Source organism: Magnolia sinica, chromosome 16, assembly GCF_029962835.1.
Source record: "Magnolia sinica isolate HGM2019 chromosome 16, MsV1, whole genome shotgun sequence".
Classification (NCBI taxonomy): domain Eukaryota; kingdom Viridiplantae; phylum Streptophyta; class Magnoliopsida; order Magnoliales; family Magnoliaceae; genus Magnolia; species Magnolia sinica.
Genome location: NC_080588.1, coordinates 546,383 through 618,471, shown reverse-complemented (window position 1 = coordinate 618,471; position 72,089 = coordinate 546,383). Strand labels below are relative to the sequence as shown.

General features: G+C 41.6%; 2 protein-coding genes and 1 non-coding gene across 3 annotated transcripts; all 3 read right to left on the bottom strand.

The window, feature by feature from the left end:
* Window positions 1-19,415: 19,415 nt before the first annotated feature.
* Window positions 19,416-20,735, bottom strand: LOC131229588 (E3 ubiquitin-protein ligase SPL2-like). The gene is made up of 2 exons (XM_058225589.1): window positions 20,589-20,735; window positions 19,416-20,207 (listed from the first exon to the last, which is right to left on the bottom strand). Exon 2 carries the CDS (start codon window positions 20,168-20,170, stop codon window positions 19,628-19,630), a length of 543 nt encoding a protein of 180 aa, XP_058081572.1. The 5' UTR covers window positions 20,171-20,207; window positions 20,589-20,735; the 3' UTR covers window positions 19,416-19,627.
* A 20,109-nt stretch (window positions 20,736-40,844) lies between these two features.
* Window positions 40,845-43,097, bottom strand: LOC131229259 (1-aminocyclopropane-1-carboxylate oxidase-like). The gene is made up of 4 exons (XM_058225165.1): window positions 42,804-43,097; window positions 42,207-42,433; window positions 41,560-41,893; window positions 40,845-41,350 (listed from the first exon to the last, which is right to left on the bottom strand). The coding sequence occupies exons 1-4, from the start codon at window positions 42,906-42,908 to the stop codon at window positions 41,060-41,062; spliced, it is 957 nt and encodes a 318-aa protein (XP_058081148.1). The 5' UTR covers window positions 42,909-43,097; the 3' UTR covers window positions 40,845-41,059.
* Window positions 43,098-48,476: 5,379 nt separating this feature from the next.
* On the bottom strand, window positions 48,477-48,583 carry LOC131230170 (small nucleolar RNA R71). Its single transcript, XR_009163892.1, has one exon. It is a non-coding gene; the product is annotated as a small nucleolar RNA R71 (small nucleolar RNA).
* Window positions 48,584-72,089: the final 23,506 nt, after the last annotated feature.

Sequence of the window (72,089 nt, the reverse complement as noted above, 5' to 3'; positions counted from 1 at the left end):
CTTCAGTTTATAACGTTATTCTTAGCCATTCCTTCGCTTTGTCTCCTTCGAGCTGTAGTTTCAAGGTACCACATTTCCATGAAGTTCCCGACTGAGTCAGGAGTTGGAGTCATCAAGGGAGATCAACACGACACCCGCCGTTGCTACGCCATCACCCTAAAAGCTCCATCCAAAGTAGCAACGATCGAGTCCCTAGACCTGCGTGACGAAACTCTCGAACGAGGCCAACCGGTGGAAGACCTCGTCCAGGTCCCTCTGGATGAGTATGACCTCTCTAGAATCATTCGAGTTAGCTCGTCTCTGACTCCGTCGCTGAAAGAGAAGGTGGTGGCCTTGTTGTGCTTATACACCGACGTTTTCGCATGGTCACACGAAGACATGCCCGGGATCGATCCTTCGATCATCACTCATCGCCTTAACATCGATCCGACCTACAAGCCAGTCCGACAGAAGCGACGTGCCCTTGGCCCCGAGAGGTATGCTATCATCGAGAAGGAAGTCAGCAAGCTCCTCAAGGCCAAATTTGTCGAAGAAGTGTCCTACTCTGACTGGGTAGCTAACATCGTGCTAGTAAAAAAAGCCAATGGGAAGTGGCGGGTTTGTGTAGATTATACCGACCTAATTAAAACCTTCCCGAAGGACAATTTTCCTTTTCCAAGGATCGATCAGTTTGTCGACAGTACTATGGGGTATGAATTACTTAGTTTTATGGATGCTTACTTAGGATATAACCAAATTGTAATGCACACTTTTGGTAAATCAAAGACCACCTTTGTCACCGACAAAGGTCTTTATTGTTACTGAGTGATGCCGTTTGGTTTAAAGAATGCAAGAGCGACCTACCAGAGATTGGTCAATAAAATATTCGCCCAACAAATAGGGCGGACGATGGAAGTATACATCGACGACATGCTCGTCAAAAGCATCAGAGCAGCCGAGCATATTACCGACCTTGAAGAGATGTTCCTCATCCTCTAGAAATACCAGATGAAGCTGAACCCAAGCAAGTGCGTGTTCAGTGTAGGATCGGGTAAGTTTCTCGGCTTTCTGATTAGCCAATGAGGAATCAAGGTAAATCCAGAGAAAATCCAGTCTCTGCTCAACATGGATTCGCTGAAGACGATCAAAGATATTTAGAGACTGATTGGAAGAGTTACTGCCCTCAATCGCTTCGTGTCCCGCGTCACAGATAAATGCCTCCCCTTCTTCAAACAGTTGAAGGGTCGACAGATGGTGAATTAGATAGAAGAATGCGAAACAACCTTTCAGCAGTTGAAACAGTACCTGGGATCGCCACCGTTGCTCTCCAAGCCCGAGGCAGGCGAGACACTACTGATTTACTTAGCAGTATCCGACGTAGCTGTAAGCTCAGCTCTGATTCATGAGTATGAGGGGAAGCAATTTTCAGTTTACCACGTTAGCAAAGCACTTGTCCTGGCAGAAACAAGATATCCGACCTTGGAAAAAGTGGCCCTTGTGCTGGTTATCTCTTCTCGATGCTTGCGGTCATACTTCTAAGCTCATTCGATTATCGTTATGACCGACCAACCGTTACGGCAGATACTCCAGAAACCAGAAGCATCTGGACGCCTCACCAAATGGGCGATCGAGCTAAGTGAATTCGAGATTCAGTACAAGCCCCGAGTCGCAATCAAAGGCCAGGTGGTGGTCGACTTTATTGTTAAAGTCGTAGCCGACCCTAACCACATTAACCCACCTGAACGCTTGGTTCATGCTCAGAATTTGGAACAGTCTGTTCCCACTTCCCCTCCTGCCCGACCCCATTGGCGACTGTACGTCGACAGCTCATCCAACTCCAAGGCAAGCGGGGCAGGGGTCGTCCTGGAAACTTCTGATCATACATACATGCAGTATGCCTTGAGACTCGGATTTCAGGCTTCCAACAACATGACGGAATATGAAGCGCTACTACTCGGACTCCGTTTAACAGCCAGCTTGGGGGTCACTCACCTTGATGTATATAGTGATTTACAGTTGGTCGTCAATCAAATAGCCGATGTCTACCAGACCAGGAAAGAGCAGCTGAAAGCTTACTTCAAGAAATCAAAGGAACTTATCGACGGTTTTCAATACTGTATCGTTATCCAAATCCTACGAGCAAAGAATGCCAAAGCTGATTTATTGGTTAAGCTCGCCACAACCGACGAAGATGAGATCCCTAGGTCCGTCCCGATCAAGTATGTTGCCAAGCTAAGTATTGATGAGATCGAGGCTGCGACCATACTCCCAATTGACTCGGGACCCTCTTGGTTTGATCCTATCATTCGCTACCTCGAAGCAGAGGAGCTACCGGAAGACCGAGCCGAAGCCTGACAACTCAAGATCCGAGCCGCTAGTTATACTTTGCTCAACGGGATACTATACAAGAAAGGATTCTTTACACTCCCCTGAGATGTTTGTGACCCGACGAAGTTGAATGTGTCCTAAGGGAGATTCATGAAGTTATCAGTGGAAATTCCTAGCTCGTCCAAAATTGTAACAAATGCCAAAGGTTCTCGACCGTCCCTCGACGACCGCCCCAAGAGCTCACCCTGATAGTCGGCCCATGGCCTTTTGCTCAGTGGGGGATCGATATCATCAGACCTTTTCCTAAGGGAAAGAGTTAGCCAAAGTTTGTCGTCGTTGTTGTAGACTGCTTCACCAAGTGGGAAGAAGCTGAACCATTTGTAAAGATAACCGAGTAAAAAATCACTGACTTTGTTTGAAAAACACCATTTGTCGATTTGGCGTACCTTGGACCATTATCTCCGATAACAGGAAACAGTTCGACAATAAAGAGTACCGAGAGATGTGCGAGAACCTCAGAATCAGAAACTTATATTCGTTTCCGCACCATCCTCAGCCGAACGGACAGGTCGAAGCCTTCAACAAGATCATCAAATAGCATCTCCGAACATAGCTCGAACGAGCCAAAGGAGCATGGGTTGAGGAACTTCCTAAAGTTTTATGGGCTTACCGAAATACAACTCGAACCACAATAGGGGAGACCCCATTCTCCTTAGCATATGGGTCAGAAGTCGTGACATCGGTTAAGATCAGACTGCCAACCGCCCAAGTAAGCTCATTTGATGAACAAGACAATGAAGAACTTCTGATGCTTGGCCTCGAACTCCTGGAAGAACGTAGGGAACAAGCTCAGCTCCGGATGATCGTCCGTCAACAACAAGTGTCGCGATTCTACAATGCAAGAGTTAAAGTAAGAAGATTCCAAGTTGGAGACCTGGTCATTCAAAAAACATTTCAGAACACTATAGAGGTCCACACAAGAACGTTGGGGCCCAATTGGGAAGGACCTTACGTGATTGCAAGCACCATCAGACCTGACACATATCGAGTGAAAGACTTAACCGGCCAACTACTACCTCATCCCTGGAATGCCGAGCATCTCAAGATCTACTATCCCTAAATTGGTCAACAGACAAAACATTGCTTAAATTCTATTGATAAACATGCAAAAAAATAAATCTGCAACTATGTAAGTCAGACAATTGAATGCAAGGAAAAAGTGTATTCATTGATCAAAATAAGATTTATATCGGGAACGCATCATCATGTACATCAGTATTACATTAATAGAGAAGAAAATGCATAAAATGCATAAGTGTCGAAGGGTCAGCGGTGCCCGGGGCTGCAAATGCTCTTGAGCTCGGCGTTAGGTGTGCTTGAAGTGCTAGAAGTAGATATGTGGAGCAGAAAGGAATTTTGCTTCGTAAGTTCAACTTCAAGGCTTGGCTGCCTCATCAGGAGCCAACTCAGGAGCAGCCTCGAAAGTTATCTTGGGATCAACTACGACCACCTAAGGACCACTTGCAGCCGACTCAGCCTCGGGATCAGCATCCCCCTTGGCGCCCGGATCACTAGATCCCGACCCGCTCTCGTCAAAGCCAGAGAGGTCGAGTTGAGGAAAGCTCTCCCTCATCAACTTCACACACTCAGCGTAACCGTCTCGGTAGAGACGATCTCACTCCTCCACAAAAGATTAGGACGAGAGAAAGGCTTCCACAGCCTCCGCCCGTCCCTCCTCTGGTGCCTTATCTTGCGCAATGATAAGAGCGGCATTGGTCTCCGTTTTGAGTTGGTTTGCCACTTCATAGGCTTGAACGTACTTGGCATGGCATTTATCGTATGCCGCCCTGACCTCTTCCAATCGCGAGGTTAGGTGAGTATTCTCCGTCGCGACCTCATCAAGGGACGTCATTGCCGAGGACAGATCGGCCGTTACAGTGGTAACTCGAGCCTCGACGGTCGCTAGCTAAGCCTCTGCATCATCTGCGCACTTGTTGGCCTTGGACAGCTCGGCACTAACCTTCAGTGCACACGGTGCGAACTGCATAAAATAAAAAAAAGTTACCATTGGATAAAGAAGACGAATAAAGAACAAAAGATTTCGCTCTTACCTCAAGGAGAATCCTCGTCATCTTGGCAAGGGTCCGTTCCATGGAAGACTCGAAGAGGTTGGAAAAATCCTCCTCGGTCCTCTGGCGACTTGCCCAATGGAGAATCCCTTCGACGCTCCAAAGGAAGCCCATCCTTTCTCCCATGGCCGCCTCCCTGTTGGGGGGCTCATCCCTTTCCACTTCCTCTCTCCTCTTAGGGACCTGTTCTGTAATACGTCCTGGCTCGGGAACCTCCCGAGGCTCAGGTGGAACCGCCTCCGCCACCTCCGTACCCTCGTCTGCAACTTCTATGACAGTCGGAGGAGGGGTGACTTTCCCCTCGTTCTTGGAGGCTGCCCTCTACTTCTTCGAGGGCCGAGTGTCGACCCGAGGCTCGTCCAAGGAGGAGCCTTCATCTTGGAAGAGGGACGAAGGGTCGGCCGAGCCTCAGACAACTTTGCATTAGAAGCAAGATACAACAAGTGTCAGTGTAACACCCCATACCTCCGGTACACGGGTGCTACCTCTTAAACCTACATTAGCGGAAAATCAGGATTCTATTAATTAGATAACTTGAACCTAACATATGTAGGATGGGGCTCCCAGTCAATGTTGAAGCCGTCCATCAGAGGCCCTAGGGTTAATTTGCACCCCACGACAACCAGAAAGGTTACCTTAATTTATTTCCCTGAATTAAAACAATTCGTAAGTCAACTAATGGTTAGGAAATGAAACGACGCCCTAATAATTGACCTTCAAGGACTAGTGGATAACGAACCAAGCAGCCGATACGTCTCAAATCTACTTTTGGCCGTTGAAACCAAACACCAAGTCAATTCAGCCATTGGATCAATGGTATTGGCCATAAAATGCCCCGAAAGGTCAGATAGGGCCCCACCTGGGCCTCGGCCTCGCCCCAAATTGGCCTAAGACTCTTATATCTGGCCCCCAAGACGATTGGGCCATGTGGATTAAGTACCAGAATCATAGTGGGCCCCCCAACCAGTGTGCACGTGCACCCTAGTGCTAGTGCACGAGGTGCACTGGACGCCCATTACTGGTCAAACAGGCTTTGACCGAACCAAAACACAAAAACTCCAAAATTTCTTCCCGCCAATAGGTCATTTGAATCTGACGGCCTTTGAACTCCAAAGTGGCCCACCCTGAGCACTTTCCGAAAGATCTAAATCGTTCATTAAGCTTGTGGGGCCTGTATGACTAAAACGGTATAGGCTTTTAAGCCCATGCATAGGAATAAGAAAGATCGGACGGAACCGTCCAAAGGTTAACAAGCGGCTAGGATTTGAGGAGTGGGACCAATCTGGGGCTGCATGGGTGGATCAAGATCGACCTAATCGAGCTATCCTAGCCGTTCATTTTCCAGGGAGAGGCATGCTCTTCCACTTTAAGAAACAGCCGAATAATAGCCTGCACTAAGGAAAGCAAAAAAGGAGAGCTTCCCTTTTGGGAAGCAATTGCTGGCACCCTCCTGACCGTTCATTTAGCCACGTGAAGCGATCCCCACCTTCCCTTAAGGGCGGTACGAGATCATGGAGAGAAAGACTCCATCTCATGAGAAGTATGGCGAGAAACAGAAATTCTCGTGAGATGATTCAAAATTGACGTTTAGAGTCTAAAAAGTGGACCTCACGTTAATTAGAGGCTCGATCTGGTTTGCTAAAACGGACTAGATCATGTTGGAATACGTGGCAATGTGATCTGCCATTGGAAAGCTGGTTATCTTCCCCAATGACCCACCTAAATCCGATCACGAGGTGGACCCCACAAGGCTTAAAAAGATGCTTTTTTGAGAGATCAGAATGCCAGTAGCACGTTACTAGGACCAAATTGACTCTAAGAATGGCCACCTTTCGATCATCACCATTGCAAGGGCGACCGTTTTTCCAACCGTTGAGACTCCCCTCCCACCGTTATAAATAGAGTCCTGTAGCCTTGGGATTCGCACTAGAGGAGAGAAAGAGGAAAAGAGTGAGAGAGAAAGAGTTGTTCAACACCACAGCTAACCAGGTAGCAACTCATCGCACTCCATTCTTCCCTACAAACGGTACCTAGTTATTGGGCTACAGTCAGCACAAACAGAGCCAAAACCAGCCATCTTCATGGTTGTGTCTTGGGCCAAAGCTAGCCTCCACCCCATCTAAGTTATGGAGCAAAGCCAGCTTACACCATAGCTGTGTTTTGGTCCAAACGTCTGACCATAGTCCATGAGAAGATCAGCCTTTGATCAGGCCATGTTAGGAGCTGAGAATGACTCTCAACCGAGGCTTAAATCTGGGCTCAAACCAGGCCAAGCAATGGTGGTATTTTTGGGCCGAAACCATGCCGGATGATGGCTGTGTTTCGAACCGAAATTGGGCTAAACAGTGGTGGTGTTTTGGGCGGGAAACAAGCTAAACAATGGCTATGATTCGAACCTGGGATAGGCTTGATTTCGAGCACAAATCAGCTCGTTGTTAGGCCATGTTCCGAGACAAGCGGCGCCCTCAGATGGACCAAGTTCAGGGCCTTCAAGCCAAGCCAAGGCAGGCTCTCAGCTGGACTAAAACCGAACTGAAATCAGACCTCCAACCAACTGTAATCGGGTTAAGGATAACCCTTAGGTGGGCTTGATTTGGACTCTCAGTTGAGCCTTGAAGCAAGCTCGAACCTAACCTCTATTGGGCTCTCACCTGGGCCTTAAACCCAACTAATAAAAATAGGCCCAAAGTCGTGGTGGAAACGAGCCCCAACTAGGCCATGTTTGGTGCTGAAAACAGGCTGATCAGTTGGGCCGTATGCGGAGCTGCAACAGCCCTAAGTGGGTTTTCAATCTGGGCTGAGAATAGCCAGAGGTGGGCCGTTATGCAGAAACAGGTGAGGGCCTGGAATCAGCCCTAGATCTGGGCAAAGCAAACCCAAAAAGGGCCAAAACTAGCCTCACAGCTGGGCAGTAATCGGGTCCAAATCCAGTTGAAAGGGCAGGCCAGACCGGGCCTCTTTGGGCCATGCCATAGGGTAGCATGAGCTGGGCTAAGCCGCAGATAGCCCGGCCTCACCCACGAGCCAAAACGGTTATGGGCTGCACCTTGTTTGAAATAGGTGGGCCTTACCACATGAAGCTGTGGGATGCACCCTGTTTGAAACAGGTGGGCCGTGCGACTAGTAGGTGGATTGCATTACATATTTCAGTGGGCCGCACCACATATGATAGTGGGTCACACTATATATTCCAGTGGGCCGCACTAAGAAGTGGGTCTCACCATACATTGCTGTGGGCCCTATCACAAGAGCCATCTGACCCATCTTGGGCTTGAGTTGGGTTTAGCAACCGGGTCCCAATAGAGCCCGGTTCAGCCCTTGACTAATTATGGGTTGGGCCCAAAGCCAGGCTGTAAGACCCGTATCCTATCCCGTACCATTCCTTAGGCTTCTATGGTCCTCTCGGTCGAATTCCAACGACCCACGAACCGTTATCGGTAATTGCACGCAACCCTGAGTCGTATTCAATATTCCAAAGTCGGCTCAACCCGAGACCTGTACCCTAACGACTGCGCCGTCGTCGCAGTTCCAACGTCGCGTCTTACGTGCTGAGGCGATACCTGGGCCGGAGATGTGGGCCCGCATTCAGTATGAGAAAAACACCGCGCATTGCAATCCCAAGAGAATATATCCAATCAATCAAGTACACAGCACACGTCGAATGTTAAGTATAACACCATGCCTAAAGTCATCTCTCTCTCTTACAACCCTTACCTATCAAATACACCCATCACTCACCCATCTCCCTCTCTCTCTTACAACCTCTCTATCTCATCTCTCTCTCTCTCTCTCATTTCTCCCAAGCAACCCAATGTCCAAGCATTCCATGGGAGAAGAGGAAAAGATAGTGTGGCCCACCTTCCTACCACCAATCCCACCCTCTAAAGATTATCTTGACTGTTGAATCGCATCCCTTGGAGCTTTAGAACACGTTGGTAGAAAAAGGAAGAGGAGATCAAAAGTAGGTGTTCATAGTATTTGATTTTGATGTAGGGTCCACATGATTTGAGACCCACTTGATGTATGCACTGTATAGGGAGGGCCCATAGTGGTGGGGTCCCTCCCCTTCTCTCTCTCTCTCTCTCTCCCCCTCTCTTTTTCCTTGATTGCATGGCCCACCTTGATGTATTATCCTCACCATCCGATCTTGAGGCCCACCATGTTGTTGCCCATTTTTGGGACAGATCTGATGAAGGAAAAACACAAATATCGGTTTGATCCAAAGCTGGTGGGCCACGCTGTCGTGGACCCACCCTGATGCATGGTGTATCCATGTCATCCTGCGTGAGGACCACCATGATTTATGGGTCTTATTACACCGTCCGGCTTGCTGGATAGTGAGGCCCACTTGATGTGGAATCGGATTGGCTAGTGTACCTCACACAGCTATTTAGCTACTGTATGGACGTCAGCCCCGTGTGGGCCACACTGTGATATATATGTTTTATCTATACCGTCCATTCAACTGGATGTGGCCCCACACCAGCTATGTAGTTGATATATTTACGTCAGTAACTGGTGTGGGACGCCACTGAGATGTATGGGTCTCATCCACACCGTCCACTATCTAGGACGGTGGGAACCCACCCATGATGTAAGTGTTATATCCAGTCCGTCCATCTGGAAGGTAGAGCTAGGCCACATGTGGGGCATCCACACCATCCAGATTGCTTGTTGGACGGTGTTGGACAATGGTGGACGGTGCTGGACAATGTTTGGACGGTGCTAATTTACATGTCCAATGTTTAGACAGTGCTGATTTACATATCCAATGTTTGGACAGCGCTGATTTACATAGATAATGTTTGGCAGTGTTGATCATCATTAGTGAGCCATGTACCCCATAGAATGATAGTGTACAGTGATACACATGTTGTACCTGCAACTATTGAAATGATTTTTGGTGTAATCCAAGCTCTCTCTTGAGGCCCGTTGATGAGGCCCACTTGTTGTATATGAGACCCATTGGTGTGGCTCATTAATGTGGCCCACTTGTTGTATATGAGGCCCATTGGTGCGGCCTACTTGTTGTATATTGAGGCCCATTGGTGCAACCCACTTGTTGTATATGAGGCCCATTGGTGCGGCTATTGATGCGGCCCACTTGTTGTATATTGAGGCCCATTGGTGCAACCCACTTGTTGTATATGAGGCCCATTGGTGCGGCTATTGATGCGGCCCACTTGATGTATATTGAGGCCCGTGGGTTACGACCCATTATGATGTATATTGAGGCCCATGGGTTGTAGCCCATTGTGATGTATTTAGGGCCCATGGTGATGTATATTAGGCCCGTATGAGTGGCCCATTATGATATATTTCTGAGCCATGCGTTGAGGCCCATTGTGATGTATTTTTGTCCATCATGGAAAAATCCCACCTTCTGCACATCAGCCGTAAAGCAATGCACATCAATGTACCTTTCCATATGGATGAGTTAGACATATACAATGTATACCTGATTGATTCAATATGTCTAATGTGTATATTAATACTGAATTAAACTAAGGTATAAGGAAAACAAAGAGAAGATCATTGTTGTCACGCCCCAAACTCGGAAACCGGGCTCACAAAATTCCCGATTGTCGAATCCGGTGACGACAGCCTCCGTAGTACCCCATTCTCAGCTCTCGGCACCCATACACCAGGTTCCGATCCTGGGTTCCTATAAGAAGGATTTCAAATATGATTTGATTCAGTATAAACATAACCATAAGCATAACCCACGAGCAATAATCACAAGAACACCATCATAAATCCATTATAATTAAAAACTTTGAGTACAATGCGTATTAAAAGGAAATAAAGAAAATGAAAATAATAGAAACTCCAGAAACTCGATTGCACACTCCAACTGCGGCGAGGCTATGGCTGCGTACTGACGTCACCTGCACGCATCGAAAGTGCATAAGCTTATAGAAAGCTTAGAGGGTGGTTTAAGTGTGTGCGCAATATGAGCGTGCTCAGAATGCAAAGTCAGAGTAATGCAGAATCATGCTAATGGATACATGAATGCAATCAGCCGTACCAAGGCTATACGGTGAAAGATATGAATGCTATCGGCCACATCAAGACCATGCGATACGAGATGCAACTTAAGCATGCCAATCCTCATCCAAATCCTCATACAGCTCATCAAATATCAGTACGGGTCTCATTCCGGATAATCATCGAGGTTTAGTACCCTCCAAATGGCATTGCCCCTTTCCCAGGCGCACAGTCCAAGTGAGTGTAAGAAACCTCACTATCCGCCTGGCCAATAGTCTGCCAATATCTATCCAGCACGTCGATAGTGTACCCATTCACGAGCTGGTCAAACTCAGCCTAGTAATATCCCTTACCCTCGGGCGAGTAAGGCCACATCCCTTTCCAACCGACCACGACACAGTAGGAGACGCGACCTCCTGGTATTCGGCCCTCGTGCGCCATGTATCCACTTGGTCTCAACGTTGGAGTCATTCTCTAGTACCATCGGGTTTAGGAATTTTCACCCAGGGACATCTATGACGCCCCGATGTTAGAAATAATATTTTCGGTATCCAATTCAGCCATCCATGATGTTTCTGTGAAGGCTATGGCCCTGATGTTGGTAGGGCATACAATAATCACAATCATACAAATATAAGTACATGAATCACTCTACCAGACATGCAACATTCATGCATGTACCGTGCGCTCATGAAGGGCAACTCCGCTTATTAGGGAGCCCATAAACAATTTACCCGAAGACATATGCTATGATCAGTCACTCCTCATGTCAAGCATACATATGATGCGTATGAGCATGAATCATGGATCTATACTAAACATGTTATATGGTGGACTCTGTTCATAACGAAGATGGGTCTAGACGGCCTACACACTACAAGTATGGGCCTAATAATGGGCCCTAGGGAGAGTGACAATGTGAACATTTAACCAACATCATCCTTACAATGTGGGCATCAAACCATCATTGCTCCCAAGGCACGACTTACCATGAACATCATTACATAAACCATGGTGGAATCACACACTGTAATGAGCCTTATGTACATCCCGTTGGGCCTCGACCCAAGGGCCTCAAATACATCAAGATGGGCCTAATCATATGGGCCTCATATATATACCAAGGTGGGCCTCAACAACATACCTCATATATCACATCGGGCCTAATCAAATGGGCCGAATCAACCGGGCCAAGTCGAATGGGCCGAGTTGAATGGGTTGAGTCGAATGGGCCGAGTTAAATATATCAAATGGGCCGCATCATGTGGGCCTCATATATAGCAAAGTGGGCCTCAACAACATACCGCATATACATCAAGGTGGGCCTCAACACATACCCAAAAAGAGTCATATTGAAGGATCATTTGGACCATACCCCAAATAACAGTGGAGATAATTTTCACTATTTAAAAAATTCACAAGGGCCTACCATAAGGTTTATTTCTCACCCAATTTAATCATGAGGTCTTAAAGACCTGGATTAAGAGGGAAAAATAAATATAATATTGGTCCAAACCCTGTAGTCCAAGGGTTTTAATGGTGGATGTTCAAACCCACTGTTTCCTAAAATGTGGTCCACCTAATCCTAGATCTGTCTCATTTTTCCTTTGCCACAAGCTTTAAAATCATCATTCAAAATGGTTGGACAGTTTGGATGCAACACATGCATCATGGTAGGTCCCATAGGGATGGACGACATAGATAAATCACATACCTCATGGTGGGGGTCCACATTGATGAAAGGTGTGGATACACTACATACATTAGTGGGTCCCACCATAATGTTTATTTTTCACCCAATCTGTTGATATGGTCGCGTAGACCCAGATGAAAAAATAATAATTTATAATGATCCAAAACTTCTGTGACAACCCAAAAAAGGGTTTCAATGGCAGCCGTTCAATCCCACTGTTTCATGTGATGTGGGCCACCTGAGTTCCACATAAGGCTAATTTTTGGGGGGCCCACTGTCCCAAAGGGGACCTACCATATGCATGGAGTGGATGTTCTACACACATCATGGTGGGGCCCACGGATGGGACCCATGGTCCTGCCCGTCCATCCACAATGCAGCAGCGCCTGCGGCTGATTTGTGTATATATATATATATTTTAAATTTATTTTTTTAATGGTTTTTCCTAGGTGGGGCCCACATCAGTCAAATCCACCCCACCCATTGTCTTTTACAGATTAAGACAGACCCATCAAGCCCAATAGTCGGTGTGTTTTGGGGTACAGAAACATCAGGGTGGGTTTCAACGGTAGAAAACACTGTTTTCTATGCTATGGCCCTCCAGATAATCGGATTGGTCTCATTTTTTGGCTCAACGCCTGAAATGAGCTAAGAAGTATGATGGACAGCGTGGATTTGATCCTTACATCAAGGTGGGGCCTGCATGAGCAGCCCACCCTAAAAGCTCATATATATATGTGTGCGTGTGTATGTGTGTGTGTGTGTGTGTGTGTGTGTGTCTATATATATATATATATATATATTTGTTAGCTTGTTAGTACACACCCATGTCATTACACGCACTCCATGTTAGCCACACCCTACTGCACTCACGTCCAGTGTCCAGGGACGCCGACGGCATGGATAAACACATGCATCATGGTCGGTCCCACATGGACGTGGCCCACCATGCATATATATATATATATTATATTTCGGTCCAACGGGTGGGATTTCCCACCGTCCCATCAGTGGACGGCGAATCTCCTGAAATGTGGTGGGCCACACCGTCTGATAGATGGAGTAGATTTAACACAATTCGGTGGGGCCCACTTCATTCTAAGGGGAGGAAGAGAGAGAGAGAGAGAGAGAGAGAGAGAGAGAGAGAGAGAGAGAGAGAGAGAGAGAGAGAGAGAGAGAGAGAAGATGACACATGAAGGGGAGGGACCCCGCCACTATTGGGCCCTCCCAAATACAATGCATCTATCGAGCAGGTCCCATAACAAGTGGGCCCTAAAAAATAGAATCCAATGGTCGATCACCCACTTGTCGGCCTTCTTCTTGGTCCCTTAGCCTCCTTAGCTCCTGTCCAACTTTTGACGGTGGATGATGGAGTTTTGATGGTGGGGATGAGAGATGAGAGGGTGGGCTATACTTATTGATTTGGGAGAGCTTGGGAAGGCTTATACGTGGGGTGTTGCTTGGGAGTGAGTTTTGAGAAATGAAAGAAAGAGAGAAATGATGGATTAAAGGGATGGATGGAGTGGTGGTTGTAAGGAAATGAGATGGATAGGTAAGGTTTGGTTTGAAATTTTGTAAAAGAGGGATGGATAGGAGAGAGAGAGAGTTGACTTGTGGAAAAAGAGGGATGGGTTGTTGTACTTGAGGTATGATGTGTACTTAATTTGATTGATTGATTGATTGATGAGACATGTTGTAAAGATTTTTTCGAAATTCACAACGCACGGCGTTTCTTCGGAATGAATATGGGCTTACATCTCCTGGCCCGGGTATCAGTTCAGTGTGCGAGTCGTGGCGTTGGAACCGCGGCGACGACGCGGTCGCTAAGATACAAGTTTTGAGTCGAGTTAACTCTGATATGCAGGATTCAGCTTAGGATTGCGTGCAAACGTCTAATACGGGTCGAAGGTTGTTAGAATTCGACCGGAAGGACCGTGGAAGCCTACGGAACGGTACGGTTTAGGATACGGGTCTTACAATGAGCGAGACCCAATGTGATGCATATGTAGCCCATAAGTGAGGCCCATCATGACGTGTATTAGGCCCTTGATAGAGGCCTATGGTGATGTATATTGGGCCATTGTATGAGGCGATGGACCCACTATATGTTTGGCTCTATGTGAGCCACTCCTTGGGAGCAATATTAGTTAAATGTTAACATTGATGGACAATGATGGTTAAATGTCCTCATTGTGACCTTCCCTTAGACACTTTATTAGGTCGATTATCAATGCCGGTTAGCGATCCGATTATGAGTATGTGACAGCATAACATCAGGATACATGCCCATACGCATTATCTACATGTTTGTTATGAGATGTGATTGACCATTGCATATGTCATTGGGCAGGTCGTTATGAGACTCCCTGATAGGCGAAGATTGTCTCACATGAGTACACGATATACGTAGGATTGATGTATGAATGGATTGTATGACTCATGCATCACGCATTTTGTGATATGATTATTGTACGTCTTAGCGATATTAGGGCCGTAGCCTCCACAGACATCGTGGATGGCTAGATGAGATACCGAAAATATTTGGTTCTAGCATACGGGCGCCATAGATGTCCTTGGGTAAAAATTTCTAAACTTTCGTGGCTAGAAGACGCCCCAACGTCGAGACCGAGTGGATATATATGAGCGCATGAGGGCCGTATACCAGTAGGTCGCGTCTCCCATTGTGTCGTGGTCAGTTGGGAAGGGGTGTGACCTTACCCACCTGAGTGAGGGGGTAATATCTAGGTTGAGTTTGACCAGCTTGAGGAATGAGTCCGCTATCGATGAGCCGGGCCTGATGTTGGCAGGCGGATAGTGAGGTCTCTTCTACTTACCCAGTTGTGCTCTCAGATAAGGGCGGCAAGCTAACCTAGAGTATAATAGACCCCGGTGATGATCCCAGAGATGTACGGTACTGATATGTGAACTTATTGAGCAAGAGTAACATACTCATTCATTCACTATCCACTTGGGCTAGTGGTGCGTAACTATTTGTTACGTGTTCCTTCGCAGTGGCCAGGATTTCGGTTGGGGTGTGCGACTAACCTGAGATCAGGAGTTTACCACATTGAGTCTGACTATCCAAATTTAAGTATGAGACTGATTTGAATAGAAGTCCCTTGTGGTGGACCCTATAGCCTGTGATACTACATACTATCATCTCGACTTCACACTCCCGTTTGGTCATTGCATTCACATCGCATATTACATTGCATCCTTAGCACATAGCATTTGGTTTACTATGCTTCTGTATTACATAACTTGATTAAGGTTGACGGTATTCGTGGACTCAGTATCTGATATTTAACTTTCTATGTCTCCGTATTGCATAGCTGATCTACATTGCTTCATCAGTATATGATATTGGCTTATTATGTTTTTGCATCGCATAGCTGGATAAGACTGATGGTATGTATGAACTTGCCAGTATGTTTCTACATTACTCTGATATTGTACGATTTATGAATTGCCAGTATTTCTACTTACTCTAATATTTATATACTTGGCACGTGCATCGCACACACTTACACCAACCTCTAAGCTTTCTATAAGCTTATGTATGATAGATGCGTGCAGGTGACGTTAGGTTGCAGCAGCGTTGAGCTTGGAGCATGTAGCGGTCTTCTGGAGTTTTGATTTTCGATATATGTATTTTCCTTTCAGTACTGTATTCAAATGTTTATATTAGTGGATATGTGATGATGATGTTGCCCTTTGTGATTTGGGTAAACTTGTGGTTATGCTTCTTACGAGATAAATGTATATTGAAAAAATTCTCTTTGAAGGATCCCAAGATCAAAATTTGGCGTATAGGCGCTGGGAGCCGAGAATGGGGTAACAGCTGGGTCCCAATAGAGCCCAGTTAAGCCCTTGACTAATTATGGGTTGGGCCCAAAGCTAGGCCACCTGTTTCAACGAGAGTCTAATGGGCCTAGTTACCTTAAGACGGGCCCAAATAGCCTTATATATGAAACCTTCCACACCTCACCAACTTTCTATGTTCTTGAAGCTCTAAGAACTTGCTGTCTAATGCGAACAAACTTCTCTAGGGAACTATTTGAGCAGCATGGGACCGCTAACTTCTCAAGAGAATTTGTATCAAGGGACGCACTACAACTTGTCTGGTGATGATTTTCTTCCCCTTGAGCTTGCCATATCTAAACTAGATTAGGAATAGTCTTTTGTTATAGTTGCTAATGATCTCCTAGGAGTGGATGATTATTCAACTTGTTTAAGTTCGATACATGCCTCATAGTTTAGTTACCATTGGTTAACGATCGTATGCATATTTTTAGAATGGATCAAACCCTTGATCTATACTGTCATATATCATAGGACCAATTATCATATGCTTAGATTTTATCGCCTTGGATACACAACCTGTGATGAAAGCTAACACTTAAATACCTATGATCATTAGTCATCCATTTTAGCAACTTCCAATGCCGTGATCAATTGTAGGAATTAGCTCATGAAACTCTCTTTTGGTAATATGCTGTCAGAGCTAAATGTTTTCAATATGTGCAAACAATCAAGGGATGATGATGATATCCACGAAGTAAATATGATTGATATCATCGTAGTAATGGGTTCCCGATAAACTTGTGTTCCGATCCTTTAGAAGTATGCTTGGCTCACTTTTCTAATTTTAATGATGAGATGGTATTAGAAACAGTGAATGCCTTGAGTGGTTCTAAACCCTTACCATCAAGTGTCGATGCACCAAAGTTTAATCCTGAAATATGTGATAAAAAAGAACTAATAGATGTAGTGCCTGGTCAAGTCATAAGGAGGTGTGTTCCCGACAATGAATAAACCAGTGTAATCTCCTTTTGTCAATGTCTTGGAAGGAATATGATGCCTTTAAATCTGATTTCGGTTATTAAAATTTTAGACTATTGGGGCATTGATTTATTGGACAAAGGTTGAAGTCACATTTTGAGAAATTTCTCTTAGAGGACTTATCCATTCCTTTGGAAGATCCTATTTATCAGGATTGATCTCCTACTCTAATGGAAATCTTTTTTTAGTAGATTATGTTGTTTGTTATTCTCTCTCTCTCTCTCTCTCTCTCTCTCTCTTTTGTTCTGATGAGTTGAAGGATTCTCGCACTTACAAAAATTCATCCTTTCAGGTAATTTCTACCCTTATGCTTTTATTTGATCTCATATTGATTATATTTTTCATGTATCTATTTTTTAAAACATTGAGGACAATGTTTAATTTAGGTTGGGGGTGGGATTTCCTGTGAAAAGTTCTTCGAAGTGCTTATCTTTTGTTGTTTTAGGTTATTTTGAAAAATAAATAAATTAGAAGTTTGATTTTTGTGTATTTTTGTGACTTGAAAATAGTTTGAATACTAGAATGATAAGGGACTTGGTAATATAAAATTTAAAATCTAAAAATTAGTAGACTCGAAAAAATTAAAACAAGTTCTTTTCAATAATTTTCTGATGAAAAATTTTAAACATTGATGAATCATGGATTTCACATTTTACAAAATTCAAGTACACCACACTTGCCAATATAGCATTTATTTACGAAATTTAAAGAAACAGAATGGTCATAACTTATTTTACCCTAGGAAAGTTTGAAAGGGACTATCAGAAAAATAACAACCAATGATCTACACTTAAACTTGCATTTGTTACTGACATGATGCGTGGGCCATTTTTTAAGACTGAGCAACATGTACCAGAGGGTTGACGTACCATCATGTGTAAGTTTAGGGGGTTAGTTAGGTTGGCAAATCCAACACAACTCTATCATGTCTTGGGCCAAGTTCTGGCTAAGCCCCAAGGTCCATAGGCTAGACTTGAGTTTAAGTTTTATGTTTGATAAATAATTGGATTAGACTTAGGTTGTATCTTCTTAAAGGCCTTAAAAATAGGCTCAAACCAAGATAACATTATCCTGTGGTGTGTTCACCACCCTTTTATATCATTCTATGGTCATCCTATGCACTTGGGTGTTTCAATTTTAGTTCCTACTATGTTGCCTGTGCTCTTTTACATCTCATCATGTTCGAATGCAAGCTCACTGTCTACATCATTGTCAACCTGTGCCTTTTTCTTGGACCTGTCATCTGTTTGTCGAGCCTTCTGACCAGATTTATTAATGTCTTAGACCTTTTGACCGAACCCATTTCTTTTTTTATCATTAGACTTTTTAGATCCACTGTAGAATTCCCAAACCCAAACATTTTTAAGAATGAAATTTGCCAATATGCTCATGTGCAACTAGTTGGGTTGTTGAATTGAAGTAGCACATTAGTGTCCATCGGAGATGCGTGTGTAATGTCTGTCCCATGCCTCGTGTGAATGAACCTATTTTTGCATTATCAGTTTTTCATTCTAGGACCAACCTTTTGGATGGCTAGATGTTGTGCAACTAGTTGCTTGTGAGATCTTTTATAAGGGACGCCGATTGGGTCGTGACCCAAACACCATCTAGTTTGGTGGTGTTGGCATTGTGGGGACCGCCATGATATATGTGTTTTATATTCCGTTTTGTCAAGTCATTTTAGGGCATGAGCCTAAAAATGAAACATTCCAGAAGCTCAAGTGGACCACACCACAGGGAATATTGGGGCAATGAAACCCACCGTTGAAACCTTTATGGGACTCGCCGATATGTTTATTTGCTATCCAACCTGTTGATAAGGTAACATAGACTCGGATGAAGGGAAAACAGAAATATCAGATTAACTCAAAACTTTTATAGCCACTAATAAGTTTTTAATAGTGGGCTGTTTCCTATGGTGTGGCTAACTTGAGCTTTCGATCTACTTCGCTTTTGGGCTCATGTCCTAAAATGAGCTCCCAAGATGGACACACGGCATGGATAAAACACACACATCATCATGATGGGCCCCACAACTCCCAACAACACCTAGCTGGGTGGTGTTAGGGTCACCACAATCACGTGGCATAGATTAACTCAGACAAATAGGCTAGATTGCGCAGCCAAGTGTTGCCACGTTACAATCCCAAGATCAGATTGGTCCATTACTTCGTGGAAATAGGACCGTTGGATGTTTTCCATTTTTACCTATCCAATAAATGTCTACAAATCCGATGGTCAGATAATCAACTAAGTTTAATATTTGGTTCATGATACATGTACCATATTTTGGACCGTTTAATTTGACAGGTTGTACGCCACATGTACAATTTATACCTAGTTTCTAAGTGCCTGAGTATCGTGCATCATGCTCCGCCAGTGTATCAAAATATTTCTCTTCCATTCCTGGCTCATGTACTCAAGTGAATCATTCAAGCTCTCTCTCAACCGTAGAAAAAAAAAAAACTATAATCATCATCGTTCATCATCATCATCCTCATCAAATAACTAATCAGGAGATTACATTGAAATTACAAAACAAAGGAAATCAACGACCTCACACCCTTTTTTTTTTTTTTTCGGTCCCATTTCTCTATGCATGTATATTACAGCTCCATCGGCTCTCAACGACCGTCCATTTCATCTACCCATCCGTCCATCCATCCATCTAGAAAATATCGAGAATCTCGTGAATAGAGCGGTTGCAGAGGGGACAAGACCCTCGATTCAACCAAAGCTCCCTCGAACACACCCTGCAAAAGGTGTGACCGCATGGTATGAATGCTGCACCTTTCTTCCTTCCCATGCAAACGATGCACCATAACCCCAACTCACTACCACTCTCTTCACCTTCTCCTTCTTCTTCTACCATTCTCCTCATCAGAGATACTCTCTCCGGCGTACTGTGTACCCCCTCCGTATCCTGCGCCGCTCGGAAGTGTCTCTCCACCGCCAATGCCGTTGCTAGGTTCATCCCCGTTGATGCCGGTATCTGACCCAAACACCCATCTATCCATGCGTTTTCCTCTTGTGGGTTCTCCACCAAAACGTCTCTCGTCATGTCTCCTTCTCCTCCTTCTTCTTCTTCTTCTCTTACATGCATTTGGGTCGGAGCCCCAAAGCCCCATGAGCTACCACAGCATCCCATTCCTTTAAATCTCAGCCGCTGTTTCAGACTCTTCCATTTTCTCCCTCTTCCCATCCCTTCCATTGCTTCCCCAGAAATACCCAGCAGCTCTCCTCCCTTCCTGAAAGCCCAACACCACCCATTTCAACCATTTATCATCATAATGAAAATGCACCCAAATGACTAAAAGGGTGTTGTTTGGTTTCACCAAATTTGAATGAATAATCATGAAATTTGGTCCAACCAAACGCACCGTAGAAAAAGGGGGAAAGAAAGAGAAAAATAAACTAATGGGAGGAGAGGGTTTTTACAGTAAAATCAACAGAAATGAATAACATTCATCTGGTTTGAATGAGATGCTCAGGCAGCATCTCCACCACCTTATTTCATCAATGCATCATCATCAATAACTTTTTTTTTTTTTTAAAGAGAGAAACAGGAATAAAGAAAATGGTAGAAATTCAATAAAAATCAGGAAATGGGTGGAATGTGATTTTCTTACCGGAGAATCCAAACTGCTCTGTCGTCGGTCAGCTACATCTCAGAAGGTAGAGGTAAAGAGAAGAGATGAGAGGAGGCGGCGTAGATGGAGGAGAAAAGGTGTAGGCATCGTGCCTTTGTAATTATGCCAGCAACAACAAGTATATTCGCAAAAGAAAACTGCTTTTTATAATAAGAGCTGCTTTCCCGTCCATCGTGCCCTGAACCTTTTTTTTCTTTTTCTTTTTCGCTTCCATTCTTGAGAGTGGATTCCAACCGTCCATCTTCCTGATTCCATTGACGTTACAACCATTTCTAAGGGGTCGTTTGACACCGTGGATTCGGGGGGATTTCGAATTCGATTGTTTAGCAGCATTGAGTAACTGGATTTGAATTATGTGTAACATCTGTGTCACCGTACTACTGTTTTATTGGTCATATGGCTCACGAATGATATACCATATTATCAATTGCATTACTATAATTATTTTAATATAATGATCAGCACCATCCAAACATTATTTATATAAATCAGCAATTAAGAATCATTAGTTAGTTAGTTGGACATGATCTTATGCATGTGGCTTGTCCATTTCAAGCAAAACATATATTTCAACAGGCGTATGACAACTATCATATCAAACATTGCATACATCACCAATTAGAGATATTAAAATTAATTTAGTAATTAAATTCAAACCCTTATAAATATACCATGCATAGCTATTTTTGGATTAAAATTGATTTCCAATTCAGGGTGCCAAACACACTAAGAGGATTTCAAATCCAACATGTTCTGAATCCATGCTCACAAACAGACCCTAATGGTGTGCATGACACGTGATTTTAACTGTTTCACCAAATACAGGACTAATGCAAAGTAAATGTGTTACCGTTATGATTTTACCTCCACTAAAATCCCAATTCTATGCTTACCGACAACCAGAAAAGTCTTACTTCCCTATATCATGATTGATCCACATCGTCATTTACATTGTCAACATTACTGTGTTTAATGCAGTGTGATGATTGGTTTAATTAGATTGTAAAAATAAAGGATTCAGATTCATCAACCATTGAAATTGATTTACAATTATTTAGCGGAACCAAATAAGATAAAAGGTTTGTCATATGATATTAGATTTTTGAATCAACATCGGTTTTAGAGCCTAATAAGAATAGATAAGGTGATAGATGGATTGGAAGTGATTAAAACATTAGAATGACCTTAATTTGTCAGTTTGTATTTGGCCTGGCTTCCTGATTGAAGGGATAGAGATTGAGCAGTGAAATCATGTAGTTTGATTTGATTGGGTCGTCGCTTTCTTTCTTAAAACCGTTTTGGCATATGTCCCATTTACAGTGGGCCACTGAAATCTTGCTAAGTCATTTCACCACAGCCGAAAGTGGCGTGGGTTTGGCTGCCGAATCCGTGACCCGATAGAACTACCGTTGGATCATGACCGTACGTCTAGTGGACCCTAACATGGATGATTTATGGTTAATAATCAACCCAAAAATCATGGTTGTAAATCAGAGAGGAAACACGAGAGAAGGGGATGGCTAGGATTATCTTAAAATGGGGTTTACTTGGATCCACGTGCCATCTAAAGGAGACCTCACTGGGTGAAAGGTCCAAACTCCAATTCAATTTTCACCGTCTCTTTTAAGACCAAAAAAATCTGACAGCTGGGATTACGTTTTCAGAGCCATCTGGAGAAGTGGTCACCAGATGGACGGTTTAGATCCATCGAGCTTGTGATGACGGGCTAAGTTGGATTTGCAATTGACAGAGATAGCTTCATTGCGTCGACGGACAACAGAGTAGCAGTACAATAATGCCGTCTAATTTGGGAAGAGAGATGATATATGCATCCACCTATATTGATGTTGCTCCCTTTTTCTACTTTTGTTGATAAAATCAGTACATTTTGGGAGTTTCATTACCAATTGTAAAAAGAAAAAGGACTGAATTATTGAAAAGAGAGGGTTTAATGGTGGCCCACCTCTACGGAATTTTTTTATTTGGTTGCCGCCCTAAAGAAAGTCAAATGCCAACGAAGATGTAACGGAACCCAAGAATATGCCACGTGGCATGAAGCTGGCAGTTGCGGTAGAGAAAAGAGTCCAAATGCCACTGCAACAGACTGCATTAGGAGGTTTTCTAGAATACATCGCGACGAATTACAATGAAGTGCGTCGAGAACTTTGCCTTTGAACTTGAGTCATGTTTTCGAATGATCCAAACCGTTTATATGACGTGTCTCACTTATATTCGTTGATTTATAACAAAAAAAAAAAAAAATCAATTGCATAAATTTGAATGGTCTCTCCTTTTTTATTTTAATTTGGACGGTCAAAATAACCTTTGTGTAATCAAAGGGTTGAAATGTTCAATCTACAAGATTTTTCAGGCATCACCCATCCTGGTGTAGATCTATCACATAAACGGCTTCAATCATTAAAAAGAAACAAAAATTCAGCAGTTAGGATTGCGACGCATTAAGTTGTATACTAACTTATCATGCATTTCCCTTTTCTCTGACAACCTGTAGGATTTATATCTGACCTGTGAAGAAGTTGGATCCCACCATAAAAAATGAGGCCCATCTGCTCTCATTAGGTAGGCCACACACATACGTTGAATCAATCGTTGGCTGTCGATTGATTTTGATGGTGTGATCTGCCACGTTGATCTTCTTCATGATGGGGCCCACCATTTGGACGGCTCGGATGTCTACGTAGAAAGACGGGATCGCATGATATGCTATGTTAGCATGCAGGCTGCTGTAGATGATCAGTTCCCTCGTCACCACCTGCCCAACTGACGCTGATTGGTTACTACCTCCACCAGCACCTTGCTAAAGACGGACGGTTCTGTTAGGGCTTCTGTGGGGCCTACAGTGATGTATATGTTTTATCCACTCCGTCCATCCATTTTTAAAGATCATTTAAAGCCATAATACAAAAAAGGGAGGCAGATCTAAGGTCAATTGGAACACACCACATGAACTAGTGGGGATTGAAATCCTACCGTTGAAAACTTCCTAGGGCGCACCGTGATGTTTATTTTCCATCAAACCTGTTTATAAGATCACATACACGTGTATGGAGTGAAAACATAAATATCAGCTTGATCCAAAACTTCTGTGGCCCCCAAGAAGTTTTCAACAGTAGGCTTTCAATCCCTACTGCTTCCTGTGGTGTGGTCCACTTGAGCCTTCGATCTGGCTCCTTTTTGGGCTCATGTCCTAAATGATATGTCAAAATGGATGGACGGCGTGGATAAAATATATAAATCATGGTGGACCCTACAGAGCCCTGGGTAGTACCCAAAACGGAACTTTTGCTCGAGGCCCAGGCCCACTATGCACATTGGGCCTGTTCTTGGTCTGTTAGGCCTCAATGGAAAATTTTGCAACCTAGAACCGGGTATGACAAACAACATGGGCCTTTCTAACCAGTCCAAGCTCAATCTGGGCCCGGACTGAAATTGGATAGAAGCCCAGCTCATTGAGAGGCCCATGCTCATGGCTAACACATACCAACTTGTCAAAATGTGTGAATTTGCAATCCTCTCATCTGATATAAAACAACGTGGCCGTTGCCTGGAGAATCAGGTCCAAAAGTATTACAAAATGAAATGGATGATCTCATGAAACTTATGGACGGTCCAAATTCAACATACGTGTGTGACCATGTATTAGTTAAGTGACCATGGAACCTACGCGGCCTACCCGTCCTGATCAGAGGGTGGGCCTCGCACATGTGGGGCAGTTTGCCACACTCGTAAGTTCTCAACTGTGCGAATACCAACCACCACTCCTTAATGGCCTTTTAATACCCTTCTGCAATGCGAGACGTGGTGGAGTTATGGTGAGGAGGTTGGAAGTAATATACAAATGGTCAGTTATTTTAACAGAAAGTTTTCATAATCCGACGTAGCGTAACGTTTGATACACTGCCACTAATAAATTGCATTAAGTGGTGTACATATTACTTAAGTAAACCGTCCAAATGGTATGTACCGATTTAGATGGCTTGTAGACCTGATATTCACATGATATGATTCACTGACTGAACTATTGCTGGATATTTTATGGATGGTGGGTCAAAATAAAAATAATCAGTGGGCAGAAAGTAATGCTGGTTACCCAGATATTAGGATTCGTCAATGAATCTAACTCTTGGAAGAAGATCTTATCTATACTGGCTCCTGGAATTTGGAAGGTTTTGATGGAGTCATTTGTTGCCATTGTGCAATTTTCACTACTTGCACATTGGCTGTCACTGTATCCAAATTATCAAATATTTGTCTCTTTTTTTAATGACTGGTTCTCGAGTCAAATCGGTTATACAGTAGGAATAAAAATACAAGGTTTATCTTTTTTCCGGTCCTAAATGAATAACTTAGAATTAGGCTGCCCCTCTCTACTTGTGACCTTTATTATATAGAACATACTGACAAAATATTATAAGATGTCTTAAATTTGTCCATAACTGAGTCTGTAGATGACATTGATGGACCACTCGATCCCATCAAGAAGCTCTGGATCCCATCGACAATCCATTTGATCTAATTGAGAAAATTCCAATTTATTTCAATTGCTTGCTGGATTGTTTTTGAGATCAAATTGATACGATTGAAGGTGGGTTCAATCTCATCAAAGGGTCTTTGATTGCTGTTGATCCCATTGACAAAAGCGCACGATTTTTGCAGAATTGCGGGAATTATTTTCTATTCCAGGTGCGACTTTATATATGGGTGTGATTGCGGGATTAAGGTAATACCAAGTAAACTTAAGCTATTCTAAGGAGGGCTAAATGTTTTTGGGGGCTTGGAGAATGGGAAAACAAAGGTTTTCTAATTATTGTAAGTGATTTGTGGTCACTGTGTCATGGTTTTTTCCCATAAGAATTTTTCCACGTAAAATCGTATATACTTTGTGATTGCTTGTTTACGTTTGTTTAATCCTGTGAGATCGGAATTTGGGATTTGCTTTCGCGGATTCCCAACAAATGGTATCAGAGTATATGTTGGGGATTCGAGTTTGGGTTAGCATCATGACGATTAATGGATTAAACGTGAAGTATGAAATGGAGAAGTTCACTGGAAAAAATAACTTCGAACTATAGAAGGTTAAGATGAAAGGCCTTTTAGTTCAATAAGAATTGCAACATGCACTTCTTGGTGTTGATAAGCGTTCAACGTCTATGAGCGATAAAGAATGGAAAGAGTTAGATGAAAAAGCAAAAATTCTGATCTAATTATGTTTGGCGGATGATATCCTTTACAATGTCATGCATTAAAAGACCACCACAAGACTTTGTAAGAAGTTAGTATCTTGTACATGATAAAACCGTTGTCAAATCGTCTGTATCTGAAGAAGCAATTCTATAATATGAAGATATCAGAGGGGTCGTGTCACGCCCCAACTTGAAAATCGGGCTCATAAAATTTTCGATCATCGAATCTAGTGCTGACAGCCTCCGTAGTACCCCATTCTCGGCTCCCAGCGCGCATGCACTAGATTTCCGATCTTGGGATCTTACAAGGAGGATTTTCCAATGTACATTTATCCATAAGAAGTATAACCACAAGTATACCCAAATCATAAGAACAACATCATCATCACATATCCACTAATATAAAATTTTGAATACATCTTTGAAAACGGAATTACATATATCAAAAATCAAAGCACCAAAAGTCATTGCATGCTTCAAGCTCAATGTTGTTGCGACCTAACGCCACCCACACGCATCTATCGTGCATAAGCTTATAGAAAGCTTAGAGGGTGGTGGAAGTATGTGCATAAGGTAAGTGCCAAGTATGCGATACAGTGCCATAAATCATACAATATCGGAATAGCAGAAATACTGACAAGGTCGTTAATCATACGATATCGAGTAAGTAGAAATAATGATAAATCCATAAAATATCATCAACCTCATCCATGATATATGATGAAAAGACATAATAAGTCAATGTCATATATTGAGAAAGTAATGTAAATCGGTATGTAATGTGGAAACATAATGAACCGGATATCAGATGCCGAAGATGTAATATAATATGCAATTCGGAAGAGTTATGAATACCATCACCTCATCTAGGTCATATAAATGCGAAACATAGCATCTCAAAATGTCATATGTCGAGGATATAATGCAATATGCAATATGTGGTGCAAATGGAATGACAGTAGGGTGTGAAGTTGGGATGGTAGTACGTAGTATCGCAGGCTACATAATCCACCACAAGGGGCTTCTATCCAAACCAGTCCCATACCTAAATTTGGATAGTCGGACTCGATGTGGTAAACCCTGACCTCGGGTTAGTCGCGCGCCTCAACCGAAATCCTGGCCATTACGAAGGTACACATTACGATTTAATTGTGCACCACCGGCCGAGTGGATAGTGAATGAATGAATGAATATGCAACTCTTACTCAATAAGTCCACGTATCGGTAATGTACATCTCTGGGATCATCAGGTCTAGTACACTCTACATGCAATCGCCGCCCACCGACGCGCGACCATGCAAATGGAAGAGACCTCTCTATCCACCTAGTTAGTAGTCTTCCAAATCCGGCACGTCGATATCGGACCCATTTACGAGCTGGTTAAACTCAGCCTAGCTATGCCCTCTTCTCTCGGGCGGGTAAGGCCACACCCTCCCAACCGACCACGACACGGTGGGAGACGCGACCTCTGGTATTCGGCACTCGGGCGCTCATGTATCCACTCGGTCTCGGCGTTGGGGCATCTCTTGGCCTCGGAGGTTTAAGAACTTTCACCCACGGATATCTCAAAGTGCCCGGATGCTCGAACCCAAACATTTTCGGTGTCCCATGTAGTCATCCACGTCATGCCTGTGGAGGTCACAACCCGATGTCGCTAGGGTGTACAATAATCACAATCATACAATGCAAGATGCATGAGTTATGGAGTCCAATCATGCATCAATCCTGCGCATCTTGTGTGCTCATGTGGGATAACTCCACCTATCGGGAGTCCCATAAACCACGCATAATGGCATATGCAATGGTCAATCGCATCTCATAACAAACATGCGGATGATGTGTATGAGCATGTATCATGATCTCTAATGTTGTCTCATACTCATGATCGGTATCAATAACCGGCATCAACAATTAGCCTCGATAATGTGGACATTTAACAAACATTACCCCTAAGGAATGACCCACATAAAGCCTAATATATAGTGGACCCATTGCCTCATACAAGGGCTAATATACAACACCATGGACCTTACTCAAGAGCTTAATACACATCATGATGGGCTTCTCACATGGGCCTAATATACATCACAATGGGTTCAATCGCCTTTGGCCCTCAAATGCACCACAATGGGTCTCATCACATAGGCCTCATATACATCACATTGGGCCTTAAACACGGTGAATACACATCACAATGGGCCTCAAATACGGATCGTATATACATCACATTGGGCATCGACAATCGGAATGGGCAACTCTGCCTATCAGGAAGCCCCATGAACAACCTGCCCTATGGCATATGCAATGGTCAATCACATCTCATAACAAATATGTAGATGATGCGTATGGGCATGTATCATAATGTTATGTTGTCACATACTCATAATCAATATCGCTAACCGGCATCGATAATCGGCCTAACAAAGGGCCTAAGAGAAGGTCACAATGAAGACATTTAACCATCATTGCCCATCAATGTGGACATTTAACCAACATTGCTCCCAAGCAGTGGCCCACATAAATATCATTACATACATTATAGTGAAATCACACATTACATCGGTCTATACCTTCATCACACTGGACCTCACTCATGTGCCGCATATGCATTACATTGGGCCTCACTCATGGACCTCATATACATAACAGGTGGGCCTTGTTCATGGGCTTCAATACATAACATGTGGGCCTCATACACATGGGTCTCACCAATGGGCCTCTAATACATCAAGTGGGCTGCATCACTGGGCTGCACTAATGGGCCTCATACACATCAAGTGGGCTGCATCAATGGGCCACACTAATGGGCCTCATACATCACAATGGGCCGCATCCCATGGGCTTCCAACACATCAAGTGGGTTGCATCAATGGACCGCACTAATGGGCGAAAATACATCATAATGGGCCGCATCCCGCAGGCCTCCAACATATCATAATGGGCCTTCATGTACATCATGTCGGGCCTCATCATGTGGGCTTCAAATACAAAACAGGTGGGCTCCATCACATGGGCGAAAAATACAAACAGGTGGGCCTCAAATATACATCATAGGTGGGCCTCAAATGGGCTGAAAATATATCACAATAGGCCTTGCCAAATGGGCCACAAATACATAACAAGTGGGCCCTGCACATAAATATCATATTGAATCAAATCTTCTGTAACCCAAAGGGGTTTCAAGGGTGGGCATTCGACACCACTATTTTCTGTAGGGTGGTCCACTTAATATTAGATCTGCCTTATTTTTAGTCTCAAGCTGTGAGATGAGGTGGCCCCAAATAGGTGGACGGTTTGGATGGGAAAACACCCATTAGCGTGGGGCCACTGGAACGTCAGATGGATGGACGGCGTGGTAGAACAATACATCAAGGTGGGGCACATGGGGCACGGCAGACGGATGGACGGCTTGGATATAAGATGCATGCATCATAAGGGCCCACCGTCCCATCATATGGACGGTGTGGATAAGACCCATACATCACATGTGGCCCCTCAAAATTGGATGGACGGTAGGGATACAACATACGCATTATGATGGGGTTGCTCTAATGGATGGACGGTTTGGATACCATATATACATCAGGAGGGTCCCACCGTCCAGCCATCTGACGGTGGGATACACAAAAAGCTTCTAAGGAAAATAGAAGTAGTACTCGGGTCTTGGCACAAAATTTTCCAGGTCATATCATATAATATAATATAATATAATATAATATATTATATTATAATATACATAACGTATATGAATTACAAAAAAAGTAACCGTCCAGACCCCAGGGTGCTCTGGACGGTGCTGATTTAGTGCATGAAACCATGGTGGGTCCACACGTAGTAGTGGCCCACCACATCATATATTATATAAGATAATATAATATAATATATGTAATACATATATGTATATATGTATGTGGGGGTGTGTGAAACTATGTGGGTGGCAGCGTCCAGTGACCAGGGACGCTGGACGGCTTGGATAAAAGGGGTACACCCCACTTGTAGGGCCCACATGGACGGTTTGGATGGCCCTACGAAATATGGCGGCCCCACATCAGGTGGGCCACACTCTTGGATCAAGTTGATATTTGTGTTTTTCCTTTGTTTGGGCTCGTCTAAACGGACGACCATGTGGGCCACTCGGTGGATGGCATGGATGAAATACTTACTCATGATGGGCCACACACACGCACCATCCATACAAGAGAGAGAGAGAGGAAGAGAGAGAGAAATGGTGAGATAGAGGGACCCCGCCACTATGGGCCACTCTCTACATTGCATGCATCAATGTGGGTCCCACAACAAGTGGGTCCTAAAATTGAAATCGACGGTGAATCACCCACCTAAAGATCTTCTTGGACTTCTCCCACCGATACGCCCTAGAGCTCTATGGAATGCATTTCAACGGTCGAGATGAAGCTTGGATGGTGGAGATGGAATGACCCACCTAGTTTCTTTAGGGAGCTTGGATGTTGCTCTCATGAAATTTGCTTGGAATGAAAATGAAAAATGAGAGAGAGAGGAGATGTAAGGGAGATGGGATGGAAGGTATGGGCTCTCTTGACTTGTTGGTAAGAAAGGGAAGGCTAAGCATGGGTTACTTTGACTTTAGGTAAGGAGAGGTAGGGGTGAGTGATGGCTTGTACTTAACTTATGATTGATGTGATTAATGGGACATGTCGTAGAGATTCTCTCGGAATTCACAACGCATGACGTTTTTCTCGAACTAAACACGGGCCCACATCTCCTAGCCTAGGTATCGCCTCACCGCGCGAGACGCGGCATCGGAACCGTGGCGATAGTGTGGTAGCACTGGTATGAGTCTTGGGTCGATCCGGCTCCGATATGGAAGACTCGGCTTAGAATCGTGTGCAAACGTTGGATACAAGTCGTAGGTTGCCGGAATTCAACCATAAGGACCGCTGAAACCTACGGAATGGTACGGTCTAAGATACGGGCCTTACAGGTCGGATCTTAATGAACACATCAGAGCGTTCAAAGATCCTTCGCAATTTGACAAGCGTTGAAGTAAAAATGGATGAGGAAGATCAGGCCTTAATTATGTTGAAATCAATTCCGGAGTCTTACGAAAGCTTTATAGACACTATGTGCCACGATAGAGAGACCATTGATTTTGAGATTGTTATCACAACCCTTCACTTAAGGGTGTTGAGAAAGAAAGACAGTAGCGCAAGTTCGTCCACGGACGCATTGGTAGCTAGGGAAAGGAATTTAGAGCGGGAGAGGGGTCTTCATGGTCCAAATCTAAGGGCAAGGGGAAAATGAAGTGTTGGAACTATGGAGGACAAGACATATGGAGAAGGATTGCAAAAATCCTAGAGCTCAAAAGGGAGATAAAGTAGATGAAGCGCCGAAAGGGGCCAATGCAGCAGAGTCGAGTGAGGATATGGATACTAGTGATGTTCTGACTACATCCAAATCCAACTACCTTAGAGATGAATGGATTTTGGATACGGAAGTGTCATACCACATGACCTCGCATCGGGATTGTTTTCACCACATACAACAAGCGTGATGGTTGCTAGGTGTTTATGGGCAATGATGTTGTCTATAAGGTTATTGTAATTTGATCAGTACACATTAGGATGTCTGATGGGATGGAACGCATTCTGATGGATGTGAGACATGTTCTTTACCTATGGAAGAATCTAATATCTTCAGGTGCTCTCGAAGCAATTGGGTGTAAATTCACTGATTTTGATCGTGTCCTAAAGGTTTTAAAAGGGGCACTTGTAATAATGAAGGCACAATGGAATGGTAACCTTTACATGTTGATCGGGAATACCGTATTAGGTGGAACTACAACGTTTGTACATGAGTCTACGTCGGCACATTTGTGGCATGCTCATCTGGGCCATATGAGCAAGCACGACATGAAGATACTTTCTTATTGTTCCTTGATTCTTCCATTTAAAAGCATTCATTCGAATATATGTGAGCATTGTATATTTAGTAAACAGTCAATGCTATCTTTTAAGTTAGAAAAACATACTAGTAAGGATAGTTTAGATTATGAGCATTCTGATGTATGGGGGCCTTCGCCCATTGTTTCTGGAGGAGGGTCATCATTCTTTATATCATTCATAGATGACTATTCGATAAAGGTATGGGTGTACTTTATGAAGTACAAGTTAGATATTTTTGCTACCTTCAAAATGTGGAAGGCAATGATGGAAAAACAGTTAGGGTGAAATTTAAAAATTTTGAGGATAGATAATGGAGGTGAATTCACTTATAATGAATTTAGCAAGTTTTGTAAAGATAAAGCGATCGCGCGTCACAACACAGTTAAGAATACACCAAGGAAGAAAGGTGTAGCAGAACAAATATATTGAACTCTCTTAGAGAAAGCCCGAATAATGTTGAGCAACATTGGGTTAGGCAATGAGTTATGGACTGGGACTGTTAACATGGTTTGTTATTTAGTGAATTAGTTTTCACTACACCGAGTAGTTGTAAAATTTTAGAAGAGGAGTGGGGTGGTCATGATGTTGGTTACTCAGGGCTGCTAATTTTTTGTTGCGATGATTACTCTCATATATCGTTAATTAAGAGAGATAAGCTTGACTAAAGGGCTAAGAAGTGTACCTTTGTTTGCTCTGGTGATAGTGTGAAGGGATACATGATGTATGATAGAGTCACATGAAAGATCATGATTAGCCATAATGTTAGGTTTGATGAGGATTCTTTGTTTCATAAGGAAGATCATAAGGAATCAGAAAAATTAGCAGTGATGGATGTTGAAATTGACATAAAATACAGGCAGAAGTTGAGCAACAATAAGAGGTACAAGAGCAGTGGAGCAACAACTGTTGAGGAGAAATCCACCTATAGATCGTAGATTACCAGTGAAATATATGGATGACTCAAACATTATATTCACCATTATTACAGATGATGGGAATTTGTCTACCTTTTAGGAAGCACTGGGTGATACAAATGCTGAGAAGTGGATGGGAGGGATGCAAAATAAGATGGACTTTCTATACAAGAATGAGCCGTGAGAGTTGGTGAATCTTCCGGTTGGGCATAAAGCGATAGGTTCAAGTAGATTTACAAGAAGAAACATGATAGACACAAGAATAAGACGTGGGAGCTGGTGAATCTTCCCGTTGGAAGGGGTATGCTCAGAAAGAAGGTATCAACTTCAATGAGATATTCATGCCGATTGTCAAGCAGATATTTATTAGGTTTGTGTCGGCCTTGAGTTGAAATAGATGAATGTAAAGACTACTTTCTTATACGGGGAACTGGAAGAACATGTATACATGAAACAACTAGATGAATTCGAAGAAAATGGGTTAGAGAATAAGGTTTACAGGTTGATAATGTTGTTGTATGGCTTTAAACAGTTGTCTAGGCAATGTTACAAGAAGTTTGATACTTTCATGATGAGCCAGCAATTTATCAAGAGTGAATATAAGAACTCTGTTTACTGTAAGACACTGAGTGATGGATGATTCATTCTATTGGTATTATATATTGATGACATGCTTATCTTCAATGAAAGCATGTCTGAGATCAATATATTAAAGACTCAGTTGTCAGGGACATTTGAAATGAAAGATCTAAGGATAGTAAAGAAGATTCTCAATATATACATATATAGAGGCAAATAGAGGAGCAAATTATAGTTATCTTAGGCGGCATACCTTGAGAAGGCATTAATGAAGTTTGGAATGGACAAAGTTAAGCCGGTTAGCAAACCCCATGCTGCTTACTTCAAGCTTTCTTTAGAGTAATATCCCATTATAAATGAAGAAAAGCAGGTTATGTCTCGTGTGCCTTATTTGAACGTAGTTGGCAGTTTGATATATGCCATAGTTTCTACAAGATCGGATATTTCATATGCAGTCGGTATTATGAGCAGATACATGTCAAACCCCGACAAGAAATATTGAGAGGTAGTGAAATGATTACTTCACTATTTATAAGGTACAACAGACTATATATTAAAAGTTTATAAATCAGAGGAAAATTTTATTAGCTATGTTGATTCAAATTACGTAGAGAATGTGGACAACAGAAGGTCGACTTTCGGTTATTCGTTTGTATTAGCAGTGGAACAGTCAGTTAGATGTTGACATTTTAATATGTTGTTGCACTTTCCACATAAGAAATTGAGTATATGATAGTAACAGAGGCATTCAAGAAATGTGTTTGGTTAGGTGGAATGATAAATGAACTCGAGCTTCAGTAGGAGGCCATGTCACTTAATTGTGATAGCAAAAGCATGATCGATTTGATGAAGAATTCAGTTTACCATTCTAGAACTAAACATATTAATGTTCATCACTATTTTATCTAATAAGTGCTTAAGAAAGTTTGTGCCACTCTAGAGAAGATATACACGAGCATCAATTTGGCATATATGATAAAGATGGTTCCCACAGAGAAGTTTTGATTATGTTTGACTTCTCTAGGTGTGACAAAAAGTTGATGTAGATGGAGTGTGCACGAGAAGTGATGATAATGGTGCAGTTATGATGGAGACAATTATAGATGAAGCTTGGAGTTATGGTTCGTGACAAATGAAGACATTGTGGAAATTGTTATTATATGTCTTAAATTTTTTCGTAATAAGGTCTGTCGATGGCATCGATAGACTACTCGATCCCATCGAGTAGTTGTTGATCCCATTGATAGCCTGTTCGATCTCATCGAGAAAATTTCAATTATTCCAATTACTCGTTGGACTGCTTTTGGGTCCAAATCGATATGATCAAAAGTGGCTTTGATCCTATCGACAGAAGCACACAGTTTTGCGCAATTGCAGAAATTGTTTCCTATTTCAGGTGCGACACTATATATCGGTGTAATTGAGGGATTAGTGTAATAGCAAGTAAACATAAGCTATTCTAAGGAGGGCCAAACATTTTTTAGGGCTTGGAGAAGGTGAAAACGAGGGTTTTTCAATTATTGTAAGTGATTCAATTTCTATTACTTTTCCTTTCATAGTGAGTCGTTGTTGCTTTGTACTGTGGTTTTTTTCCCCACAAGGGTTCTTCCACGTAAAATCATGTGTGCTTTGTGATTGCTTATTTACGTTTGCTTAATCTCATGAAGTTCGAATTTAGGGTTTACTTCCGCATATTTCCAACATAAGAAAGAGTATATCACAAACCCTAGAGAAACAGGCTTCACCTTAACATATGTGGCTGTATGAACGGGCCTTAACTTATGTGGCTGTACGGACGGGCGTACAGGCAAGTAATAGAGAGAGAAGGAAACATGTTAGAGAGATATACCGTCTAGGAGACATCTCTATCTCTTTAATTACCTCCACAACAGATGAGTGCTTAAACCACTGCGACTTTCATATTCTTTATTTTTACTCATTTTTGGCATCTAGAGATCATGAGGTCAAGTATTATGTCTTCACCGGATAGTATAAGCTCATTAAAAGACTAGATAGAGCCAAACTTAATTAAATTCTGAAGTTACCGTGCCAAATCACTTATACAATTGGAAGGCTTCGACTATCTCTAAGAAGTGTACCATATTATGTGCACTTAAGCCACTTTCAACATTCTATAAGTGCAAAGATGTTTTCCATATTTTTTTTACTAATTACAGTATTGTAATACCAACTTATTTTTGACCATAGATTATAGATTATATTGTAGGTAATATGTACCATCATTTCACTATCCTAAATGTTGGCGTGAGTTGTCTCAGAGTAATTGTAAGAAACTGTTTTAGGAAACCTTTAATTGAAGAAATCCTCCTTGTATAGTCAACCTTGATTCTAGCCTAAAGATCTGTATAGCCTTGTATAAAGTGTCAGACTCTCCTTATTTATTTGTAAGCTTTGCATGGTAAAAAAATATATAGAAAAATACAAAAAGTTTTGACATGGTATCAGAGACATACGATCTCGGGATACTTGTCTTTCTCGCCCCTTAGCCCCGTCCTTCATCATCCCTATGGCAACCATCGGAGACATGATCCCCTCTGGCAACCAACCATCAAACACCGACTCTTTCCTCACCGAATTTATCTTCAAAATGACTAAATCTTTGAACAAAGCTCAAAACCCGACCCCTACAACGGAACCGTCTGCTGCCTTGATCGTAGTTAAGTTGGATGACACCAACTACCCTATCTGGTCCCAAGTTGTTGAGATATATATCTCCGGCAAAGACAAATTGGGATATATCAATGGCGATTTCCGCAACCATCCCCGACCGATCCATCTTTTCTCAAATGGCGCACTGACAACGCCATCGTCAAAGGATGGCTAATCAATTCCATAGACCCGTCACTAATCGAGAAATTTATCCGGTTCCCTACTACGAAGATGGTTTGGGATTCTATTGCTACTACATTCTTTGACGGGAGCGACACCTCCCAAGTTTATGACCTCTGTCGACGTGTGAGCCACCTATACTAAGCCGGAGGGTCTCTCGAATAATATTATCTCGATCTTCAAGGATTGTGGTCTGAAATTGATTTTCGTCGCCCCAATCCCATGAAATGTCCGGATGATATTATGCAATATAACATTTTGTTGTAAGAAGAACGTGTGTACATGTTTCTGGATGGGCTCGACGACCGCCTCTATCAGATATGGGGAGACATGCTTCAGCTGCATCCTTTCCCAACTGTGGAGCAAGCATTTGCCTAAGTCCGTCATGAGGCTATCTGCCAGGCCATGATGAACGCCGGCGACCCAGATGGAGCTCCGGGAGCAGTTTTGGCATCCAGGGGCATCAAACTCGTCACCTCTGTCCAACCCGCAACTAGCGCAACATCTCAGGGAAGCAGTAGGCAATCCTCCAAGTCCCGGTCCTCCTCTGACGGTTTGAAATGCTCATACTATGGAAAGGGGAAGCATACCCGTGACAACTGTTTTTAGTTGCACGGGCACCCTGACTGGTGGCATGACCTCCAAGCCAGGAAACGCTGAGACGCTACTGGTGAAGGAAACTCGGGAGCAGCTACTATTGCTGGTGTGACACTTGCATATTGGCCAAGAGTCATCGAACTAGCTATCCTTTGAGCATGAATAAATGTGACACTCCATTTTCTTTGATTCATTCTGATGTGTGGGGTCCGTCTCTTATTTCTATTGGGTCTGGTATCCGATGGTTTGTAATATTTATCGATGATTGTACCCGTATGACATGACTATATTTGTTGAAGCACAAAGACGAGGTACTCAGTGCCTTCCATGCCTTCCAAGCATTCCATGCTATGGTTCGCACTCAGTTTTTGGCCCAGATTCAGATTCTCCGCTTAGATAATGGCGGCGAATATGTTAATCAATGCTTCCAAGATTATTTCCGACAACATGGTCTCCTCCACGAGACCTTGTGCCCTCAGACTCCCCAGCAGAATGGGGTTGCTGAACTCAAGAACCGGCATATCCTTGAGACTGCCCGAGCTTTACTACTCGGCACTCATATACCCAACCGCCATTGGCCGGATGTTGTTTCTACAGCTGTGTACTTGCTAAATTGAATGTCGTTAAAGATCTTAAATTTTAAGACTCCTCTCCAGGCTCTCTCCACCTACATTCCCCTGCCAATGACCTTGATACTACCTCCAAATTTTTTTGGATGTATGGCGTTTGTCCATCTTCACAAGCAGCAACGCACTAAGCTCGACCCTTGTGCACTCAGGTGTCTCTTCTTGGGCTACGGTGTCCATCAGAAAGGGTACCGGTGCTACGACCCCTCCACTAAGCAGACCTACGTCACTATGGATGTCACATTTTTGGAGTCGGATAGTTTTTTCTCGGCACCCAAGTCTCCTCTTCAGGGGGAGCCAGCACGTGAAGAGCCGAATTGGTTAGCCCTAGACTGGGCTACTACCCAAAACAGTCGAACGGAGGACAATGAGGGTGTATTTGTAGAATCAGTTGAACCTGGTAGCCCTTCAGCTGATGTGGCTCCGTCTATGGCAAATATGCCAACATCCGAAACCGAATCTAAACCCTCCTACTCTCCAGTACCTGCAAACCCATCTCCTGAGAATATTCTTGAGGTAACTACTCCCACTACTCCTCCACATACTAATGATATATATACTTCTGTTGGGTATACCTTATCTTTCAGGCACAACCGGAGCAAACCACCAAATAGATATTTTTCCGATGTGGAGGAACGGAGGGCAAAATACTCGATTGCCGACTATGTCTCCGCCAAGAAGCTACCCGAACCTCTCAAGGCATTTGCACACAAGCTGTCCTCATGCCATGTTCCGACTAGCATTCAGGAAGCTCTAGCAGATCCAAAGTCGACTCAGGCTATACAAGAAGAAATGGAGGCATTATTGAAGAACAAGACATGGACTCTAGTTCCTCTCCCAGAAGGAAAGAAAACAGTGGGGTGCAAGTGGGTGTTCTCCATCAAACATAAAGCAGGCGGATCTATTGAGCGATACAAAGCCCGACTGGTGGCAAAAGGATATACGCAGATGTATGACATAGATTACCAGGAGACTTTCTCACCGGTGGCCAAGTTGAATACAATTAGAGTCCTATTATCTCTTGCAGCAAACCTGGACTGGCCACTGCACCAGTTTGATGTAAGGAATGCGTTTCTTCATGGAGAAATCGAGGAGGAGGTGTACATGGACGTTCCACTAGGCCATACGGCATCCTCAGCTACCAACGTTGCTTGTAAATTGGAGAAAGCACTATATGGATTAAAGCAATCACCTTGAGCCTGGTTTGGGAGATTCAGTCTGGCAATGAAGAAATACGGCTTCCAACAAAGTAACTCCGACCACACTCTCTTTCTAAAGCATTGACTGGGCAAGGTACTAGCTTTGATAGTTTATGTGGATGATATGATCATTACAGGAGACGACACTGAAGAAATATCTCGGATTCAGAAACAGTTAGCAACTGAATTCGAGATGAAGGATCTAGGAGGACTCAAGTATTTTCTGAGAATTGAAGTTGCTAGGTCACAGCAAGGTATATTCCTTTTACAACAGAAATATACATTAGATTTGTTATCTAAAGTGGGGATGCTGGACTGTAAGCCTGTAGACACTTCTATCATTCAGAACCGCAGGCTTGGTGAATATCCTAACCAACTACCAACGGACAAAGGGAGGTATCAGAGGTTGGTTGGGAAACTTATCTATCTTTCACATACACGTCCAGATGTCGCTTACACCATAAGTGTCATAAGTCAATTTATGCATAACCTAAGTGAGGATCATATGGATGCAGTGATCCGAATACTCTGGTACTTGAAGTCCTCTCCTGGGAAAGGCTTATGTTCATAAAGAATAATCCTCTACGGATTAACGGTCATACGAATGCAGAATGGAAAGGAGGTCCCCTTAAGGTTGATGGCTTTACAGATGCAAATTGGGCAGGGCATATCAAAGATAGGAAGTCTACGTCAGGCTACTTCATGTTTGTGGGCGGAAATCTCGTTACATGGAGGAGTAAGAAACAAAAGATAGTGATATTGTCTAGCACAAAAGCTGAGTTCCGTGGAATGGCTAAGGGACTGTGTGAACTTCTATGGCTGAAGAAGTTGTTGACTGAACTTGGGGTTGCCCATATCTCAAAGATGGACATTTTTTGTGACAACAAGGCCGCTATTGCCATTTCTCATAATCCTGTCCAGCATGATCTTACCAAATACGTTGAAGTAGATCGTCACTTTATCAAGGAGAATCTTGAAGCCAAAATCATTCGGTTTCCTTTTGTGAAGTCCGAAGACCAGTTGGCCGACGTGCTCACTAAAGCTGTATCTAGCAAGGAGTTCCATAACTCACTCTCCAAGTTGAACATCCAAGATCTGTATGCATCAACTTGAGGGGGAATGTTGGCGTGAGTTGTCTCAAGAGTAATGGTAAGAAATTGTTTTAGGAAACGTTTAATTGAAGAAATCCTTCTTGTATAGTCAACCTTGATTCTAGCCTAAAGATCTGTATAGCCTTGTATAGAGTGTCGGACTCTCCTTATTTATTTGTAAGCTTTGCACTGGAAAAAAAATATATATATAGAAAAATACAAAAAGTTTTGACACTAAGAACTAATTATCTTGGTTCAGTGATCAAAACTATTTCTGACATAGAAAAAATCACCCTCCCATGTTGGACAAAGGGCTCTGCATACATAACCAAAAGTTAGGGGCTTTCAACGAAGCCCCTACGCCAGGCGCAGAGCATCTAGCTCCAGATTGCAAAAGGTAGTCGCTAACTTCAGGATCGATGAATCTCGTGAATTTCATCATCCAATTGCAAGGCAATATGTGCCCACCGCCTCCTGAGCGAGAAATCCGTGCTCCATGAAACAAATTTGAAAGGTTGGTTTCTTTTATAAATGGACATGAACGGGTGGAGATACTAGCGAGTATGGTTAATACTCATCCATGAGCTTATTAACATAGAGGAATTTGAATTAGGTTGTAACTTATGAGGGACTATCTTCCATTAATTTTTGTGGGACTTTTGATTATAAATGCTAGATTGACTTAGATTTTCTCTGACACATGGCATGGTGGTGGTTGTAGGTAATTGTAGGCAATGAAGGCCCCAACAGAAAATGCTACTCTGGTTAATCTTTTGATATTAATTCAAACAGTGAGCTAGAAGGTTAACCAACAAGAGACAGGCTTGAGCTTGACTACTCCAACTGCGGTTCCAGTCGGATGTGAATGTTCAAGCTCAATTACTCATGGGGCCGTGGACAAGTTCAGTGATTGAGGCTTGTTGAGCCCTTATGGATATGTTCTAATGGGGTAAAGAGTCTAAGCTTGGGTCCCACATGGCTGTCCTAATGTGAACATAAATAAGATCATTATAGAACTGAATTCTAATAATCCAATTTTTATTTTATTTTATTAATGTTAATGGGAGTAGGCATAATGGATTTTGATAGGGCTTGTATTCGGGCTCAGGCCCATTGAAACTCATTGAGCCTATTAGGTTTAATACCGTTTGGCTTGTAAATAGTAGGCCTGTGGCTGTTGGCAATCCACACAGAAACAGAGAGAGAGAGAGAGAGAGAGAGAGAGAGCAGGGAAAAAAAATGAAATCAAAAGTATGAGGGCTTAAAAGTCCAAAATAATACATAAATTCTTAAAAACATATGGCGATGCTGGGTCATTTTCTACATAAAAGGTCCCGCAGCGTGGGAGATGGGAGACTCTCATTAATCATTGCAAAAGAAGTAGACTAATCTCAACCTTTGAATTTTAAAATCTAAAGCACAAACAAAACCACCCCATGATCATTTTTTAAAGGAATAGATAGCCCCACTTATGCAGTAGCAATGGGACCCAAATTCAGAGTATCCATGGTCTTCATTGCCTCGAACCTTGGCTCCTTGGCCTGGAACTTCTGGCCCACATACAACTTCATGTAGTCCTCGAAAATGAACTTGGGATACACTTGGTTACACTCCTTTTCTTCTTTCTCTACAAGTGCCGGTGCCGGAAAGATGACGGCGTCACTCCCCGGATTGTAAAATGAAGCAATGGACATTCTGTTTCCATCCGTCTGGGCCACCACACGGTGCAGCACGCTCTTGTACTTTCCATTTGTGATCACCTACACAAGTTAATCCAAACCAATGAATTTAACATGTTAGCTAAATGCATGCTGATGTGCAGTCCTGTACAAGTGGGATGACTTGTTCTGATTTGGAAACTGTTTTTGGGTAATTTCTATCTATGGTGATAGGATCAGATCAACGGTCTGGATTGCCAAAAACGTGAGCCCAGAAGAGCAATAACATGGCTGGCTAAGAGAGGCCATACCTCAAGTTGGTCACCAAGGTTGATGACTATGGAGTGGTGCATGGGGGGCACATCTATCCACTGCCCATCTTTGAGAAGCTGGAGACCACTGACCCGATCGTCCTGGAAGAGTAGGATGATGCCGCCGGCGTCGGTGTGAGCCCGCAGGCCCTTGATCAACTCTGGGCGTGGGCATGGAGGGTAGTTGCTGACCTTGGTCCCAAATGTAGGTCCCTTGGTCCCACAGAATGCCTTCTTCAGGTACCCTTTCTCTAGCCCAAGATTCTCACACAGCAAGTCCAGTAGCTCTTCTGCTAGTTTCTCCAATTTCACCACGAACTCTTTCATTGTCTTTCTACATTTCACAAACACATACAATCATTCAATACAATTCAATTCAACCAAATTGATTGTGCATGAGTGCAGTGTGTTATCCAAACCCTTCATCAGGTGGACCACATTGGATAGACGACCCAGCCCCGAAATAGGCCGGTCTATTCAACTTGGAGAGTATGCATTTTTTTCACAATCCATTCTTTTTATACATGAATTGACCAGATGATTAGTGGACCAGCAGACTGGTGTGATGAACGGTCTGGATTTAGTACTGATTGTGATGATTTGGCATGTAATTAAGAGTATGAAGAGAGGCTAGCCTTGAATGTTACCTGTACTCATCACTAAGATCAGGGATCTCGGACATGTTTGAATCAGGGAGATGTCGAATGTGGAAGGTGCTCTCCCAATCCATGTCATTGATGCTGGCATCAGCCCCTTCAAGAGCTTTGATTGCCATCGATTCCTTGAACCTTTGCTCCATGCACTTCCTATAGTGCTCCTTTGTAAGCTTCTCCACCTCATCCATTAGCTCTGGTGAGATCCCATGATTCACCAGCTTCAATTACAAACACCCACCATAACAAAACTGCATGTTAGATATACTCGTATAAACTCGACCCAAAAAAAAAAAAAAAACTCGGCACAACTCAACAAAATTATCCCTATGCCAATCTGGACCGTCCAAGTCATTTGTACTGTTTTGGATGGAATGATTGGATGATCTTAATTATCTAATCCACCTGTTGTATTTGGACAACTGAACATTTTTTTAATATTTATTACTAGTTGGACGCTGGGTACTGTAGTCGAAAGTGAGGCCCATGATTGTGAATGGTCCGGATTGGCATAGAAGCGAGCATGTGTACGCTGGCTGAGTGGCCAAAAGTGAATATGTTAGTGTCAAGAACAAAGTTATGTTTGGGTACCTCAAAGAAACCCCAATTCTCGCAGGCGTCGTTGATGAGGTCCATGGTCAAAGCCCTCTCTTCTCCCTCTAGCTTCTCCATGTTGATGACTGGGAATGACTCCATCTCTCTCTCTATGTATGTGCGTAACTTACCTAGTATGAATGAATGAATGAAGTGTGTGAGTATGTATGTGAACTGAAGGTGCTAAGAGTGCAATTTATAGACGTTTAAAGGTAGTAGAAGGATGTAAAGGATAGGTGAGAGATGGAGAGAGAGGCGGCTACTAATTAATAAAGGAGCTTCATTTCCTTGTGGTTTCGTTGAGAAGACAAGGGAAGGAAGGTTGTGCTTGTTTTGGTTAGAAATTCTATATGTGAACAAGGTGGGGTCCACTTTAGGTGGTTTCCTCGAAGGATTGAACACGACGTTCCCAATATAACACATCATCGAGGACGTACTGCGTTGAGTTGTAATGACCATGACGCTTTCTTTTTTATTTTGTCGGGACGTACGTGATACTTTCATCCTTAGATATTCTCCCTTTTTTCTTCAAAGGTAGAAATTTTATCACCAGATAAAGTGGTCTTTTACAAAATAATTATAAAAGACCTACTGGAGAGACCACGACAAAACCAGAGGAGAGCTACGAAACCCGCACCCGAGCTAGGGAAAAACAAAAGCCACACAGAGGTCAAGGGAGAACAAACCAAAAATCCAATACCCTCGGCTAGGGAAAAAACAGGAGAAGAAGAAGCTCACACCTTGTTGTGCCAGAGTTACCTTATTCCTTTTTTATTTATGCTCAAGGACAAATGTCATATAATGAATTTTCTTGAAAAAAAAAATCAATGTGTGAACGAGGATTGTAATAGAGAATCAATTGGGCCCTTATTTATGCTTAAGGACAAATGTTATTGAATGAATTTTCTTTAAATCGAAGTGTGAACTGTCGTCATAGATGTCTTCAATCTAGCTGGAACATGGTCTGTCCATGCTAATGACAAATCACTCGTTCCCATCAAGTAGTTATCAATCTCATTGACAGCTCATTCGATCCCATCGAGAAAATATCGATTTATTCCAATTGCTTGCTGGACAATTTTGGAGTGCTACTCGATGCCATCGAAGAAGGCTTCGATCCCATCGAAGGGCGTTCGATGGTAGTCAATCCCATCGAAAATTCAATTTTGCGGAACTGCGAGAATTGTTTCCTATTCTGGTTGCGACACTATATATAGGTGTAATTACGGGACTATGGTAATTCTAAACTATTTTAAGGATGGTTAAATGTTTTTGGGGACTTGGGGAAGGTGAAAACGAGGGTTCTCGAGTATTGTAAGTGATTCCATCTCTTTCACTTTTGTTCTTATAGTGATTCATTGTTGCTTTGTGCTATAGTTTTTTTCCATAAGGGTTTTTTCACGTAAAATTGTGTGTACTTTATGATTGCTTGTTTTATATTTGCTTAATCTTGTGTGATTTGAATTTGGGCTTTGCTTCTAAAAATTTCCAATATGAACTATGTTTGTAATAGAGAATTAACTGAGGCCTTATTTATGCTTAAGGACAAATGTTATTTAATGAATTTTCTTAAAATCGAAGTGCGAACTGTTGTTGGATGTCTTCAATTTGGTTGGAATAGGGTCTGTCGATGTTATTGACAGACCACTCGATCCCATCAAGCAGTCGTCGATGCCATCGGCAGCTCATTCAATCCTATCGAGAAAATATCGATTTATTCCAATTGCTTATTGGACAATTTTGGAGTGCCACTCGATGCCATTGAGGAAGGCTTCGATGGCCTTTGATGGCAGTCGATCCCATCGATAGTGCGGTTTTGCAGAAATATGGGAATTGTTTCCTATTCCAGGTACAACACTATATATGGGTGTTATAATTACGGGACTAGGGGAATCTTAAGCTATTTTAAGGAAGGTTAAACATTTTTGGGGGCTTGGGGAAGGTGAAAACGAGAGTTCTTGACTTCCGCATATTCTCAATATAAACTATGTTTGTAATAGAGAATCAATTGAGCCCACCATTTTTGAAAAATCTTAACGGGGTGGACCACTTTCCAACAATGTACGGTCACCAAGGTGTGGGATCGGATTAGCTACTGGCAAAGTCAGTAGCAAATTCACTATTGAAGTGATGTCACCAAGTTTTGTGTGCCCCATCATGATGTATGTGTTGTATCCACATCGTCCATCCATTTGAAAAGATCATTTTAAAGCATGAGTTAAAGAATGAGGCAGATCCAAAGCTCAAGTAGACCCCACCATAGAAAATAGTGGGGACAGTAACACCCACCATGATGTATACCGTTGCTGAATGAATTCAAAGAAATATGGCCCGAAGACTTACCCGATGGATTGTCCCCCATGCGGGACATCCAACATCACATAGAACTTTTCCTTAGGACTAGCTTGCCCAACCACCTTCACTATCGGATGAGTCCAAAAGATTATGAGATACTTTACGGGTAAGTGGATGAATTGATCCGTAAATATTGCATATCAGACCCAGTTGTTGCATAGATTTACACGCATGATACCGCTTAATGGCATGATTAATCGTGTTTGTAATGCAGAGTGTATGTACGAGCCTGGGCCGAAAAGGGTGCTTAAAGCATGAATTTAATGCTCTAATGACACCAAAGCATGGGACGGACTTCAGAGATCCAAGATCAACAAGATTACACATCAGGGACCTGAAAAAATCGAGAAATTAAAGCTCAAGCGGCCTGAAAGTCAGCCAGAATGCAAGATTACGGGGTTCCCACCATCCGTTCAGTTCAAAACTTCATATATGGCCTGCAGACCCTAAATAAACAGTACACGTCAAATTTCAGTAGTTGGGTCGTCATCGAAGTGGTCCAATGGTCAGATCAGCCCATGAATGTGTGATTTGGGGCCCACCTGAGATCTGGATACGCTTCAAAGTTGGTCTCGCCACATTTTATGAGGTGACACAACAGATGGTCGGAGTAGATTTCTCGGAATCATCACCGTAGACCCCACTTGTGTTGAGTGTACATAGTGCACTATTGCACTAGCTGTGCACGGTAGCAGAGCTTCGGTCAAACCAATCCCTGACTAAAGTTCTCTTCCTTCTTCAAGATAGTTACGCAGGATCGTCCGCTGGGAAGCTTTGTGGCCCACTTGCATTCATCATACGGGAGATCTGGACCGTCCATCAGAACTCTACAGGTCCACTAACCGAGACCTAGGTGGAAGCTTTTCAAGAAGCAGCGAGGATCTAATTTCACCTATCCGAACGTAAGACGAACGGCAGAGCAGAAAGTCTAGTGGACCGCATCAAAAGCAACCCAAAAGCATCCATTTCTAACCGAAATTCTGAGAGGAATCCGGTGGACGGAGTGGATTTCTCAAAACAAAATCGTAGTGGTCCCCACCATCAGAACAGCGTAAGAGGCGTTCGCAGGCCCCTGTTTCGTGCGTCCGCGAGTTCCGGATGTTCCGGAATCATGTGGGCCACTATCTTTGATCGGATGGACGATCCAAACTGTCCATCGTGTAGCTCGTCAAGATATTCCCCAAGGGACGTTGCTTCTTTGCAAAGAAAGCAAAGGAAGTGGGAGTGTCGGTGCTGTTTCTGTGGCTGTGTAAACAGTTTCTGCGACGCAGTTATAGTTGCTGGCTGCGAAGTTCTCCACACGGACTCCAGCAGCGTCGGTTCTCTACTTCGACCGCTCCACGCCCTTTGAAGGATAAAAAGGGAGATGAAAGGAAGAAACGGGGGGGTCTCGGTTTTGGTTTTGTGCTCGGTGGGAGGATTGGAAGCAGTGGCTGGTTCTTTTTTGCTAGACAGGCGCTAAAAGTAGGTTTTATTTCTATTTTTATTTATTGATTTATTTTATTTCATTTATTTTGGATCCAGCCCATTCATGTTGGGCTGAACCTCTTAGCTAGGGCTAAGAGGTGAAGCTTGTGGCGTAATGGGGTTGATCATACGGCTTGGATACATGTGAGGAACTGACGTTAGTTTGATTAAATGGAATGCTTTCAAGTTTTTAATGATTTATTGTGACGTGAATTACAATATCTTTGCAAGGGCTTTGAGTATGTCCATTCCCTTATTGTGACTATGAAGTTAGGAAGCCCTGTTGTTCACCATTGCCCTTGGACATGGTTGGATGACGGAACTCTTCCTGACATTCATACATCACTCAGATTGGCTGTGAATTGGTTTGATTTTGTTGTTTGCTTTGTCTCATGGGCATGGTTTTGTGATGGAATCCACTCTAATTTACACCCGTCTGATCTCGTGAAGATTAAATCAAGTAAGTTCAGTTTGATGATTCTTGATGTAGGCATAAGATCCCCCTGATCTCGACAAGTGGATCCTCTGAATCCCTAGTGTTCTTCCTCTGAATTCCTTAAAGTTTTACATTAATCTCTCCCCATTATTCATCAATTTACATTTGATTTTGATTGCATCTTAGGCTAGTTCTATTTCTACCTAGTTTCAGGAAACGTACAAGTTTCAGTCCCTGTGGATTCGACCTCGGTCTTACCGAGTTTATTACTACATCACAACCCTATACTTGGGGAGTGAACAAGTTTTTGGCGCCGTTGCCGGGGACTGACGATTACGATTCTCTGAAATTAATTAGTTTTAGAATTAGGTTAGGATTAAGATTTTACTTACTTTAGGATAAAAGTTTTTATTTTATTCTATTGTTTTTAGAACTTAACCTGTTTTCCTATTTTGTAGTATTTTAGTAACGTTCTAAATTTAACTCTTTTAGAATCTAATTTGTTTCCTAATTTATTTTTAGAATTTTTGTTTAGAAACTAACCTTCCTATTTTGTAGGCCTTTAAGATAGAAATTTCTAATTCGGTAAGCTCCTTCCCTACTTTCTATTTTTCAGTTCTCTTTTAATAATTTACTTTCTAGTTTAGGTCTTTCCTAATTTATTTTAGAAATTTCCACTTTCTTTTAGGAATTCCTTCTTTTATAAATTAATTTAATGCTATCTTTCTTTTAAAGGATTGTTCAACTCTTTTTAGAATCTAACTTATTTTGTTTTATTTTATAGGTTTTTAACTTAGGGACTTCAATTTGGTAATTTCTTTCCAACTCTCCCTCTCTTTCTTTTTAGATTTTCTTTTCCTTTCTTAGGACTAGGCTTTAAATTTGATTGAGGGCTGTGAGTGTTTCATGCCCAAGTGGGCCCGTGACAACACTCGACGTCTCTTGACTGAAGGAGGATTGGTTGAGGGATTGACTATCCATCGCAGGATTAGACACTGCTCGAAATCCCCTGAGTTAACTGAAGTTATGGCTGAAGACCAACCTCCTCTACTTCCACCTAGGGTGGAGGATACCCAAGATGAGAATGAGGTGCAACAGGCACCCCCACCTCGTGCATGATTTTCCCTGAAAAAACAGGACAAATGGACATCAAGCCAGGAGTTATCCAACTCCTTCCCAAATTTCATGGACTTGAATCAGAGAGTCCATATTTACATTTGAAAGAGTTCGATGAGATTATAGCTACATTATGTTTTCCTAATGTATCTGAGGATACAATTAGGCTTTTTCCTTTTTCATTAAAAGAGAAAGCTAAGACGTGGTTACATTCACTGCGTCCTAGATCCATTGGCACATGGAACGACATGCAAAGGGAAGTCATAAAAAAATTCTTCCCACATCATAAAACGATTACCCTCAGAAAAGCAATCATGAACTTTGCCCAAAAGGAAGATGAAACATTCTTCCAATGTTGGGAAAGGTTCAAAGATTTGGTCAGTTCATGCCCACAACACGGATTTGAAACGTGGCGCATTATAAATTCTTTCTATGATGGACTGACATCTTCCATGCGCCAAATGGTCGAGACAATGTGTAATGGAGAGTTCATTAATAAAGATGTCAACGAGGTATGGGACTACCTCGACAGTTTGGCTGAAAAACACAATCATGGGACTATTACCCAATGGCAAACACCACGTCTAGGCCGACTCAATTAAAGGAGAAAGGTGGATTATATCTCTTGAAAGAAGAAGATGATATCAAGTGTAAAGTGACTACGCTCATAAGGAAAGTTGAGGCTATGGAAGGAAAGAAGGATAAGGTCAATGAAATTGTTTTGCGGCATCTGTGATTGTAACATTCACACAATTGAAAACTGTCCTACAATACTCGCCTTTCGAGGAGTGTTGAATGAACAAGCCAATGCCATAAACAACTATCAAAGACCTTTTACTGGACCTAACTCCAATACATACAATCCTGGCGGAAAAATCATCCAAACTTTAGTTGGAGGAATGGACAAACGGCTACTCCTCTAGGTTTCTTCAATCAAAATCCAAATCAAGTGAAACCTCAAGAGGAACCGGTTTAAAATTCCATACAAGAGTTGGCTCAGGCAATGCGGGGAATTACAGATTTTATGCAAAAGATAGATTCTCGTATGACGGTTATAGAAAAGGGGATGCTTCCTGCACAACCTCTCCCCAATCCTAAACCGCAGTACGAGATTAATGATCCCAGCTCTTCAAATCAGATGGGGCACGCTAAATCCATCACCACTCTTAGGAGTGGAAAGATCATTGATAAAACTCTTCCGGTTAGGCCCGAAAAGCCTCAAGAACCAGGAGAGGACAACAATGATGGATCTAGTGATGCCCCACAAAAATTAGAACCGGAACTTCTAGAGAAGCCAGTTGCTCCGTTCCCCCAACGGTTGGTTTCACCAAAACCTCTCTCTAACTCTCAGGATATCCTAGAGGTGTTGAAACAAGTGAAAGTCAACATTCCTCTACTTGATGTCGTGAAACAGATACCTTCATATGCCAAATTCCTGAAAGACTTATGCACGACCAAAAGACGGAAAATTATTCAAAAGAAAATCTTCTTGACTGAGAAAGTGAGTGCCATCCTGAAGCAAGACGTGCCACAGAAATTCAAGGATCCCGGTAGCCCAACTATATCATGTGTAATCGGGAACCATCGAATTGATCACGCACTTCTTGACTTAGGAGCGAGCGTAAATCTGATTCCCTACTCGGTATACAAACAGTTAGGTTTGGGTGAATTAAAACCCACCCTGACCACACTACAACTTGCTGATCGCTCTGTTCGTGTACCAAGAGGGATAATTGAGGATGTGTTAGTCCAGGTCGATAGATTTTACTACCCTGTAGATTTTATCATCCTGGACACCGAACCCATCAATAACATGAGCACTCAGATTCCCGTCATTCTTGGTCGCCCATTCCTTGCCACGTCAAATGTAATTATCAATTGCAGGAATGGTGTCATGACTATGTCTTTTGGAAATTTGACATTGGAGTCAAACATTTTTTTCAATAACGGCAGCAACTCAGAGGATGATGACGATTTCCACGACATTAACATGATTGACTCTTTCGTGGAAGATACGACACCTCTGACCTTATCCTCCGACCATCTAGAGACGTGCCTGGCCCACTCCCATGATTTTGATGATGACATGATTAGGGAGACGTGCGCCTTGCTTGATACTGCACCGGTAGTTAACCAGTGGAGGCCACAATTTGAAGAATTACCACAAACCGATGTAGTGCCTCTACCGTCTAACCTCAAGCCGCCGAAGCTTGACCTAAAACCTTTACCCTCTGATTTGAAATATGCCTATTTAGGTCAAGATGAGACATACCCGGTGGTGATCTTTGCCCACCTGGAGAAAGAACAAGAGAGTATGCTCATATCTACTCTCATTGAGCATAAAGGAGCCCTAGGATGGACGATAGCGGACCTCAAGGGAATCGATCCCTCGATTTGTACTCACCGCATATATCTTGAGGATAATGCAAAAACCGCTCGGCAACCACAACGTAGACTAAATCCAAACATGAAGGAAGTGGTTAAGGCCGAGGTTCTTAAACTATTGGACGTGGGTATCATATACCCTATATCTGATAGTCAATGAGTGAGTCCAACTCAAGTGGTCCCTAAGAAGTCCTGGAATCACCATCGTAGCCAATGCCAATAATGAACTCGTGCCAACTAGAGTCACTCTTGGTTGGAGAATATGCATTGACTACGAGGAAGTTGAATACCGTCATGAGGAAAGACCACTTTCCCTTACCATTCATTGATCAAGATCCTGGAAAGGTTAGTTGGTCGCTCGTACTATTATTTCCTTGATGGGTATTCGGGCTATAACTAGATAGAGATAGCCCCTGAAGATCAGGAAAAGACCACATTTACATGTCCCTACGGCACCTTTGCCTATCGAAGGATGCCATTCAGGCTATGTAATGCCCTTGCCACCTTTCAGCGATGTATGCTTAGTATCTTTTCTGATATGGTGGGGCAATATCTAGAGGTCTTCATGGACAATTTCTCTGTTTACGGTCCATCTTTCAGTAAGTGCTTGGAAAGTCTTAAATGTGTGCTGAAAAGATGTGAAGAGAAGAACTTGGTACTTAATTGGGAGAAGTGTCATTTCATGGTTCAGAAGGGAATTGTCCTTGGGTATATCATCTCGTCCAAGGGAATCGAGATAGATAAGGCAAAAATAGATCTTATCTCTAACCTACCTCCACCCAAGAACATCAGAGACGTGCGATCCTTCTTAGGACACGCAGGATTTTACAGGCGATTCATAAAGGACTTTAGTCTCATCTCTCGTCCTTTATGTAATCTTCTTCAAAAGGATGCACCATACGAGTGGACTAAGCAATGCCAGGAAGTTTTAACCAAGCTTAAGGGCATGTTAACCACTGCACCCATCATGCAGCCACCCGATTGGAGCCTTCCTTTTGAGCTTATGTGCAACGCTTCTGATTATGCTCTTGGGGCGGTTCTAGGCCAGAGAAAAGATAAGAGGCCCTACGTCATTCATTACGCAAGGAGAACTTTAAATTCTACCCAAGTGAACTACTCGACTACGGAAAAGGAACTCTTAGTTGTAGTGTTCGCCTTGGACAAATTTAGGTCCTACTTGATCGGATCCAAGATCATTATCTACACAGATCATGCGGCACTTAAGTATCTTCTTTCTAAGAATGATTTTAAGCCCCGCCTGATACGATGGATCCTTCTACTCAAGAATTTGATTTAAAAATTAAAGATAAAAAGGGAGTAGAGAACGTAGTGGCCGATCATCTGTCTCGCCTTAATACCTCTGATTCCCTTGAGGCAACCCATATCAATGATATGTTCCCTGATGAACAACTGTTTCGAGTCTCCCATTCACCTTGGTTGATATTGCTAATTATCTTGCTACGGGTGCCATACCGACAATGTGCAAGATAAGAAGAAATTTTTCACCGAGGTGCGCAACTTTTTCCAGGATGATCCTTATTTATTTAAATATTGCCCGGACCAAATTCTAAGGAGATGTGTACCAGGCGATGAGCATCAGAGCGTCATCTCCTTTCGTCACGAGCCTGTGGTGGTTACTTTTCTGCTAAAAAGACCACGGCCAAGATTTGCAGTGTGGCTTTTCTTGGCCCACTATGTTTAGGGACACTCATGAGTTTTGCAAAGCTTGTGAGCGTTGCCGAAATTGGGAGCATTGTCCGTTGAAATATGATGCCTTTGAATCTCATCCTTATCATTGAAGTATTTAATTGTTGGGGCATCGATTTCATGGGACCATTCTCTCAATCGTTTGAAAATCTGTATATTTTGCTCGCTGTGGATTATGTCACTAAATGGGTCGAAGTGATTCTGTGTCGAACTAATGACCACCACACGGTCATTAAATTCCTAAAAGAAAACATCCTTTCTTGATTCGGAACGCCTCAAGCCGTCATTAGTGATGGGGGCTCACACTTTTGTAATAAACCATTTGAGAGCTTAATGAAGAAATACGGTATCTCTCATAAGGTGAGCACCCCATACCACCCACAGACAAGTGGGTAGGCCGAGATTTCTAATAGAAAAATTAAACACATTTTGGAAAAAACGGTTAACCCTGATCGTAAGGATTGGTCAATCCGATTGACCGATGCCTTATGGGCATACCGTACTGCCTTTAAAACTCCTATTGGAATGTCTCCCTTTAGACTTGTCTATAGGAAAGCTTGTCACTTGCCTGTGGAACTGGAACATAAAGTGTACTGGGCAATCAAAAATCTTAATTTCAATCTGGACAACGCTGGCTCGCTACGCAAACTTCAATTGAATGAACTTAAGGAAATCCGGAATGATGCGTACGCTAATTCGAGAATTTACAAGGACAAGATGAAAGCATTTCATGATAAACACATTTTTAAAAATCATTCACGCCTGGTCAGAAGGTCCTTTTGTACAATTCTCGATTACATCTCTTTCCGGGTAAGCTTCGATCTCGTTGGACCGGCCCTTACATTGTTATTACTGTTTTTCCGCATGGGGCCGTTGAGATAAGAGATCCCGACAATGGTAAGGAGTTTAAAGTCAATGGACATCGATTGAAACCATTTGTCGAGAAATTTGATTCAGAGGACATGTCCATGCCTCAGAAATCCTGTTTACCGGGGTTGATCTCCTAGTCTGATGGAGGTACAGGTAGGTTTATCGCTTTCATAGGACTAGGATAGTTGCCTTATTTGTCTGGCTGAAGACAGTAAACTTAGCGCTCCTGGGAGGTAGCCCAGCTCTTCATTTCATTTTGTTTTTATCATTAGTGAGTTCAATATTCGTGGGTAACATTACTGCAAACCCTCACGAGACTACAACTCGTCCACTAGGGGCAACCTAGGGGTTTAAAGGCTTGTTTTTATCATTATTTTTGTTATTTTTTATTACTTCTGATTGGTTTCTCTCTTGTGCTGACCCGCTCTTATGTAAATATCTTTGGAAAGCCTCTTGATTCTTTCATCCAGGTACTATCTTTCCATCACTCCTCTTATATTTTCGTTGTCCCATGTGCATTGCATGCCTATTTCTTTTACATTGAGGATAATGTAGATCTTAGGTTGGGGGTGGGAGATTAGGTTTCCTAATCAGTGTTTTCTTAGTCTTGAGCGAAAATTGTGAAAATTTTAAATTTTTCTGGAATTTCATATGAATTCAAAGTGATTTTGATGGCCATCTGGGACACTGGGAATTGCAAAATACATGATGTTGGTAATTTACGACTCTTGGATTCGGTTATCTATTAAATTTCACAGCTAAGTTTGAATTGTTAATCCATTATTAGAATTTGTAAACATTGATTGAGTCATGAATTTGCAAGACACATCTCGCTTGCATATTAAGATTTCAGTCTGATATTGAAGGATTAACGTGGTACTCACTAAGCATGAAAAGAACCGGCCTGAGAAAATTGAAAGGATTGGGCGAATAATCTTCACCATAGGTTTGCTCCCTATAGGTGAAGGTTCAATTTCCCAAAGTAGCCAGTCGGAAAGGGATAGGCAATGGTTTTCACCATAGGTTTGCTCCCTGTAGGTGAAGATTTGATTCCCCTTCTTGGCGTTACTTTTAATGGAAAAATCAAAAGCTGGAGGAATGAAAAGATGATTTGTGAGGAAAGTTTTGGTTATCATGAATTATCTTATTGGTTACCAATGATATCCTGAAATTGAGAAGTAAGTTTCATGTTAATAAGCCGAGATTATACTATACACCCATGGAACTTAATGTTTAGAATTGGTCTGATTGATGGATTAATACTTTGAACTCGACTATAAAGTTATTGTGTGCTCGAGTTCAGGGGATAGTAATGCTCAACATTCATGAATCATAGAATTCTAGGATCTGGATTGTTTTTCAAAAATCATTCGATTTTATAGAAATTGTTCCGTAATTCTCAACTTATTTTTCGCATACATTGCTCGGGACTAGCAAAATGCTGGTTGGGGGTTGTGTTGAGGGTCAAATATTGCATATCAGACCCAGTTGCTACATAGATTTACAAGCATGATACCGCTGGCCTGATTAATCGTGTTTGTAATACAGAGTGTATGTACGAGCCTGGACCGAAAATGGTGCTTAAAGCATAGACTTAACGCTCTGATGACACCAAAGCATGGGACGGACTCCAGAGAACCAAGATCGACAGAATTACACACCAGGGATCCGAGAAAATTGAGAAACTGAAGCTCAAGCGGCCTGAAAATCAGTCAAAATGCAAGATCACTGGGTTTCTATTATCTGTTTGGCTCGAAACTGCATACATGGCTTGAGGGCCCTAAATAAACCGTACACATCAAATTTCAGTAGTTGGATCGTCATGGAAGTGGTCCAATGGTCAGATCAGCCCATGAATGTGTGATTTGGGGCCCACCTGAGATCTGGATAAGCTACAAAGTTGGTCTCGCCCCATTTTATGAGGTGACACAACAGATGGTCGGAGTAGATTTCTCGGAATCATCACCGTAGACCCCACCTGTGTTGAGTGTACATCGTGCACTATTGCACTAGCCGTGCACGGTAACAGAGCTTCGGTCAAACCAACCCTTGACCGAACCTTTCTTCCTTCTTCAAGGTGGTTACGCAGGCCGTCCGCTGGGAAGTTTTTTGGCCCACTTGCATTCATCATACGGGAGATCTGGACTGTCCATCAGAACTCTATAGGTCCACTAACCGAGACCTAGGTGGAAACTTTTCAAGAAGCAGCGAGGATCTAATTTCACCTATCCGAACGCAAGACGGATGGTAGAGCAGAAAGTCTGGTGGACCGCATCAAAAGCAACCCAAAAGCATCCATTTCTAACCGAAATTCTGAGAGGAATCCGGTGGACGGAGTGGATTTCTCAAAACAAAATCGTAGTAGTCCCCACCATCAGAACAGCGTAAGAGGCGTTCGCAGGCCCCTGTTTCGCACGTCTGCGAGTTCCGGAATCATGTGGGCCACTATCTTTGATCGGATGGACGATCCAAACCGTCCATCGTGTAGCACGTCAAAATATTCCCCAAGGGACGTTGCTTCTTTACAAAGAAAGCAAACGAAGTGGGAGTGTCGGTGCTGTTTCTGTGGCTGTGTAAACAGTTTCTGCGACGCGGTTTATAGTTGCTGGCTGCGAAGTTCTCCACACGGACTCCAGCAGCGTCGGTTCTCTACTTCGACCGCTCCACGCCCTTTGAAGGATAAAAAGGGAGATGAAAGGAAGAAACGGGGGGGTCTCGGTTTTGGTTTTGTGCTCGGTGGGAGGATTGGAAGCAGTGGCTGGTTCTTTTTTGCTAGACGTGGCTGGAGAGAGAGAGCAGTGGCTGGATTTTTTTTATTTTATTTCATTTGTTTTGGATCCAGCCCATTCATGTTGGGCTGAACCTCTTAGCTAGGGCTAAGAGGTGAAGCTTGTGGCGTAATGGGGTTGATCATACGGCTTGGATACATGTGAGGAACTGACGTTGAATTTAGTTGATTAAATGGAATGCTTTCAAGTTTTTTAATGATTTATTGTGACGTGAATTACAATATCTTTGCAAGGGCTTTGAGTATGTCCATTCCCTTATTGTGACTATGCAGTTAGGAAGCCCTGTTGTTCACCATTGCCCTTGGACATGGTTGGATGACGGAACTCTTCCTGACATTCATACATCACTCAGATTGGCTGTGAATTGGTTTGATTTTGTTGTTTGCTTTGTCTCATGGGCATGGTTTTGTGATGGAATCCACTCTAATTTACACCCGTCTGATCTCGTGAAGATTAAATCAAGTAAGTTCAGTTTGATGATTCTTGATGTAGGCATAAGATCCCCCTGATCTCGACAAGTGGATCCTCTGAATCCCTAGTGTTCTTCCTCTGAATTCCTTAAAGTTTTACATTAATCTCTCCCCATTATTCATCAATTTACATTTGATTTAGATTTCATCTTAGGATAGTTCTATTTCTACCTAGTTCAGGTAACGTACAAGTATCAGTCCCTTGGGATTCGACCTCGGTCTTACCGAGTTTATTACTACATCACAACCTTATACTTGGGGAGTGAACATGATGCAGTTTTCCGACGGACTCTTTATGGTGTTTGTTATGGGAAGATCTGAGCCCCTTATAGTCCCGAGGACCGACATCGTTCTAGTCTGGTCGGATCCGCAAGAATATCCAGAACGGCGAACACTATTGAAAATGAAGACCTTCAGAATGTTTAGCAGATAAGTGAAAAAAGTATTCTCTAAACTAGATATGAGGAATAGATACCATTAGATTTGTATTCGGCCTAGTACTGATGAGTGAAAAATGGCATTTAAGACCAATGAAGGCTTATATGACTGGCTAGTCATCCTTTTCGATTTATCAAACACATCGAGCACTTTTATGCATATGATGAATCAAGTGTTAAGTCATTCATTGGCCGGTTTGTGGTAATATATTTTAATTATAACTTGATATATAGCCAGGGTGAGATGGAGCACATGAAACATCTCAAGAAGGTGGTATAGGTCCTGGAAGTTAATGAGTAGTACCTCAACTTGAAGAAGTGCAGTTTTTATATGGATAACTTGTTGTTTTTAGGATTTGTTGTGACGTCGATAGCCATTCGTGTGGACGGTGAAAAGGTGTGAGCCATCAGGGAATGGTTGATTCCGACGAACATTCATGAAGTGAGGAGTTTCCACAGGCTGGAGACATTTTGTTGTCGATTCGTTCGGAATTTCAGTACTATAGTTGCACAAAATTATAGATTGCATGAAAAATGTCCATTTCAATGGACCGATGACGCTGACAAGAGCTTTACTGAAATCAAGCATCGATTGTAAACAACACTAGTCTTAGTTCTTCTCAATTTCGACAAGTTGTCTTATCACAGGAAGGCAGACTGGTAGTCTTCTACAACCAGAAGCTCAGTAAAGCCTGAAAGAAGTGATCGACATATGAGCATGAGTTGTACGCAATGGTTCAAGCACTACGACATTGATATCATTATGTAATTCAGAGAGAGTTTGTTCTCTATACTGACCATCAAGACTTAAAGTTTATTAATAGTCTGGCTAACGTGAATCGTGTGCATGCTAGATGGGTTGCATTTTTGCAAGAATTTACGTTTGTTCTGAAACACAAGTCAAGGTAGTAGAATAAGGTGACTGATGCACTTAGATGTCGTATATCACTACTTGTTATGATAAGTAATGAGGTAGTTGGCTTTGACTATTTTAAGGAGTTGTATGCTGAAGATTAGAGCTGTACACGAGTTGAACCAAGTCGAGCTTGGCACAATTCGGCTCGGCTCGGCCATTAGCTAACCCCAGGTCGAACTTGGCTCAGCTTGGTCCTTGAACTTGTCTGGCCAGCTCAGCTTAGTTCGATCAATAGCTTAGGCCAGTTCGAACTAAATTTGAGCTTGTACGACATTTTCTCAAACGCATAGAATACATCTTCAATTTCTCACAAAATGCAAAACAGTAACAACACCTTACAAGTATTTTATCAAACACTCGGCGAGCAACATCAAAATCAAGATATGAGGGTAGGCTTATCATGTAAAGTTTTTTTTTTTTTTTTTGTAGTGATTTGTTTCGTATCCATTCCTTCCTCCCCACCAATTGATCTCGTAGAGAATGTACGCACCCGAAACAAAACTTTGTTGATTCATTTCATCAAACACTCAGCGAACAATATCAATATCAAAATAATCGAGTAACCGAGCTAATTCGATCTGAGTCAATCCGAGTTGAGGTTCGATCCGAGTCGAGTCGAGCTCGAGCAATCTTGAAGTCGGCTTAAAATTTTTTCGAACTCCAAAAACCAACTTGACTCGATCCGAATCTAATTTCAAGCTGAGGCGAGTCAAGTCGAGCGAGCTGACAGAGCTAACTCAACTCATGTACAACTCTACTGAGGATGAGGACTTTAAGGATGTATGGATAAGGTTTTAAGAGGGTCATCCTATTAACCTACATATGCAAGACGGTTTCCTCTTCAAAGGAAATCAACTGTGCATCCTCCAAATTCTTTGAGGGAGCATATTATCCAAGTACTACATGGAGGTGTCCTTGGTGGACACCTTGGGCGAGACAAGATGCTGGTTCTTGTTGAGGAACGACATTACTGATTGCAATTGGTATGTGACGTTTGTAAAGAAGTGCAACACTTTCATGTTTGTCAGCCTCCAAGGGATAGTCTCAGAATACAAGCTTCTACACCCCGTTACTAGTGCCAACGACCCTTGAGATGACTTATCTTTGGACTTTATGCTTAGTCTTCTACAAACACAGCACGACATGGATTCGGTGTTCATGGTGGTATATCGTTTCTCAAAGATTGCACACTTTGTCCTATGTAAAAAGACCCTTGATGCAAGACACATGATGAATCTATTCTTCAGAGAGATCGTGCGACTACACGGAGTTCCTAAGACCATTACTTCTGACTGTGACATGAGATTTATTAGCTACTTCTAGTGGACTTTGTAGAATTGGTTCGGTACTCGACTTCGGTTCAGTAGTACCTACCACCCACGGACCAATGGACATACTGAAGTTGTGAACCACACATTAGGAACCCTCTTCCGGTGTATTTTAAGTGACAAACCAAAGCAGTGAGATTTGACCTTGTTTCAAGCGGAGTTTGCATTCAACAATATGGTGAACTTCTTAACAAGGAAGTCCCTGTTCCAAATTGTTTATGGTCGGGTGCCTAACCACACACTTGACTTGGTTCCTTTGCCCAAGCTCCCGGGCATGAGTATTGTAGTAAGACATATGGTGGACTGAATTGTGGGCATTCATGCGGATGTGCAAGCCAAGTTGCAAGCTTTGAATGACAAGTATAAGGAGCAAGTCGACAAGCATCGGTGATAAAATGTATTTGAGGTGGGGGACCATGTTATAGTGCATCTATGCAAGAAGAGATTTCTGACCGAGACTTACAACAAGTTGAAGAAGATGAAAATTGGACCAATATCAATCCTCCAAAAGATCAACAACAATACTTACGTTGTTGATCTTCCGAATGACATGAAGATCTCGCATAGTTTCAACATTATGAACCTAACCGAGTATCATGAACCAAAGCCGGATGAGAACTCGAGGTCGAGTTCTTTTGAAGTCAAGGGGATTGATGTAGGGTGGTTCGTAGACACTTTCATGGCAAAAATGGACTAGAGAATGCCTGATCGAAGGCGGAAATGATTTGGACCGTCAAAACCTTTAACTAGTCGTATCTTACAAACCGAGACGAATTTTTCGACATATCATATATGATTTTGGGGTAGGAGAAGATACTTTAGCCAACCAACCCTCTACGTCGGGTTTCCCATGCCATATTTGCGAGATTCCATCAGATCAATGGTCAAAAATTCTATTTATTCTCGTTTTTACTATAAATAGTAAGTTTTAGTTTAAATATAACTTTTAATTGTTTGAGTTGTAAAAGTTGTACCCAACATGAAAAGGGCTTAGAAAAATTAGGAGAATAACATGGTTAGGCCAAATTGGACACTTACTATTTTTGGCCAGAAACCATGAAGTCTATAGTATGAATAGAGGTCATCTATAAATAGTAAGTTTATTATTTATAGTAAGTCACGTTTTTAGGGTTTTTGAGTTAAAGTTTGATTGAGTCTATAACTTTGTCCTAAGTTTGAGTTTCTTATTTAAAGAGTTGTAATTTCTTTTTTTATAACCAATCAAAATATTTTTAATTTATTAATTTTTTTTTTTTTTACTCTTATCCCTCATGGATTTGAGGAAGTTCTGCGAGGAGTCCAGAGAGCTTCGTGGATTTTGAGTACATATACCTTGAGGAAGACAGTGATTGACCTCATCAGGTCCCTTCCTACGCGAATATCTAATCCACGTCCGACTTGCGGCAATTGCTTGTAATCTCCATTTAGAAGATTTCTTATAATCATAAGCTCTATGTATGGTGTATTTGTGTTGTCCCTATCCATTTGTCTTGCCAAATCATTTTGGGATATAAATTCACCTATCTATTATACTTTGATTTTCATAGCGGATTACTTGTCGCTTGATGCCATGATTTTTTCCACTAATATTTTTCCATATAATTTGGTGTACATGTTCTTTAATTTACTTTGTTTGCTTTTATCTTTTACTTGTGTGATCGATGAAATGGCGTCATGAATACATATGAAATCCAAACCGTACATCAGGTACAACAACGTGAGTTCGGACCGACACCCAAAAAACAGGTTGATTCAAAACTCGACTTGGCGACACCACTTTGAACGGTTGAGATGAGAGAGGCCAGCCATTGAAATCTTCAAAATGATTTTTCACTGTTCTTTATTGCGTGGCCTAAAAAAGTCATTGAATAAATTGATTTTTTTAATCCATAGTGAAAATGTGGTGGGACACCTGATGCACGGTGTGGATCTGAATTTTCATTTGTGTACAAAGAACGTCTCCGTATGACTAGGCCTGGTTAGGATCAGTGAATTTTGTAATTTAATGGTAGAGTATGGAAATCGACATACAAGCAGGGAACCACTGCACATGTGGCGAATGTAAACCATGATCCAAACGGACCATATCATAAGGCCAAAACTAGATGGTCATGAAAAAAATACTAAATCTGAATAGACGATCCAAATTATCAGATTGGTGTCCATCTAAATGGTCGTATAATTCTAATGATCATTTATTAAGACTAATCAATCAGACATCGGAGTCTATACATCCGAAGTGGGGCCCACTATTTGGAATAATTGGACTTTTTAAAATATATGCCACGTGTGAGATGGACGTGTGCAAGCGTGTGATAGTCATGCTCCGATGGATTCACATATATGCCACCAGTAAACTTGACTGACGATTTACAACTTAAGTTGTGCGTTTTACACAGTTAATTAAATGTTAGGAAGTAATCCACCTTTAACGTGGCATGCATATCAGTCAATCTGGATCATCCAAATTATGTGCCCCTCTGAATAAGGTCTAGGTAGAAAATCGTGATGATCGAAAATCCTAACCATGCAACTTCTAGTCATCAAACGGTTGGTTCAAAAGAAAACGACCCTAATCCAATCCAACAAGGGAAATCAAGTTTTCAATGGACTATCTACAATGGACCACATGGTTTGGATGGTCTGGATTGACATACATGCCTGTATTGGTTGAGTGGATGGGTTACAACCTTTCCTTTAAACGGTGGTAAACATAGGGGTTCAATCTCATTGTGTTTTGAAAAAATAAATAAATAAATAAATAATCTCACACGGCTGGCTGGCAATTTCCTGTTTATTTGAAAAGTGGGATTGAATTGAGAGGGGTTGGAGTGTAGCAAACCTCTGTTCAATCCCTCCCACCTTTGACTGACTTTCAGATTCTTCTTGGAATGCCGACTAAGTAACGGTCTTCCTTTGTGGCTTCATCTAATTTCCTTCGATCCGCCAATCACGTGAAGATTGAGTCCCATTCCATGGAATGTGTATTTGATCACGAGAAATGATGTAATGGACACCAAATCACCAATCTGTACCGTCCATTAGGTCCAGACCACTTTTACTAGGCTGCCCTAATAAATAAATAAATAAATAATTATTCTAACTAGATGATTCAAACTGTACTTTAAGCGGAATGAAGAATGGATGCACAAGATTGATTGTAGAAGATATGTGCAGTTATGGATGTTTAGGATCCTCCGATTGATATGGTTTTTGTGCAGTGGAGGAAGAAGAGTAGACGGGACGCAAGGGACGGTCCAGATTGATGATGTGGACGATGATAACGATTTCAAATTCAACTAAGTGCAGGGGAACGTTTCCATATACACACTCTGCCTACTAGATCCTTTCTAATTTTAATTTCTTCGGGTAATAAATTACAGTAAATATTCAGGTGGAGTTAAACCATGTTTCGGGGTGAGTCCATGTCATACCACTTTCCAGTCAGAATTGACGTGACGAAGTTAGTCACGTCTTCTTTAGGGCCGTTTGGCCGGGCGGATTGGAAGGGATTGAATGGTATTAGGGTGGATGGCATGGATTTCTAGGTAATAATGGCGTTGTCAGTGGATTGTCTTGAGATCCATGGGATTGCTGTATCCAGTCTGTTTGGCACGCTCGGCCAATTCTGGGATTAAACCTTCTCATCCCTTCTAATCCCTCAAACCAGGCAAATTTAAACGGATTAGGGTGGATTGGATGGGATTTAAAAGTAATGATGGTGTTGTCAGTGGATTGTCTTAAGATCCGGGATCCGATCACCGACTCTGTTTGGCATGATCGGCCAATCTCAGGATTTAACTTCCAATCCCTTCCAATCCGCCATATGGGAACTTAGGGGGTGTTTGGTGCTGAGCATTAGATGCGATAGAATTAGATGGGATTAGGTGGGATAGAATTGCATTTGGTCAAGTGCAATTCCATCCACCATTTTGGAGAGTATGGCAAAGGTTGAGATTAGGTGGGATGGAATTGCATTTAGTCCCGTAGAATTGCATTTGGTCCTATGTATGATTTTCGTGAATTTTGAAATCCACTATACATGTGGGCCCACATTGATGCGTGAGTTTTTCTATGCCATCCATCCATATACATTGTTTACATGTGACATTTTGGTGAATGACATTTATTGTGAATTTGGTCGATTATAATTCCTTGGCCCACCAAATATGATTTTGCTTAATCCATTGTTTTCATGTAGCAAAACTTTTATCCCAAACATGGGATTTGATGGCTACAATATCACACTATTTCCAGACATGCAATCATTGTGCAATGATGGTGTTAATCACATCTAATACAACTCAATACCAATCAATTCCATTGACCAAACATGTGTAGGGATAACTCTAAATCCATGGCGCTATTTGGACTCCTCACAGAACTTTTTCAAATTTACAAGATATAAAAATAATTTTTTTTTTAATAAATTGAAAATAATTTGATTGATAAAAAAAAATAAAATTACAATCTTTTAAATAGTGAAGTTAAACTTAGGATGGAGTTTTAAACTTAAGCTCCATAAAAACGTGACTTACTATAAGTAATAAACTTATTATTTATAGACGATCATGATTCCTATTAGACTTTAAGGTTTTCGGCTAAAAATTAGTATTCAATTTGGCCTGACCACAATATTCTTTAAATTTTTCTAAGCTTTTTTAATGCTGTGCATGACTCCTAGTCCTTAGAAGATCAAAAGTTATAATAGAATTAGAACTTATTTATAGTAAAAACGAAAGTAAAATGATCTTTCTACTATGGATCCAATGGAATCTCGCAAATCCAGTGTGAGCAAACTGGCGCAGTGGGGGTTGGTTGGCTAAAATAGTTACTCTTACCTCAGAATCATATATAATATATTTAAAAACTCAATCCAAATTTATGAGATACACTCTTTTAAGGTTGTGATATTCCTCATCACTTCCGCTTCCGATCTAGCCTTGTCTAGTCCATCTTAGCCATGAAAGTGTCCGCAGCCGTCCATCTTGATCTTAGGTGGTATTGATTTTTGGGTCCCTGTCCGAACGAGCCAAGTCAAAGTCAAATCTAATGGAAAGACCAATTTCCTTGTAATTAAGGTGGAGTCGTTTTCAGTGAATCATTTTTCAATTTTGATTGTTTGAAAACCGAACATAAGTGCAACTTGTGAGAAGGATGAGTCCCGCCATTTTTCAAAGTGGTGGTGGACCCAGATCCTCTGCAACAATGGCCCATCGAGGAGTGCAACATTCGAGCTCTATGGCCCCTCTTTGAAGTTTTTGTGACATCTGCTCCGTCCATCAGTTATGACACTTAAATTTATGACTAAGTTTTGAAAATTAGACTGATCTAAAGCTCTGATGAGCCACACCATAGGGAAGAGTGGGGATGGGGATGCCCACGGTCTTCCTTTGTGGCTTTGATGAGATAATCATATCATTTAATATTTTGCTAGTGTGCCATCTTTATCTAATTTCCTTCGATCCGCCAATCACGTGAAGATTGGGTCTCATTCCATGGAATGTGTATTTGATCACAAGAAATGATGTAATGGACACCAAATCACCAATCTGTACCGTCCATTAGGTCCAGACCACTTTTACTATGCTGCCCTAATAAATAAATAAATAATCATTCTAACTAGATGGTTCAAACTGTACTTTAAGCGGAATGAAGAATGGATGCACAAGATTGATTGTAGAGGATATGTCCAGTTATGGATGTTTAGGATCCTCCGATTGATATGGTTTTTGTGCAGTGGAGGAAGAAGAGTAGACCGGATGCAAGGGACGGTCCAGATTGATGATGTGGACGTACGATGATAACGATTTCAAATTCAGCTAAGTGCATGGGAACGTTTCCATATACACACTCTGCCTACTAGATCCTTTCTAATTTTAATTTCTTCGGGTAATAAATTACAGTAAATATTCAGGTGGAGTTAAACCATGTTTCGGGGTGAGTCCATGTCATACCACTTTCCAGTTAGAATTGGCGTGATGAGGTTAGCCAAGTCTTCTTTAGGGGGCGTTTGGTGCTGAGTATTAGGTGGGATTAGGTGGGATAAAATTGTATTTGGTCAAGTGCAATTCCATCCACCATTTTGGAGAGTACGGCAAAGGTTGGGATTAGGTGGGATGGAATTGCATTTAGTCCCATAGAATCGCATTTGGTCCTATGTATGATTTTCGTGGATTTTGAAATCCACTATAAATGTGGGCCCCACATTGATGTGTGTGTTTATCTATGTCGTCCATCCATATACATTGTTTACACGTGACATTTTGGTTATATATATGTATACAAGTGAATAACATTTATTGTGAATGTTTATCTATGTCGTCCATCCATATACATTGTTTACATGTGACATTTTGGTTATATATATGTATACAAGTGAATGACATTTATTGTGAATTTGGTCAATTATAATTCTTTGGTCCACCAAATATGATTTTGCTTAATTCTTTGTTTTCATGTAGCAAAATTTTTATCCTAAACATAAGATTTGATGGCTACAATATTATGCTATTTCTAAACATGCAACCATTATGTAATAATAATGTTAATCACATCTAATACAACTCAGTACCAGTCAATTCCATGGACCAAACATGCTTAGGGATAACTCCGAATCCATGGTGCTATTTGGACTCCTCATGGAACTTTTTCAAATTTACAAGATATAAAAATAAAAATAATTTTTAATAAATTGAAAATAATTTGATTGATAAAAAAAATAAAATTACAATCTTTTAAATAGTGAAGTTAAACTTAGGATGGAGTTTTAAACTTAAGCTCCATAAAAACGTGACTTACTATAAGTAATAAACTTATTATTTATAGACGATTATAATTCCTATTAGACTTTAAGGTTTTCAGCTAAAAGATAGTATTCAATTTGGCCTAACCACGATATTCTTTAAATTTTTCTAAGCTTTTTTAATGCTGGGCATGACTCCTAGTCCTCAAAAGATCAAAAGTTATAATGCAATTAGAACTTATTTATAGTAAAAACGAAAGTAAAATGATCTTTCTACTATGGATCCAATGGAATCTCGCAAATCCAATGTGAGCAAACTGGCACAGTGGGGGTTGGTTGGCTAAAATAGTTTCTCTTACCTCAGAGTCATATATAATATATTGAAAAACTCATTCCAAACTTATGAGATACACTCTTTTAAGGTTGTGATAGTCCTCATCACTTCCGCTTCCGATCTAACCTTCTCTAGTCCATCTTAGCCATGAAAGTGTCTGCAGCCGTCCATCTTGATCTTAGATGGTATTGATTTTTGGGTCCCTGTCCGAATGAGCCAAGTCAAAGTCAAATCTAATGGAAAAACCAATTTCCTTGTAATTAAGGTGAAGTCGTTTTCACTGAATCATTTTTCAATTTTGATTGTTTGAAAACCGAACATAAGTGCAACTTGTGAGAAAGATGAGTCCCGCCATTTTTCAAAGTGGTGGTGGACCCAAATCCTCTGCAACAATGGCCCATCGAGGAGTGCAACATTCGAGCTCTATGATCCCTCTTTGAAGTTTTTGTGACATCTGCTCCGTCCATCAGTTATGACACTTAAATTTATGACTGAGTTTTGAAAATTAGACTGATCTAAAGCTCTGATGAGCCACACCATAGGGAACAGTGGGGATGGGGATGCCCACGGTAGAAACCTTTCTGAGGCCAAACTGTTGTTTATATGCAATCGAATCCGTTAATCAGACGATCCACACCAGGATGAAGAGAAATCCCAAACTCCAGCCTGAGAGCTAACCCAGATCGGCCAAACATAGTGAAGTTAGAGGTTTTATGCATGATCTTACATTATCCACGTTTGTAGACCTCTTAAGTTTTGGGTAGATCTGATTTATTCTAGGTAAAGTTAAGATAACGGTAGTGAAATTGATGAACGGAGTGGATACTAGACCCAAATGAAGGTGGACCCCACACAAAAATTGCTGGAGAGGATTCGGGTCTGACACTGAGTGGAGAAGCGGGCTTGGGCAGTCGTGTTGACTGGCTCCTTGGTCCACCAAATATGATTTTGCTTAATTCTTTGTTTTCATGTAGCAAAATTTTTATCCTAAACATAAGATTTGATGGCTACAATATTATGCTATTTCTAAACATGCAACCATTATGTAATAATAATGTTAATCACATCTAATACAACTCAGTACCAGTCAATTCCATAGACCAAACATGCTTAGGGATAACTCCGAATCCATGGTGCTATTTGGACTCCTCATGGAACTTTTTCAAATTTACAAGATATAAAAATAAAAATAATTTTTAATAAATTGAAAATAATTTGATTGATAAAAAAAATAAAATTACAATCTTTTAAATAGTGAAGTTAAACTTAGGATGGAGCTTTAAACTTAAGCTCCGTAAAAATGTGACTTACTATAAGTAATAAACTTATTATTTATAGATGATCATGATTCCTATTAGACTTTAAGATTTTCAGTTAAAATATAGTATTCAATTTGGCCTAACCACAATATTCTTTTAAATTTTCTAAGCTCTTTTGATGTTGTGTACGACTCCTTAAGACCTCAAAAGATCAAAAGTTATAATGGAATTAGAACTTATTTATAGCAGAAATGAAAGTAAAATGATCTTTCCATTGTGAATCCAATGGAATCTCGCAAATCCAGCGTAAGCAACCCGGCATAATAGGGTTGGTTGGCCAAAGTAGTTTCTCATACTTGAAAATCATATATGACACGTTGAAAAAGTCACTCCAGCTTGTGAGATACAACTGTTTTAAGGTTGTGATAGTCCTGATCACTTTGGCCTCCAATAGTCTTCTCCGGTCCATCTTAGCCATGAAAATGTCCGCAGCCCGCTTTAAATCACCATCATTAATTTATGTTTGAAAGTGATCTTGATAATGACTAACAGAGGCCGAATTAAGAGTATTTTGATCAATCCTGACCGTTGAGCTACAACATCATGGATGGGTCAATCACCAACGTCCGAAACATCCGCATTTTCTAACCAAATATCCAAACACTGCTTCTTTTTTCTTTTCTCAATTTGGAACGTTTCCGTAATCTTTTCTTGACCATCCAGCCAAGAGGGTGATAGATGGGATAGTTATGAATTTCCTATGGGCGTGGTTTGAGCGGTTATACGATTGCATCAATTAAATGATGGTGTCCAACACCTTCAAAGGGAAACAGGTTTTAAACGTGAATGGATGAGAGAGGAAAGATGAAACTGACAAGCTGTTTTCAACAGTGTACATGGCTACTAATTCTGACAGGTAGGGTCTAGGTTCAGTAATCGAGGCCATTGGTTTATTGAATGGACCATGCCTCAAAAATATTCTAGATGCAACCATATTATCTTCTTTATTAATTGTGAGATTTAGTAGTTATTAATAAGGGAGAAAGACACTGACAAGGGTTGTTGGGATAGACAATCCAGATCGTCCAAATTGTTGACTCAGTTGTGGATAGGGTTTAACAGAAAATTTTTACCATGCAGTTTATGGTAATCATCTGATTTGCTCCTAGAATTTATAAAATTAAAAAAAAAAAAAAAAAAAACTAGTTATTTTGGTTTTAGATTTTAACTATTTATTTGCATTGGTTGGATGGTTAGGATCACTTGATCATGGTTATTTTAAAGACATTTTCTTTCCACGATGTGTGCCATGATTGTAATGGGAAATGATTCAGTGCAAATGTTTTCATTGAAATAAGCAATGAAAACATTCCAATGAATCATTTATGGACCTCACTATATAATGTATGGATGACATCTAATCTAACCATCTGATCCATTGACCCTATTTACCACATGGGTCAAAAAATCATGCCGATCCGTTACTCAGGTGCAACACGATAGGAAAACGATTGAGGGCAACAGTCCACCATTGATTTTATGAAGGGAGTAGTATATTGTTTGTATATATGCCATTCAGCCCATTCACATGAAGCATTTGCCTTAGGAGAAGGGATAGCCGTCCATCTCGATTTTAGATGGTATTGATTTTTGGGTCCCTGTCCGAAGGAGCCAAGTCAAAGTCAAATCTAGTGGAAAAACCAATTTCCTTGTAATTAAGGTGAAGTCGTTTTCAGTGAATCATTTTTCCAAATTTGATTGTTTGTTTGAAAACCGAACATAAGTGCAACTTGTGAGAAAGATGATTCCCGCCATTTTTCAAAGTGGTGGTGGACCCAAATCCTCTGCAACAATAGCCCATCGAGGAGTGCAACATTCGAGCTCTATGGTCCCTCTTTGAAGTTTTTGTGACATCTGCTCCGTCCATCAGTTATGACACTTAAATTTATGACTGATTTTTGAAAATTAGACTGATCTAGAGCTCTGATGAGCCACACCATAGGGAAAAGTGGGGATGGGGATGGGGATGCCCACGGTAGAAACCTTTCTGAGGCCAAACTGTTGTTTATATGCAATCGAATCCGCTAATCAGACGGTCAAAACCAGGATGAAGAGAAATCCCAAAATCCAGCCTGAGAACTAACCCAGATCGGCCAAAGATAGTGAAGTTAGACGTTTTATGCATGATTTTACATTATCCACGTTTGTAGACCTCTTAAGTTTTGGGTAGATCTGATTTATTCTAGGTAAAGTTAAGATAACGGTAGTGAAATTGATGAACGGAGTGGATACTAGACCCAAATGAAGGTGGACCCCACACAAAAATTGCTGGAGAGGATTCGGGTCTGACACTGAGTGGAGAAGCGGGCTTGGGCAGTCGTGTTGACTGGCTCCTTGGTCCACCAAATATGATTTTGCTTAATCGGTTGTTTTCATGTAGTAAAAATTTTATCCCAAACATGGGATTTGATGGCTACAATATCATGCTATTTCCAGATATGCAACCATTGTGTAATAATGATGTTAATCACATCTAATACAATTCAATACCAGTCAATTCCATGGACCAAACATGCGTAGGGATAACTCCGAATCGATGGTGCTATTTGGACTCCTCATGGAATTTTTTCAAATTTACAAGATATAAAAATAAAAATAAATTTTAATAAATTGAAAATAATTTGATTGATAAAAAAGTACAATTACAATCTTTTAATTAGTGAAGTTAAACTTAGGATGGTTTTAAACTTAAGCTCCGTAAAAATATGACTTACTATAAGTAATAAACTTATTATTTATAGACGATCATGATTCCTATTAAACTTTATGATTTTCAGCTAAAAAATAGAATTCAATTTGGCCTAACCACAATATTCTTTTAAATATTCTAAGCTCTTTTGATGTTGTACACGACTCCTTAAGACCTCAAAAGATCAAAAGTTATAATGGAATTAGAACTTATTTATAGCAAAAATGAAAGTTAAATGACCTTTCCATTGTGAATCCAATGGAATCTCGACAAATCCAGCGTAAGCAACCCGGCATAATAGGGCTGGTTGGCCAAAGTAGCATCTCATACTTGAAAATCATATATGATGCGTTGAAAAAGTCACTCCACCTTGTGAGATACAGCTGTTTTATGGTTGTGATAGTCCTGATCACTTTGGCTTCCGATAGTGTCTTCTCCGGTCCATCTTAGCCATGAAAGTGTCCGCAGCCCGCTTTAAATCACCATCATTACATTATGTTCGAAAGTGATCTTGATAATGACTAACAGAGGCCGAATTAAGAGTATTTTGATCAATCCTGACCGTTGAGCTACAACATCATGGATGGGTCAATCACCAACGTCCGAAACATCGGCATTTTCTAACCAAACATCCAAACGCTGCTTCTTTTTTCTTTTCTCAATTTGGAACGTTTCCGTAATCTTTTCTTGACCATCCAGACAAGAGGGTGATAGATGGGATAGTTATGAATTTCCTATGGGCGTGATTTGAGCGGTTATACGATTGCATCAATTAAATGATGGTGTCCAACACCTTCAAAGGGAAACAGGTTTTAAACGTGAATGGATGAGAGAGGAAAGATGAAACTGACAAGCTGTTTTCAACAGTGTACATGGCTACTAATTCTGACAGGTAGGGTCTAGGTTCAGTAATCGAGGCCATTGGTTTATTGAATGGACCATGCCTCAAAAATATTCTAGATGCAACCATATTATCTTCTTTATTATTTGTGAGATTTAGTAGTTATTAATAAGGGAGAAAGACACTGACAAGGGTTGTTGGGATAGACAATCCAGACCGTCCAAATTGTTGACTCAGTTGTGGATAGGGTGTAACAGAAAATTTTTACCATGCAGTTTATGGTAATCATCTGATTTGCTCCTAGAATTTATAAAAAAAAATTAAAAAAAAAAAACTAGTTATTTTGGTTTTAGATTTTAACTATCTATTTGCATTGGTTGGATGGTTAGGATCACTTGATCATGGTTATTTTAAAGACATTTTCTTTCCAAGGTGTGTGCCATGATTTTAATGGGAAATGATTCAGTGCAAATGTTTTCATTGAAATAAGCAATGAAAACATTCCAATGAATCATTTATGGACCTCACTATATAATGTATGGATGACATCTAATCTAACCATCTGATCCATTGACCCTATTTACCACGTGGATCAAAAAATCATGCCGATCCGTTACTCAGGTGCAACACCATCGATAGGAAAACGATTGAGGGCAAAAGTCCACCATTGATTTTATGAAGGGAGTAGTATATTGTTTGTATATATGCCATTAGCCCATTCACATGAAGCATTTGCCTTAGGAGAAGGGATAGCCGTCCATCTCGATTTTAGATGGTATTGATTTTTGGGTCCCTGTCCGAACGAACCAAGTCAAAGTCAAATCTAATGGAAAAACCAATTTCCTTGTAATTAAGGTGAAGTCGTTTTCAGTGAATCATTTTTCCAATTTTGATTGTTTGTTTGAAAACCGAACATAAGTGCAACTTGTGAGAAAGATGAGTCCCGCCATTTTTCAAAGTGGTGGTGGACCCAAATCCTCTGCAACAATGGCCCATCGAGGAGTGCAACATTCGAGCTCTATTGTCCCTCTTTGAAGTTTTTGTGACATCTGCTCCGTCCATCAGTTATGACACTTAAA

Bases quoted from the DNA above. Each gene is read 5' to 3' on its own strand.
- LOC131229588 (XM_058225589.1), bottom strand. From the start codon at position 20,170: ATGGAAGGGATGGGAAGAGGGAGAAAATGGAAGAGTCTGAAACAGCGG.
- LOC131229259 (XM_058225165.1), bottom strand. From the start codon at position 42,908: ATGGAGTCATTCCCAGTCATCAACATGGAGAAGCTAGAGGGAGAAGAG. The intron at 42,434-42,803 runs GTACCCAAACAT...TTGTAATTGAAG, and splicing joins AGAATTGGGGTTTCTTTGAG to CTGGTGAATCATGGGATCTC. The intron at 41,351-41,559 runs GTATGGCCTCTC...TAACTTGTGTAG, and splicing joins ACCTTGGTGACCAACTTGAG to GTGATCACAAATGGAAAGTA.